Source organism: Magnolia sinica, chromosome 19 (assembly GCF_029962835.1).
Source record: "Magnolia sinica isolate HGM2019 chromosome 19, MsV1, whole genome shotgun sequence".
NCBI classification, from domain to species: Eukaryota; Viridiplantae; Streptophyta; class Magnoliopsida; order Magnoliales; family Magnoliaceae; genus Magnolia; species Magnolia sinica.
The window spans coordinates 21181224-21253312 of NC_080591.1; the positions used below are offsets into that span (position 1 = coordinate 21181224).

At 40.5% G+C, this 72089-nt stretch overlaps 1 protein-coding gene and 1 long non-coding RNA gene across 5 annotated transcripts; one reads left to right on the plus strand and one right to left on the minus strand.

Moving 5' to 3' along the window:
• The first annotated feature begins 3183 nt into the window (after positions 1-3183).
• LOC131234825 (uncharacterized) lies at positions 3184-45004 on the plus strand. Of its 4 annotated transcripts, none has more exons than XR_009165793.1 (4): positions 3184-3712; positions 20266-20460; positions 20592-20774; positions 23455-23818. It is a non-coding gene; the product is annotated as an uncharacterized LOC131234825 (long non-coding RNA). The 4 variants fall into 4 exon arrangements; XR_009165794.1 differs by lacking the exon at positions 20266-20460 and adding an exon at positions 44458-45004 and having other exon boundaries at positions 3210-3712; positions 23455-23565; XR_009165791.1 differs by lacking the exon at positions 20266-20460 and having other exon boundaries at positions 3218-3712.
• Positions 20985-51134, minus strand: LOC131234822 (beta-fructofuranosidase, insoluble isoenzyme 1-like). The gene is made up of 7 exons (XM_058231803.1): positions 50921-51134; positions 25562-25570; positions 24431-25296; positions 23371-23529; positions 22583-22821; positions 22250-22340; positions 20985-21303 (listed from the first exon to the last, which is right to left on the minus strand). The coding sequence occupies exons 1-7, from the start codon at positions 51108-51110 to the stop codon at positions 21124-21126; spliced, it is 1734 nt and encodes a 577-aa protein (XP_058087786.1). The 5' UTR covers positions 51111-51134; the 3' UTR covers positions 20985-21123.
• Positions 51135-72089: the final 20955 nt, after the last annotated feature.

Genomic DNA, 72089 nt, shown 5'->3' on the forward strand with positions numbered 1-72089 from the left:
GCTTCAGAATACACTTTTCAGGATGATTTCAAAATTCTTCACTTCAAATTTTTGATTCTTTTCATTCCTCACTTGGTTTTCTTAGATCTTTGGTATGCGAATTCTTCAATCTTGGCCTCCTAAAATCTATCCATTGCCTTGGTGATTCTTGAGCATCAAGTCCATGCTTTTAGCATACTTTTTCAATCTAAACTTTTAAATTCACCTTGCAACACATACATGAGTAAAATAGAACATTAAGCTGATTTATGTTCATAAAACCAAGATATAAATGGAAAAATTTATACAATATTTAAGTCTCAACAAATCATGCAATATCAATGGGGCCCATCGATTTGGGTCAATCCACTTAGAGACGAATGAGAACGGGCCTGATAAGGCCTAAGGGAAGGTCACAATGTGGGCCATTCCTAAGGAGCAATGTTGGTTAAATGTCCTCGTGTGGCCCATATCCACCATCCATCATGTGAGTCCCACGACTCCCATCTTTACTATGAACCGTTCATCATGTGATGCCCACTTGATGTGGATAGTCTATCAGGCAGGGCCAAAATTTGATGTGGGTCATCCATCACATGGGACCCACCTTTGATGTTCACCATCCATCATGCAGGTCCCACCTTCAATGTGGACCGTATATCATGTGGGGCTCAAACTTCAATATGGGTCGTTCATCATGTGGGCCTGCCTTTGATGTCAACCTTCCATTATGTCGTCCCACCTTCAATGTGGATAGTCCATTGGGTGGGGCCCGTTTGATATGGATCAACCATCACGTGGGACCACACTTTGATGTAGGGCACCCATCATGTGGGGCTAACCTTTGATGTGATATTGCATTATGTGGGTCCACCTTGATGTAGACCATTCATCATGTGGAGCCCCACCTTCAATATGGGTTGTTCATCATGTGGGCTTACTTTACAAAAATTGAAAAGAGACGGTATGAGGATACAATGAAAATTACTTCAAAAGTTTGAGGATAAATTTGTGTAGAAATTAGTTTAATATATCTACCTACTTAAGCTAAATAAACTCTTAAAGAAAAAGTGACCTTTATATCACTTATCTTTTTCAAAGCTTCTTTGTTAGCTTCTAAAAGAATAAGATGTAAAATACAAGTTTTATCAAGCAATCTTTTTTTAAAACAAAAGTTTGCTTTTTTAGAATAAGCAGATAAGTTATCGCTAGTAGAGATGCTAAACAACTCCTGAATATTTGAAACGCATAAGAAATTAGTAAACAAGTTTTAAAAAACAATTTAAAAGCGAAAGGCTTTTGGTCAATATCCAAAAGGTCAGCGGAGATATGAAATTTTTTCTAAATTACAATAATATGAAAAAATGAAAAAAAAAAACATCCAAACATGTTTATCTTAGAATAATAATCAAAAGATGTCTCGAAATATGGCAAAAATCACAAAAAAAGAAACTTCGAACCGACTCCGAAGTAAAAAATAACCTTCGAGATCAATCCAAAATGTCATGCCAAAACATTCAAGGAGAAATATGGAAATCTTCTAAGGTGCGAAAATGGCCAAGGTTTGCATTGAGATTTCAAAAACCCTAGGAATTAAAATAGGAGAGAGTGCGAAAATGGCTAAGGGGTTGTTTGGACGTTTGTAATTTTTTTAGTTGTAAATACATTATACCCTAAATAAAGTTTCGGGTGTAATCAGTTTACATGCTATTCTGTCTGTCTTTTAAGGGATAATATGTTCTGTTTATAGGTAAATAAATTATGTATTTAGCTAGCCAGTAAAGTGTTTACAATGATTAAAAATAATATTCATATCATAAAGCTTAGGCAGTAAACCTTCCAGAATTTGCAAATCACATAAGAAAGACTTAATTTTTTTAAGGCCCTAAGAAAGCATTAAAGCGCACACACTAAATAAATTAAATGTCTTTCACCCATCATAGTAGCCCCAAAATGCAATATAGAAGTTTTTAATGGTGGACGTCCCATCCTTCCTTCATGTGGTCCATTGGATATTGGACTAACTATTTTTTCAAGGCCATACGAGAATATCAAGGGAAGTACATGATGGGTAGATTGGATGTACCATGCATGTTACGGTAGGCCCCACATGTCATAAGAATATATTAACCATTGTGTTCTATTATGTGTAATGCTTTTAATTGTAAAAACTTTACCTATATTTTGAAACTTGACTTTTTACATGATTTTAGATTACAACTAAAATGTATAATCTATTTGCAGCCAATAAATGCTTTATAGACAAACACATGCATCCAAAGAGCTCCTATAACCAAATTACTTGTAATTCCTTTGCAACTTAAGAACTTTATAGGCATTCAAAGCTCTTAGGGTCAGTTTGGGAGCATGGATTTGGAATCTCCAAGATTTGGAACCTCCTGGATTTGAAGTCCTCATATTGCGTTTAGCACCTTGGATTGGGAATAACTTTAATCCAAAAGTGGCTATGTACAATATATCTACGGGGGTTTGAATTTAATTACTAAATCAACTTTGGTGTCTCTAATAAGTGAACACATGTAATGTTTGATACAATAGTTGTAATAAGCCTATTAAAATATATGCTTTGCCCGAAAATAATGAAATTCCAAGTCTTAGATGGGCTACAAGCACAAGATCATGTCCGAATAACTAACCAACAATTTTAACTGTTGATTTACATAGAAAATATTTGGATGGCATTGATCAACACATTAAAATAATTATAGTAATGCAATTGATGATCTAATTGTTTTGGGATACCACTAGTAAGCCATGTGCTCAATAAAATAATAACCTAGTGACACACATGTTACACATGCAGCTCTTGAAAGGATTTTAAATGTAATATAAGCTTTCATGGTAGATTTCAAATCCCGCATTTGAATTTGAGGATATTTGAAACTTTTGGATTTGAGAAACTCCCCAATTACTTTATGGTGCCAAACAACAGGGGATTTGAAATATGTTCAAATCCTTGTATCCATGGTGCCAAATGACACTTCAAAATTTTCATTGAGATTTCAGAAACCTAGGAATCAGAGTAGGAGAGAGGGAGGGGGCTTGCTGGTAATGTGGATATTTAAAAAATTTCTCGTGTTATCTTTACCCTAACGGACCAGGAAGGATTTGGGCGGGCTGTGGGCTGTTTTATGTGGTTGGAGCTCGGCCCGTTTTAAAATGACCTTGAGTTTAAGCTCGTGCCCGGACACGGGCGTGCTTCTCCAGCCCGAGCTCGGCCAAATCGGGCCAGGACCCAAATCCGGACGGGCAACCCGGTCCATTAACACCGCTAACTAAAATACGCCCACAGTGCGCAGATTTCGCATTACACTCTGCCGCTGATGAGAGAGCTAGATAGCAGCGACGCCAGGCAAAGTGAGGAGGCCAAGCTCCAATTCCCGGGCAAAGAAGGGCTCTCGATTGCTCAAATCTCAGCCGTCCATTTTCTCACTCTCTTGATTTTCTTGTCCGACCGTAAAAATGGCGTCTTATTTATTTATTTTCCCCCTAAATTCGGATGCAGAGTCGAAGCTTCAAATTGTTGCTGAGGTTTAGCAAAATCGGTGGGAAGTTGTTTTTCCTTTCCTTTTTAATTCCTTATTTCTGTTTGTTTCAGTGTTTTGAGATGGAACCTGAACTGTACACGTGTCATGCATTTACGGAGATCCAGACCGTCCATCCCGGGGGGACCTATATTGGATGGAACAAGGGCGGAAGCTCTCACTGCTGGGTAATCTTAACACACCATCTGATTTTGCCTGTTGGATTTGGACCATCGAGGTTTTTACTTCTAACCATCCATTCTCGATGGTTGGACGGTTAGGATTGGTCAATCATTTTGACTTTTTTAGGTTATGCCCCATCCACAATGTGCCCCACTGTTTGGTCGGTCTGGATTTGCATATATTTGCTGCATATGCGGTTGAGGGGTGATAATTTATTCCCTCTATTTACTTTTGAGGAAAACTTTGATACTCCTGCAGGGTGTGATGGATGATACGCAGGCACTTAGAAATTATTTAGAAATTGCATTCATGGCATATACATAATTCAAATTTTGGGTAGCAATTTAGATGTAACACAAACAAAAGATTACGATTAGTTTATTATCTGGTTATTAGATTGGTGGACATTTATTGGACGGTTAAAATGGAACGTATCCAAATGTCTTATTCCAGCAAACAAGTATCCATGAATCAGAGGTTATGATTGTTCAAAAATCGGATTTTTGGACTGAACTTATGGACATTGGATTCCACAATTTTTTCGTTCTAATTTTAGTTTGTAAATGGTACATGTCCCATTTCTAAGTGCCTGCATATCAAACGTCAGACGTAGCCAGACTATCAAATAACTCCACATCAAAATTTTTTTTTTTCTGGGGAAATAAATCAATGCACATCTTTTTTCCTTCCCTCTTCTTTTCTTTCTTTCTTTTTTGTTGAAAAATGTTTGATTTAGAATAAGGGTTATTCTACCATAGTCTCTCTTGGGGTGTTGGTGGGGCCCTCCTTCAATTGGACCAGACCGTTGATCTTCGACGTATTATATATTGCTCAGGCAGAGCCATTGTAGATTTCTATTAATTGTCAGTTTCTGCAACTTGGTGCCATTTTATAGTGATCTAAACAGTAGAAACATTGATTTTAAATAAGAACTCTACACCCAATTGCGTGGATATGTATCACTATGTAAAAAGACATGAGATTCTTGTGATATCACGATTACAAGACATGAGCTCTATGTGGTTTATACATAGTTACACAGTCCGCACATAGTTACAGGGTGAGATTGGTATATCTCACATCATCTCTCCACACTCCCCCACAAGGTGATTGTTGCCAGAGAGTGAACGGTCAGCTTGGACTGAAAAAATCAAGAAAGCGAGAAGTTGTCAGGCCTTTAGTGAATCTATTGACTTACTGATCGATATTGCAAACAAAAAGGACCGGAAGCGATCCATGTGCCGCAAGTTCTTGAATGAAGTGATAGTCAATTTCAATATGTTTGGTGTGAACATGCATAACTGAATTGGCTGCAAGATAGGTGACACTGACATTATCATTCACAGTAGATTAATGGATCCAAGGATAACCAAACATTAGTATCACAAAGGAGGTAATGTATTCACTGATTGTCTGCCTCAATACCAGCAAGAGTGCGATATTCGGCCTCATCACTGGATTGGGAGATGCTTGTTTCTTGGTACTCTAGGATGGCAATGTAGACCCAATCGCTTTGACTCTCATCAAACCTGACAATCTGCCCCTACACAACATCCACCTCCTACAACATTACCTGTCGCTCACGGACCTTGTCTGCTGTCTCTACTCGCCCTTGATACTTGTAAACACTTCCAGAGCTACACATGATGATCACTTTATACCATCTAAATCATTATCGGTGTTGCTTCGTCCACCCAAACCATGACTGCAGCTTTCTCATCAACTGCTCTGCCCTCGGGCTTATCTAATATGAAGCAAAGGGCCATCAAACTCGATGGATCAAATTACTTACTCTAGAGCTGCTAATTGATGCCAATTAAGGTCAGTAATGTGGTGAATCTCATCAATGACGCAACACAATCCCCGCCACAATGTATTGAAGTTGTTAATGATTTGGGAGGTAGGTCCCTTCGCTTAAATCCTACTTACATTCAGTAGTACACAGAAATCAACTTCTGAGTTGGTTACATGCCACCATGACACTATCAATCTTAGCACAAGTTGTTGGCTATACTACTTTCTATTATACTGATATAGATTGTGATTTTCTTGTCAGTTGTCACTTTCAATTGAGGGCCACCATAGATCATGGGATGTTTGGGGTGGGGGCAAATTGGGGAAGAAGAGGTGGAGACTGGTCTTGCTTGCAGGCTTGTGGTTCATTTGGTTGGAGAGAAATTCTCGTTGTTTTGAGAACAAAAGTAGTTCTGTCAGGGGAGTGTTATGTAAGGTGATTCAGAGTGTGAGAGAGTGGTGCCCTTGATCTTTTAGGGTTGGGTTTGAGCTATTCAGCTCCTGTATTTTCCTTTCTCTTTTCTTTTTTATGTTTGCTTCTGCTTGTTTCTTTGTTCTGGTTTTCTGCCTTTGGCCTAATAAAGTTTCTTACCTTGAAAAAAAACAAATCCTTCAAATAACTTAGATCGTTCATCTAGTGGCCTCCTTTATAGATGGCCATTCAACAAGAATATTTTCCATCAAATGTACATAATCGTGTGTTTCATGGCCTGTTGATGGTATTCCAGTGGGTGGGTTTTCTTTCTTGCTTTTTTTATTTTTTATTTTATTTTATGGCATGCCCCATTCATAATGGGGCCACCAGATGAATGGTTGGATCATGGAAAGTGGGGCCCACCTGTAAGATTGCTGGCTGAATTAAAACTGCTGTTTTGCTCTATCCAGCTTTGATATTTCCACTTATAATAGATTGTTTAATTATAATTTCTTTCCTAATTCTATAGAATTTCTTTTGAAGATTGATTTCATTGATTTAGATTTTTTTCTTTTTTTCTTTTTATTATTAAGCTGGGCTCGAACCCAAGACCTCAATCTTGAAACACGCCGGCTACACTAAGCTACAGGCTCGAACCCTGATAAGTTGCAGTCATGGTTAGGAATCTATAATTATATGTTTCAGTTTTGTAATGGACTTGTGACATTTAGGTCCCCTAAAAGAATGCGGCATTTGCAATTGAGGTTTTTTTTTTTTAATAAATTTTTTTAATTATTATTATTATTATTTTTTTTTTAAAAATTTTATACGGGAGTACTGCATTATATCTCTTTGCTTTTAACGTGCCAAAGAGGTAAGTAAGGCTCCCAAAACTAAATTCACTCTTTAACTTTGTCAGCTGGTTTACATCAATTGCAGTTGATTTTCATGGGCGGAACAAGATATCTTGATGATGGGCTAATTACAAAGAAAGATTTGTATTTATTTATTAATGTCTAATTTGAGGGTTAGCTAAGTATGGTTTGAAAATTAAGAGGTTTGGTAGCTCCACATGCTGCATGTGCACGGACCTAGCATGAGTGCGCAGAACATCCCGTACGTAAGGCGGACCGTTATGTGCTGCACCCTTCATCTGCTTTCCACATGCAGCACACATTCTGAAATGAAACGTGTTCTGCATAACGTGGACCCCACTTCACTGATGACATTGCACATAAATCAGGCTGCCCACTCTTTAGGCAGACCACCTCACATGGAAACAACTGAAGGTCTAAAAGAACTTGCTGTCCATTTAGCTTTCTTGATGAGCGGGCTTGCCTAATTTTTGTCAATCATCTTCATGGTGAGAGGCCAAGAACAGCTTCACATGTGCCAGTTTGGGATGTACTCTGTGTTAAGGGGCATGTGGTGCTAGTGGACCTCAAAATTTCACTTGTGATCTTGTAGATGAGCGTATTTTTTCTTATTCACTTCTCTAAATTTGTGGAACGGGAGGGATTAAAATGTGTTAATGTGCACTGCTTATGTATAGATAATTAGTTAATCATGTTCTATTGTTGGTTTATTTGGGGTGTTTCACCTATGATTATATTACAAGGGATTTTCTTTTCTTTTCTTTTTTGTATATTTTATTTCCTTAAGGAAGGCTGGGTTCGAACCCAGGATCTCAATGTTGCAATGTAGTCTCTCTACCTTTGAGCCATGGGCTCGACAAACAATCCATTTTGATTATACTATAAACAGTCTGGTCATTGATATAGAACATTATTATGTGGGTCTATCCTTGCCTCCTTGGATTGCTCCTACCTCTTTACAATTCACCTTGGTCAAATGATCCTAACCATCTAGCGGTTATGGAAATAGGCAATTCACATTGATTCTATTACAAACTTGTTGATTGTAATCAACCTTTGTACCAGACTATTAGATAGTGTTTGATTGTTATTAGCCTATATAATAGCCTATTACATTGCGCCAATGACTATGAGACTTTTGTGCTCCCATTGCCACAAGCGGAAACACTAAAAAATAAACCAATTTAAAAATTTTCAGGAGCGAAATTACCTCAAATGTGTTACCGGATAATCTTCTTTGCTACATGAAAAACGCATGAAGATGAAGGAAAACCCACTAAAGATGCATATTCTCAATCATAAGGGAAGAGAACACTATAACACTATGGGACCTCTAGATTTGGTGTTTCTAGGAGAAAGGGTTTCTATAGGGCTAGGGTTGGAGATATGGGAGATAAGTTTCTCAAACCAAAGCCCTACATCTAATTTATAGACCCTGATCTTAGAGAAATTCCAATTAGAGACCAACTCCAACATCTCTTAAGTTATGGTGGTAATGAGGTGTTCCAAATTACCACTCTCCCTCCTAATTAGAAAAACCCAATCTACACTCAACAGTCAAGTAGATCTAGTGTGAGATCTCTGAGACTGTAATCCTCCTTAGGGGATGACATCGCACAAAATTCACAAGTGGACTAGACACGATTTGTCCCAATCTCTAACCGCTTGTCCTAGACTATTGATCTTATCACACTCAATTAGGCATGTTTGATTCCATATGTGCACGTGCGGAAATTCCAATTCTTCAATCATGGCAGACACTCATATACTTTTGAGATTGAATGAATTTTATCTTCGTAAACTTGATCGATTGAAACTTGTTGAAAATACTAATACAATAATATACAAATGTTTTTCAAAAACAATTTGCAATAAAATCCAACCGTCCATTCGATCCAACACCTTAGATGAGTCTCCTGTGCATCATCACCGCTATGTGATCATCTACAATATTCTTCCATCTGATTGTCGTGAATCGTTTTTGATTTGGCCACATTCCTAGCGTTCTTCTGACCCAGTTGAATTTACGCGCATAGCCTTGAGAATGCACACCAAAGTTGTGTCACCTTATCGAGAGCTTGCCACATAGCATAGACTAATACGAATAAGAGTCACATATTGGGGCTAGCATGCTCTCATGACTAGATTGGAAGCGATTCGTTGCTTGTAGGTAATTGCACTCGCAACACGTGTAGCTCAATTCACACATCATGAATGATTAAGCATTCGTTGTCTATGTGATTATAATGCGGGATCCATTCAATCAACCAATGATCCATTACCACTTCAATATCTAGGTTTCCACGATCTGACTAGGTGTGGAGCCAATATATGTGAGATCTCATCCTGAGCATCTCATAAATAAGGGTGGAGGTACATTTCATATATACATGCATCTCAATATGCATTACTCCTGTTGTGCATATCTGCACAATGGTTTACATCGTGGGAGAAGCGGACTAAGCCTTTAATCGACGAATTTTGGCCACATCTCATCATGATGGACAATATAAATATCTATATGAATTCATTATCATGAAATTATCACATCCATACATATAAACTCAAACATTGGGAAAACTCAAAATAATCCAATGAACAAATATGAACACATGTTAATAATGTTCTGATGGGCCGCACAAAGCCAATTGCCGGTCTTAAGGTCAAATAAAGGAGGGTAACGTTTGGTTGGTAGCATGCGTCAAACTTATGCCATAACTTCCATTATGAATCCGACCCTTGATAGAGTGGAATGGCAGAACATGATTCATGTAGCCAACCCCAATCAATTGGTATAAGGCTTAGGTGACGATGTTGATAATGGCATTGATTCTACTATAAACAATTGAATCATTGATCTAGACCACTTGTGTGGGTCCCACGTTTAAAAGATCACTTTGCTCAGATGATCCTAATGTTCCAATCAATAGCTCGGGAAATAGGCTGTTCGTTTTTATTATAATGCAAATGGTACGATCAATGATCCATAAATGTTCCAATTAGACCCACATAGATATGATGAATCCTCCCCCACTCCAATTTCTTCCCGACCTGGATGCCTACTTGAGCTTCCACTGAAGTTAAACCTTCCACATTCCACTTAGAGGAGGCTCCCAAACCAAGTGAATTGTAGGATGTCTAATTCCTTAATAATGTCCAACCATCCTCTTCTTAGATTATCATAGGCAACTCCCTCGAATTACTTACTCGTCACAGGAAATCATCATTTTCCAGATCCTTTTTTTTTTTTTTTTGGCCACCAGAGAGATGCTTTTTGATTTATTTCTAAAGCCTGTTATTCCACTCCTTCCATATTGACCACCATGTTGCTAGAAGAGATATATGTTGGAGAATTTCATCTCTTCCCATTTGAAACCAAACTTCCATGCTTCAAGGAGCCTATTTGTAGAATAGATCATCAACCAATCCACCTCAAACAAATTAAGAATTTGCCACTAGACCCCATAAGGAAATTGGAAATAAATCAAGACATGATTCGTAGACTTTCCCTCTAATAGAAACCATTCTCTTTACTTTTGTCTTTGATAATGTGTGATCTGGAAGAGATCCTGTGTTGTCTGTTGTTGTAGATGACATGGTTTGATTGACGAGAGTAGGGACAAGGTAAACACAAAGCTAGAACTATGGAGGGATGCTTTAGAATAAAAGGTTTAAAATTAGCTGAACAAAAATAAAGTATATGAAATACAATTTTTGTAAAAATGGATACCCCAATGACCACTTTTGATATGTTGGGTTGACAATTCATGAGAAGGGAGAAATTGGGAAGGATCTTACTCATAGAATAATAGCTGGGTGGATGAAGTGGAGATGTGCCTCCGGAGTTTTATGTGATCGCGGCATACCACTCAAACTGAAGAGGAGATTTTATAGGAATATAGGATGACTATGGGACTAGTTATGCTTTATAGGACAGAATGTTGGGCAGTCAATGAACACCAAGTTCATAGAATGACTGTAGCTGAAATGAGGATGTTGAACTTGATGAGTGGTAAGGTGAGGAATGATATAATTAGAAATGACCATATTCATGGGACTAATAGGTGATAAGATGAGGGAAAATAGACTTAGATCGTTTGGCCATGTGCATTGGAGACTAAGAACTGCACTAGTTAGGAGGGTTAAGTTGGTTCAAATTGAAGGCTATATAGAAGGGCAACAAGGAAGTCCAAAAGGATGTAGATGGAGGTAGTAAGAAAAGATTTTATGAGGTGTGGTTTAATTGAAGATGTGTTCCATGATAGAGTGGAATGACAGGTCGAGATTCTTATAGCTGACTCCATTTGGTTGGGATGAGGCTTAGATGATGATAATGTTATGGAGTTTGGATTTTGTGACTCCAATCACCCAGTAGAAAGTAACAACTCTAGGAGAAGTTCTGTTTTCCAAACCAAATATGATCGCCATTTACCAATCAAACTGAAGATGAAATTTTAGAAGACAAGTTTCATAGGGTGAAAGGAGGGTGAGGTTAGTGCGAAGAAGGGTATATAGGGCTCAAAATTCTTGCTTTCTCTTTTAGGCTATCATAAGGTTTTCTCCAGGCTGTTGTTGCACACCTTAAATTGATTGTATCTTGATGTTTGCAGATTGGATTGGGCTGATCATGGACTTATTTGGAAGCTTAACTTGTTGGTCTAAACAATGGTATATGAGATTTTTGAAAAACTGCTAGCGGAGGTGGGGGAAATCAGGATGCAAAGATGGAAGTTAAAAAACAGGGTCCTTTCTGGGGCATGAAAATGGGATTTCCATGTCCCATATTAAAAAAAAACAAGAGTAAAAGGCCCCTTGGGGTGTGGATATGAGCCTAGATGTTTTGAAACATAAAGGGAATGTGGGCCCCAACCTAGAAAGTGTGCTGGCCCACAAACTGAGGTTATTTTGAATGTGATTTGAGGATATGAATCTGTTCAAAGGGGTTTGTTGGTAGATAGTAAAATTTACATAGGTTTGGGGTTTCTAAGCATTGGATTTCTGGGGATTAATGATGTTAAACCACCTTCCTTATCTTGCAAAATTCAAGAAAAATGAGATTGCCTGTCGTACACATATCTTGAGAAGTGGATCGGCCTGAGTTTATTTCAAAGCCTTGTGCTACTCGCATGTTTACTGGGTCCAAACTATCCGTTCATTAGGCTATGTTTGCAAACAATGGATTCCATGCCAAACAATGGATTTGGAAAAGGGTTTTCCTTTGATATGACAATTCGTGTTGTTTGGATGGCAAAGAAAAGGGTGTATTCCATCCAACAATCATTACACTTTTCCATAATTTGAATTCTTGGCACAAGAATCTAGGATAGTATTGTGAGAGGGATATGAAATTTTCACTTGCTACCCAAAAAAGAACTCGAAATTAGAATCCATGTTTTGAGAGTTTTCATGGAAATCATCATTAGGTAATTATTATTTTTTTCTTTTCTATTCCCTTGGATTTCATGTATCCAAACATGCCTATAGGGTTCATCTTTTGGAATATCTGTAAGAGTGTAATCTATCTCTTCAGGATTTTACTTTTATTGAGCTTGGACATTGCCTATGTTGATAACCAGGTGTGGGAATTTATGCATTGTTACACCAATACTCGTGTGGCTGTGGTGAAATGCATTTCTTGGGTACTTTTTTCCGCTGCTCCACCTTCATTGGTTTATTTGCCTACTTTAATGTTGATTGGGCAAGGTGCCCAAGTGCTTGACACTCCACCATAGGTTATTGGGATTATCTAGGGCTGAGTTTGATCATATGAGGGTGTAAAGAAACATTTTATTGTTTCCCATTCAAGTGCAGAAGCCAAGTATTGGGCTGCTACTACCATTGGCGTCATCTGGTCACAGTCCCTTGTTTGTGATCTTGGCTAGTTCCTCTCTTCTCCAACATACGTCCATTGCAATAACCTTAGTGCTACTTATGTGGCGGGGAACCTGATGTTCCAAGCTAGGACCGAATCATTGATACACCTTATCATTTTATTCGAATGATGCTTTGGAATGGAGATCTTTCGGCTTGCTTTGTTTCCATTGATGAACCAATTGCCGATATCCTTACCAGAGGGTTTTCCTTCCAAAAATTTTCAGCACTAAAAGAGCGAATTCGTGGTTGACTCTGTAGTTGCATGAAGTGTGAAGCAAATTGGCAACGGATTTGGGTGTGGGAGTGGGGAAGTGTCTATTTCAAAGTGTAAACAAGTATAAATAGAAAGGAAGAGGGAGTAGTGGTAAGAGTCCAAAGTGTGATTGTAAGCGGGTGTAACACCTAGTTAGAAGGATCCTACAACTAGTTGACTCACCATAAACTTCTGTGCCATATCGAAAACCCAGGTATATATGAATTGGAAAGATGTGGGATACCACCCTAAAAAATTAGGGAAGTTATGCGATTCACAATCCCCTTGATTTATCTTCATATAAGTTGTATTATGCTATTAAAGATGTATTATTTTTAAGCATGCAATTGCTATTTTATATACTTGATAAAAAACACAATGGGTGTCTCAAATAATTCATTTAAATCAATTAAAAATTCCCATAAGGCATGTTTGAATATGTGGAATCTAAGGCAAAAGAAAGGAAAAAACAATAATTATGTAATGCTGATTTCTATCAGAACTATTGAAACATGGGTTCCAATTTTGACTTCTTGTTTAGGTAGCAAGTGGAAATCTCATATTCCCCCTCACAATATTCACATAGTTTCTTTTGTCAAGAATTCAAATTATGAAAAAGTGTAATGATTGCTTGGTGGAATCTGTCCTTTCTTTGCCATCTAAACCACACGAATCATCACATCAAAGAAAAACTCTTTCTGTTTTTGCTGTTTGGCATGGAATCCATGGTTTACAAACATGGTTGTAGTGTTAGAAAAAAATAATAACCATCCAATGATAATTTCCATGAGAACTATTAAAATATGAGTTCCAATTTTGACTTCTTATTTGGGCAGCGAGTGGTAATCTCATATTACAATATTAACCTAGTTGGTTTTTTTTTTTGGGGGTGCCAAATTCAAATTACGAAAAAGTGTAATTATTGCTTGGTGGAATCTATCTTTTCTTTGCCATCCAAACAACACGAATTGCCACATGAAAGAAAAACCCTTTCCGTTTCCGCTGTTTGGCATGGAATCCATGGTTTGCAAACATGCTGTGGTGTTAGAGCAAGTTCTTTTCTTCGGAGTTGCTGGTTTTTTGAATTTTTTCCCTCTTTTCTCCAGTCTGTCAAACCCTAGCTCTAGCCCTAAAACTACAACCCGACCAATCCATGCAACTCAACTTAGCCTTCATAGAACCCTTAATAGCAGCCCCTACAGTTATTGCACTACTGTTTGTAAACCTGTGTCTATGAAAACTGACCAAACCATCTTAGAATCTGTTCACATCTGAGTCCCAACTGCAGCCCAATTTTAACCACTTTTTATCCTCATTGACTCGGGCTGACTTGTTCGGTCCCGTGACACATCCCACTTACCTGAGTTAGGCATATTTGTGGTGATGGCTCGTCGTACCAAACCAGATGGACTCGACAAGTCCGAGTTGACTCGGACAAGTTGGTAATCCATCAATTTTAGCCCAGCAACTGTCTCTAAACAGACCACTCCTTGCCTGCTTTTTCCACCCTAAACTTGTCCCTTTTTCTTAGCCTTATGCCAACATTTGAAATATTACTGGTCCGAAAACAGCCTACAATTCAGCCCAAAACTACACCCTGTGGTAAATCAGTCCATTTCCAGCCCAGAACTTGTCCTTCAGCCTTCCTAACTTGTTCTTGTTGAGATGTCTTTTCGTAGACAAAGTCTCTTCAGTGACTTGGATAAACTCATTTGACCCTGAGTCAAGTCTGGACTTGCTTGAGTCAGGGTTAACTCAGGCGGGTTCACACCCAACTTGGACGAGTCTTAAAACCATGGGTACTCATGTGCTCTGTATTGGTACTTCTATCTGTACGTCCCCTTCACTCTTCAGATCATTGTAATTTCTATTCTCCTGCTTTCCATCTTGATACCCATGGCTATCCCAATAATTCCTGTACGTTTTTATCACCAGACTCTTTCCCATCTTTCTACCGTTACCATGGTGAAGAAGAGTTGGAAGACGGTGACTCAGCTGTGGAGGGAGATCACACAATCAATGAAAAATGAATTAATGATAGAAGAAGAGTTCGGAGGATTTGAACAAGGCATATTAAAGAATTTGTAACTGATGCAAGTATACATAGCCTATCCAAAGATAAAAAAGTTGTCATGTTTGAAGAGAGTGTTGCTGTCCAAGATGAATTCACCATCGAGATCTATGGATGGATCAATCGAGATCAATCAATGGATCTACAGAGGAAGCTGGGGTTAACACGGCGCATGAGCCATACATTGAGGTGAAAGAGAAAGTCATAATGGTCACATTGGTGAATCCTATGGAAATCTAAGTGGAGTTGATCATGAAGGTATCATTCTCACGATGTCCGAACCCCATGGATTGGAGGTTAGCAACAAGAAAGGTGAGATTGCGACAACAAAAGCAACAGGAGAAGCCACAATCGATGTTCCTCTCATTAAGGCCTGTGAGTTCAACACAGTGGTAAGTGAAAATCAACACCTTGGCAATGGAGGAAAGAAGGAATAGCATGATGTACAATGCCATCCTATGAGTGAGATATTGATCTGGTGTGTTGGCCTTCTCCCCAACTGCCAACAAAACCAAAGAAGACGTGACATCAAGTCATGGTAAGTTTCGAAGACCTTCCTTGCTTTGCAAACTCATGGGAAAGCTTTTTTTTTTTTTTTAATAAATAAAAATAAAAATAAAAATTAAAGTTGGGGTGAATTGATGCAACTGGGTCCACAACCTTGCATCTCTTTTATACAATATCCCATGGTATTGTTGGGTTATTATTATTATTATTTATTTAGACTTTTGTCTGTTATATGTTGTCCATGGATTTTTTTTAAAATTTTTTTTTATAAATTTTTTTATATAAATTAGTTTATGCAATACAATGCATACTCCAAAGTTTTTTTTAGTTTACAACTTTAACCTAAGATGGCATAAAACAGAACTAACATGCCTGTTTGGATGGCTGGAATCCAGAAAAGAATGTTTTTTTTTTTTTTTAAAATTTAATTTAATTTTAAAGTTTTCCTTTGATTCCAACAATAAAGTAACATGCGGAAAACGAATTTTTTTTTTCAATTTTCCTGATGCAGGACATGAAATTCAAGTACGATGTGCAAGATTTTTAGGCTTTAGATCACACTAGTTCAGAAACAATTACACAAAATTCTATATCCCACACAAAAGTTCAAACAGTCAATCAAGGGGAATCTTATGCGGATCCAGGCCTACACATGCTAGGGCCGGATTAATCAAAATTATAGACCAAACAAGAATTAAAGGAGGGTAAATTCATCCACACATGCACAGAAATAATTCTTCAATCCAAGGGATTTAGAAATTTCAATTTGGGGAACCCTAAGGTTGAAAGAAAGGTCATAAAATTGGGGATTTGAGTAATTTAGGGTTAGGTTTAAGGATTTTGGGTGAAAGAGGAGTGAAAGAGAGGAGAGAGATGAACCAGAGAAGTGCCGCACGTGTGGACAACAACAATGACCCAGATGCACGTGTGTGGGGCCCACTATTAAGAAAAAGGTCACCTTGGCCTTGGTCAGCCAGGGATGGACTCCAAAACCCCTAAATCTCAACTCGATCTGATACACGGTTTGTGCGTGGTGCTCCGTCGAAGTTTCAGCCCTCTTGCAGGGCCAGATTTTGGAAATCTGCTGTAGAGAGAAAAACGCTTGCAAATATTGATGGATTTGTAGATGGAATGCTTGTAGGAGAAGAGAAATATGCATGGAAGAAGGTGGCGGCGAATCGGGATAGGTGCGGCTTCGCACCATGATAGTCAGCCCTTCGAGGAAGGGAGGGTTTCGCACCCAATTGAATCTCCACAACTCAGGAATTTAGAGGAGCAAAAAAATGTAGCAATTTTATTAATCTTCATTGAGAAAAAAAGACTACAAGGGGTGCCTATTTATAATAAAATCCTATACCTCAGAACTCGCGCTATGTGCACAACCTATAACTTGGAGACAAAGTAATAAAAAATAACAACTAATCAAAGCAATCTAAACCGTCCATGATATTCCTAATAACAATAATAAGCAAAACCCAAAGTACTAGATTAATTAGAATAGTGGGCCACGATCATGAGAACCTATGGTGGGATTTACATGACTATCGAGTCCACTCCAACGAACCAAAACGCAGTCCTCTAACTAGGAGCCCTCCCCGGATGTCGTCATCGATCTAGATCGATGGTGGGGCCCTCCTCCTTGCGTACGTGCGTAGGGGGCGTGCGTGTGCGCGTGATGTTCCCATCATTCCCTCTCGTCCAAAAAACCTAATAATCCTGTTTTCCATGCTTATTTTAGAGACTTGATAATCAAACGGTGAACTCTTGGCCAAATCATGTAAATGGTGGGTCCCACCTGTTACAAGGTGCGTACTTGGTTTGCACTTGTTACTGAGTTTTCAGGTGCTTGCAGAGGCCTATGGCTTGGATTGTCCGGATTGATGCATGCATATGCATTATGTATAGTGGATGTAGGAAATGCTTTAGCCTGAATTACTGGTGATCATGGGATTTTAATTAATTCCATATGAGATTTTAAGAGAGTGTTTATGTTGTTTTGGATGCAAAATCAGTTGACTTGAAATACTATTTAGCGCCCGTTTGGATGCAACTTCTGCAAAAGGGCTTTCCCCCAAAAGCGACAGATTTTTTGTAAGTGGGCCTTTTAGTGCCTATTTTGTTGGGTGATTTTGAAAACGAAGATTTCGGGTTGGTCTCCAAATGGGGTGCAAAATGCCAGAGGATTTCACCTACAAACAGCTATTTAGATGGTGGGTCCAGATGGGCCCTTAGGTTGTTGAAATGTCAATTACCAGTTTCTATTCATTCCAAGTAGAAATCTTAAATTGCAATATGGAATATGGGACAATACTCTCATTCTGTCAACTAATTAGATTATCCAATAAAAATATATTTAGAGGCACATACAATCAAATTGGGGGCCCACTCCATGTGCGGACCAAACTCTCCCATGGGTATAATTGATGCGGGCCAACCATTTACTTGGCTGTTGATTGGATGGTTGGGATTGTCAAATTGAAGTGGTTTTTGAGAGGTATGGGCAATCAAAGGTGCAACCACATGACGGATAATCCAGATGGGTTGCAGGACCCTTCCCATTGAAATATCTATTGTCTGGCTATTGATCATATGACTTTGAAGAGTTGTCAAAAGCTTAGAAAAGCTTATACATGCCCCAGTTGACTCAAACAAATTTTATGACTCCAGAATATCTGGATTGGGGTCATGACTCGACAAAACTCGGAAAATACTTGAGTGTGGGTGTGTGTTATAGGTGTTAAATATTATTGAAAAAACCTGGAAAAGAACTAGAAAAAATTTATCCAAGTCACTCAAGCGGATTCAATAGATTTTGAAGTTGAGTTTTCAAGTATTTAAATAATCAAAGTAATTCTTGAGAGCCGCGGAAATGAACCATGCTTCACGTGGACAGTTTGGATGGATGATCAAACCTTTTACAAGACAATTGATTGGTCTGAACCATTTTTATTTTTCTGGAATTTTGATTGGATGATTATGGCCATCCAATGGAAGTGATTCTCGATATACAAAGCCAACCAATAATAGGCCTTGTGAAATTGATGCCTTAGATCAATGATGGGACCTTTTTCTAATATAATCAATACAGGCTGTCCACTAACCTGATGTTTCTGATCATCTGGTCAAAGTAATGTTCGTGATACTCGGGCAATCAAAGGTTGAACCACATGATGGATGGTCCAGATTGATGATAAGAGCTTTTCCAGTATGGTCAATCAGGAGAAGTGCTTCTTGAGAAGTAGAGGCAATTGGGGGTGGAGGTCACGGATTGGATGGTTCACATCAATTAATGGTCCATATGATTTGTATTGTGTACTTTGCTGGCTATGAATTTGATGGTTCTCATAATCAGATGAGAATATCATCTGAGATGCATGGGCAATCGAAGGCAGGACCATGATGAATCACATCTCTACACCCTCTCCCTATTTATTGAAATAGAAACTTGCCAAAAAAGCAAATAACAACCAATTCTAATCCTAATTATATTAGGAATTTAGGACTTGGAAATCGAGTCTACTTGACTTCTAACATGAACTCTGCACTGTTGGGCACCACATCGCCTTGTTCTTCAAAATGTAAAGCCTCAGTATATCTGATATTTGATAGTCTTTCTAGAACTTGATTTACAAGACACTACTAACAAATAAGAAAATTTCTAAGGAAGATGGTTTTCTATTTTGTTTTACTTGCTTTGTGACTAGCTTAGGATTGGGTATCCTAAGTTTACTATTGGTTTTCCATTGTCTTGTTGTTTTATATGATAATTGCGATAGAGAAAGTTTATGTTCTAGGATGCAAAATCTTCTCGGAGGTTGTTTGGATGCATAAAATCATACGAGGAAAAAAAAAATTTCCTTTCTCGAAGGCACTCTTTCAAAAGAGGTTATGTTTGGGTGATGGAATCCATTGTAATTTCATGGTAGTTGGGTGATTCAAAAATTAAAATAACTGGCTATTATGAAGAAGGACACTACGTAGACATTGCAAATCAGCTTTTAGGTTAGACATCAAAATTGGCCTTTTCAAAGAAAATACATTCCTGGTATAAAAACAATCAAAGCTTCAAATCACATTGATAAGTCACCCAACTTATGGAATCATCATTTCCATAGAGCCACATGATTATGGTGGAAATTCCTATACCTGGCTCAAGTAGATTTTCCCAAGATCACAATGGAGCTTTGAATAAAGAGAGTTGCTTCCAATATTCCACATTACTAGATGGTTATGATCATTTGATGAGAGTCATCTTTAGGCTTTGTGCAATCTAGGATAGACCTTCCTATCAAAGGTTTCGTTGGTGAAGGTGGCCCACATTGGCACCATTAGGAATTCACACAGGAATGCTGTGAGAAGAATTCTTAATGGATTCTCTCCTTAACAAGAGATATCATGTTTTGTCTATCTTCCTCAGTGATATGAATAATCTCTCCTTAACAAGAGATATCATGTTGTATCTATCTTCCTCGATGATATGAGAAGTTAGTGGTATGGCTGGCTGACATGGATGAGGCAATTCTAACCATCCAATTGGTGGGCTACAAATGCACGAGTAAATAGAACAGGCCCTTTTTTTTTTTAAAGCTGCGGTGAGAAGTTTTCATGGAAGGCTTCATTTCTTTGAAATATGGTCTGTTTGCAAACACGGAAAAGGAAAGAAGAAAATGTAATAATTATCTAATTGTCATTTCCAAGAGCATTATTGTGCTATTTTGATAGCAAAGAAAAAAGTGATTTCACCAAACAATCATTGTGCCTTTCTATAGATTTTCTGGCATGAGGAGATGACCAACGTTGGGAAGAGGATTAGCCCATCTACCGTCATAACTCCTAGTCACATCAAAGCTTGAAGATTGGACCTATGAAGCTGTTTTCTTTCTATCTTTCCAAAAGCTCCTGATAGCTATTTGCCGAGTGCTATGTGTGGATGGAGCCCGCAATAGCTATTTGCCCAGTGCTATGTATTTCTCTGTGTGGATCTGACAGTCTTTGCAATTTATGAATGTCTCTCTACTATACCATGCTGTTTCAATGCTCATTGCTTGATAATCTGTTGATAAAAAATGATTACATATCTAATTGTGCAAAACAGGATCATACATCTCACAATGTGAAGCATATGGATTTGGACATGAGGCATGTTCCCATCATGCACATCCCATTGCAAGAGAAATGGAGAGCATGAGTCCATGAGGAGATCCAAGCCATTGATCGTGGCAGACGTTATCATACAGGAGAAGTCCAGCTTGGATAGATATCAGATGCATGACTCAAGGTTAGCACAGATTGTGTCTTTATTTTACACGCAATGAATGGTTAGAGTTTCAATTTTGATTACCTTAGTATATATATGCTTTCCTAATCCGTCGCTGAGATACAAGTGAATACGTGGGTGAGGGGATTGTTTAAATTACTAAACTACAATTCATCTAAAACAAGATAATTTTTTTTCTCTTTCAAATGAGTGATCCAAACACGTGATAAGTAAAGAAACCATACAAACCTCAAAGGCACCACTCCTTGTTATTCCCTAAAAATTGAATTTCTATATCCCATAGAGTCCTAAAGTGGAAAAAAAAGAGTCCCACCTCACATTCATAATCTCTAGAACACATCTCCCTTTCTCAATTCATTCGAGGTGTCCTCATGCTCCATGCATTCAGCTTAGAAATCCTTACTGCCTCAGTTCCTCTGTTGAATGCATACAAGTGAGCCTTGCCACCTGCAGCGAGAGTAGGGTACACCCTAGCTGTGATGCATGTCCTTCCTCCTCCGCCAAAGCTCTCGACGACTGAACGGTCGATCTGGTCCCGTAAAAACAAACAAAAATGTCACCCCAAGAATCAAGATTGTTTAAACATATTACTTGAACGTAAAATATATGAAACATAAGAAAAAAAGCATGTGAATTTGTACTTGAGACCCAAGCAGTCCCACCTATCACGTGGCCCATTGGATAGGAGGGGTCTACCATGGACTATGCATGGCCCCAAAATCACCAATGATCACAACCATTCAAATAAGGGTCCATATTGGACTGCACATGGTCACAATATCAACCCGGATGATCACACCATTCAAATAAGGGCTTACCAAATGGATGGTAACAACCTTTTCTTTTCTTTCTTTCTTTTTCTTTTTTATTTTGAACTCCTACCAACCAATTTTCATGGACCCTTGATTTTTATGGCTTTGATTGTCCAATCAAGACTATTTTATATGTCTAGGGCCGGCTCCGCACGAAAAATCATAGGCTCAATAATAAAATAGAGAAATGCTTTAGTGCTCTTAAAGCATTATAGTTTATGGCGCTTCTAGTTGCATTGGGCCACTTGGACATTCAATCATCAATTTGAATTGTACATTAAGTCCTGAGCACATTTTTTGCTCTACCTTGAAAAAATCACACTAATTAGATGATCCAATACATCCTAATTTGCCTTATTTTTTCAGCCATACACACACACACACAGACATTTTATTTGAGCCTTGAGTGGTCCAATCACATGGCAGATTGGGTAGGGAGAGGCCCACCAGGGATACACATGGTCCCGATGTCACCCTGATCCGATGAGCACAACCCATTCAAATAAGGGTCTGCAAACTCTGGCATGGGCCATTTTTACTATTTGTATGGCTTTGGTTGCTCAATCAAGGTTAATTTGTGGGTCATGTGCCACATATGGCAGACGACACCATCCTTGATCATGGCTCAATAATAATAACATAAAAAGATTTAGTTAAACTTACCAAATTCCTTAGAGATAGCTTCCCATACCGCAAATCCACTTCTACAAAGCCTCCATATGTTGTTTTATCAACTTCTTCTCTTAAAGTGGATCTGTTTTTGAATAGTAAGATTTGGGTTAGTTAATATTACTGGTTTGGCAATACGGAACCATTGATCTGCAGGGCTCACATTGGACAGAACATGTCCTTGCGATTGAAGGGTTAGGATTTGACATACCGAGGTTTAGAAAACATAATAACAGCAAGGGCTGTTATAACAGGAATGTCCCACCTACAATGGACCTTTTTATTTATTTATTATTATTTTTAAATATATATGTATGTGAGGTGTACCTGCTTTGATCAGAGCACATCAGGACCACAGGCTTATCTTGACCCTTGAAAATCCGGAAAAAGACGGCGGTGTATTCATCTAAGCCATCAGAAGCCAGGACCATTAACCCAAATGGTCCAATGGACCCGTTAACATTAGCACCCTTTTGGTTGCATAGGATTTGAGGGTTGACCCAAGTGGGATCAAAGGGCTCAGCTTCCTCCAACCTTGGCAAATGAAATGTGACTTCAATATCAGCCTGTATAAGAAAAAAAGACCAAAAAGTTAGATATGGATGATGATCCAATGTATAGGAGTTATTGGATCTAAACCTTTGATATGACGGGACATGCACATAAATCCATCTTGGGATATCTGAGCCATCTAAAGTTTCGATAAGCAAATCATGGACCCACAGACAGGGCCAGATGATCTGATAACTTATAGGATGCACTGAATCATCTCTATATGTGTGTGTGTGTGTGTGTGTGTGTGTGGGTGGGTGGCTGGGTGGGTGATGATCATCAATCTTCAAAAACCGAAAAAAAAGAAAAAGAAGAAGAAGAGCATCATATCATCATATGCACTAAGCTGGTGGGCCTACCACATAATAAATAGTGTGGCCCACATGATCACTAAAGGAAATGTTTATATATCATCCAAAGGATCACATTGTATGGTAGAAATGGGTTGATGATCATCATATCATCAAATGTACATAAGATAGTGGGCCCACCAAATAATAAAGAGGGGTGTGGCCCACATGATCATTGATCATGTTGTTGAGTAGAAATGGCAAGAAACTGACCTGGGAAGCGGTTATTCCATCAACTTCAAGGAGATCACCTTTCTTAAGCAGTTGCTCATGGAAACTCACCTGTTTGCCTCGCAGCGATTCGACTTCTTCAACTGGCCATTGCATGAGTTGTTGACCGTTCCTGTCAAGCCATACGGCCCGAGGAATCGACTGAATGGAAAAAGAAAAAGAAACGAAGAAAAACCAGTAAGAAAAATGAATATCCGACTTGAAATAAATGTACCAGAAATTGAGAAAAGGATACTTATAGAGTTTATTTTCTGAATAAAGAATAATCAAGTGGGCAATCGACTATACACCGACATTTGGTGACTTGTTGATCATAAGCAGGCCATTGCATGATTTTTAGACCTGTCAAATAATTGACTTTACACTGAGATTCAGTGTATAGTCGATAGTACACCATCCATCTCTTGATCACAAGATATTGATATCATGATCTCAAAATCCATCAAGATGATAGTAGACAGTCAAGTTCCATTTTTGAATATGAAGAATTAAAGAGTTGGCTATACATCAATATTAGGTGTGTAGTTGATAGTATGCAGCTAGGGGTGCAAAAGGGTCATTGGACAACCTGAAAACTAGTGGGTCTGGCTCCAAAATTTAGGACCACGGGGCAGGTTTGGGTCCAGAATTTCGACTAGAATTACTAAATGGGTTAGGTCTGAGTCCTCTAAAAATCAACCTGCCATGGGTGTAGTTTTTAAATGGGTCTGATTTTGGTCATACTAAAATAGATCCAACCCATTAACATCCTGCATGGGTGAAATTCATACTACCAACAATTTGGAAATCCACCAAGATGATAGTGCACTATTTCAAGTTCCATTTGTGGATCCGATCAATTAATTAATTGACTATACACTGATTTCCAGTGTATGATCATACGCAGTCCATCTCTTGATCACAAGATATTGACATCATGAACAATTTCAAAATCCACCATTCTCAAGTTCCATTTGATAATCTGCTCGATTAAATGATCGGCGATACACGGAGTAATTGTGTATTGCTAATTCTTGTTTAAATGAAACCAAAAATCACTTACCTGGATACCAGACCACCCCTTTGCAATGTCACTGGCCTCGCCATCCAACTCATTCATCCAACCCCACAACACCCTCCTATTCTTCCTGGCATCGAAGAATGTCTTGGATGCATAGAACCTTCCATAATCATAACTCAGGCCGGTAGCATCATCGGCAGATGTGTTATCGGGCACATACAGGTCTTTTTCGTGTATATACCGACCCACGGTGTAATAATCACCTGACTTGTTAACAGATAAACTAACCTTCAAAACATGCTTAATTCCCTTCCCCATCGTGGACGTATCCAAACCGTCCATCCCATTCTCTGAGACAGGATAGAAATCAGGACACTCCCACATGCCGGTCCCATTTGATGAATGGAGGGGATCCTTTGCCTTCACCCAGTGCACAAAATCTTTACTCCTGTACAAGAGTGCCATTCCTCTTGTTTCCATCTGGCTGCCAACCAACACTCTCCAATGCCCATCTGGGCCCAGCCATGCTGTTGTCGGGTCACGGAACGAGCTTGGATTGATGCCATTGGCAGGTGTGGGGGCCATCAGAGGGTTGTAATCGGGCTTGATCCATTCCTCAAGGTGTGGGTCTGATAGATTCTTAGGGAATGCGACGTTTTGGACCTGTTGATTTTGTTTGTCAATGCCAGTGTACATGATCACCGGCTTGTTACCGGGGAGGATCGTGGCAGACCCCGACCAGCACCCGTTGATGTCGAATGGCTTCGATGGGTAGATCGCAAGATCGAGTGGGGTCCAGTTGATCAAGTCCGTCGAGACTGAGTGGGCCCACACTATATTACCCCATGTGGCGCCGTAGGGGTTGTATTGGTAGAAGAGGTGGTAGATGCCATTGTAGTACATTGGGCCTATTCAATGTACATAATCTTTCGTATCAGTTTCATAAAATGGAGGGAAGATCAGGAGTCCAATCACCGTCGATCAAAGAGCCGAAAGGTGTGGGGGACACCAAGGAGGGAAGATCAAGAGCATTGGACATAACACTAATTACTCTCCTGTTCACACAATAACTTGGTGGGCCCCACATCCAACTGATTGGGGATGTATGATCTGCAAGCCAGATCGTTTTCCAAATGACAATGCAATGACATAAATGAGAATTCGGGAACTTACCGTTTGGGTCTGTTCATTCATTTGCGGTGGTGGCCCAGAATTTGAACGGCATCCATTGAAAGCAAGGAGAGGTTGGAAAACAAATCATAAAAAAGGAAAAGAAAGCCACAAAAAAATTAAATCATCTCATATTAGAGAAAATATAGTCAATAGCAATTTAGCATGCAAGTGGGGTCCATTTTTCAATGGTTTACCATATTTGGGTGATAAGCTTCTAATCTGTTTCATTCGACTTCTAGTTGATGGGGGCACTCATCAGTGCAAGTGGAGTATTCGGCGTGTTTCCGTTTTTGCCATCAATAGAAAAATGAGTAGGATTGTGGTGTTGCTACCATTTGGCTGTGTGTTCATCCAGTGAGGTGGACCATGTCACCGGTCTCGACCACTAAAGGGTGAGACCCATCCACTCCATGGTTCTGGTCCAGGGGCGCAAAATGGGTACTAACCCCGCCCATATCTAGGGAAGAACAGATGGGGGCTCTAAGGGGCCACCGTGATGTATTGGTTTTATCCACACCGTCCATCCATTTTTCCGTATCATTGTAGGGGATCAGCCGAAAAATGAGGCAGAGGCTCGAGTGGAGGGATTTGCGCATGATCAGGAGGGATTTGTTTAGTGTATTCGAAGGTCTTCGGGGATATACGGAGAGGATTATAAGGTAATACAGCTGAAATGCATTGAGTAACGTCACGTCATCCATTAAGCATTCTAGCAAAGACTAGAAATCGTTCTAAAGCAATTATTAGAACAGATGACAGGTTTGGAAGGTAGGCAAGTAGTCCTGAAATCGTTATAGCTGTTGATGCTGTTTTTGGGCTCGCCCTCTTCTATGACCCTGGAATCTGTACATGTAAGAAGGAAAAGCTGACCCTGGTCTTGCTAGGGGACCCTCCGATGCTAAAGTCAAAATCTGGGTCTCTTTTGAAATGTTTTTAGGGCAAGAGTTTTTGCATACCTTTTACCATAAGGATTTCTGTATTTATAATGGCGTCATACCCCGTAGGGCTTTCGTATTCCTTAGAGTAAATCCCGTAAGGGTAGATTTCCATTTTTGAGGATCCATAATCCCTGTTTCCTCTAGATTCTCGGAGATTATTATCTTATCTCTTCCGAAAATCTCGGGTAGAATTCAGAGTTTTACTAGGTAACTTCCGGATATGAAGCAATATAGCTTGGCTGATGTTTATCTTTTCGACATTGTCGTGCTGAGACAAACTCTACGGCTGATTTTCCGCCTACTCTTTTGACCGACTCAATCCTTGAGTCGGACTAAAGTTTGGAGGGCTCCAGGACCGACTGATCTTACTTTGTCGGTTTAAGCTTTCCTCTATGAGGTTGTGATTGGGCCTCGAGGTGCACTTCCTCCCTTACAGGTTTTCGCTTCATGGCTCTGGACACTTAGGCTACGGCCGGGTCAGGAACCTCACGGTCCGAGCTACGTCTCTCCATCCAGCGTTCTTATGGACTTTGGGCTTTATTCAGACTTGATATCCAACGAGTTCGAGCCATTGCTTCACTATTCTTTTGATCCTCTAGCCGACTCAATGACTTGTAACATTTTTTCCCCAACAGTAAGCCCCCCTACTTCGTGCAGCGCCCTAAGGCGGTTGCAGAGTATTCCGAAATTGAGTCGGTCTATATTAGAGCCGAGTAATGATGAAGCATTTAATGAGTATAAGGCGGCTTACGCGACTTCCGAGATATGTCGCTTCGTTCGACCACGCGTCGACTCGTTTATCGAGATTACACGAGCGAAGTGGTCGTCATTACAGCACCGGGGCGTATAAAGGTCAGACACGTGGCCACATATTTGGCGACAGCGCATGGGGGGCCGCCACGTGTAAAGTCGAGGCACTCGAGGAGGCGTCGCTTCGGCTCCTTATTTAATGTTGGAGCCACGTGGCAGCTCTATAAAAGAGGGTCGCTCTAAGCGAATTTTTGCCAGTTCGCGCCTTCTTTCAATTCTCTCTTGTGCTTTTGCCTCCTCCCTCCTTTCACGGATTCCGGCCCTGTAATCCTTTGCGTTTCCTCCCGCTTTCAACATTTTGGATTTCTCCTGGTGAGCTCCTTCTTCTTCCCTTTCTTTTCTTTTTAACAATGTCAGGCCCCACAAGTCCTAGGGAGGGAGAATACAACGGTGAGGGTGAAGCGAGCGACTTTTGGTCGGTTTCAGAATCACCCTCACTGTTGGCGGAGGTTGCTGGAGAGGCAGACCTCCTGTTTCGCCATTAGCAAAGGGTTGTAGACCCTCCGGCAGAGAGGCTGGTGGCGTCAGTGGAGGCATTGGATTCGCTTCCTGACCGTATGGCCGTTGGGGGCTCCTCCGGTCGCCATGATTTTGAGGGAGGCGGAGATGAGGAAATTGAGATTGAAGAACGGGTTAAAGGACCCATACCTTCAGTGATGACAACAGAGGAGCTGTCAAAGATCCGGTTCGGATATCACATTTCAGATATAGTCATTTTGACTCTTCCTCGGCCTGGAGAGCTGCCTGACCAACCTCCACCTGCGGCAGTTGCAATTTTTCTTGTTGCGCTGCAATGCGGTCTCCGGTTGTTGCTTCAAAAGATTGCTTGGGAACTGCTAGGCAGTCTGGGGATAGCCACGGGACAAGTTGTACCGAATGGGTGGAGGGACTTAATCGGCTGCGCGGTGCTCTGGGCTGAGACACGACAGCCCGAGCTAAGTGTGAATGAATTTCTCCACTTATACCAAGTGTGGGCTCACACCCAACATCCCGGTTGGTTCTTCTTCTGCTCCTGGCGGAACACCGGCGGGCCCTTAATAATTGACTCCCCTTCATCGAACAAGCACCGGAGAGATAGGTAGTTTTAGGCCCTTGGTAGGTGGGACTCGGCCGAAGCTGGACCTATCCAGCCTTTTGTTCCTCGAGTCTTTTGTGCGGCGGCAGGTAGAGTTGATGTGGTTTACCGCCTATTCCCTTTTTTTTTAAAAATTATTATTATAAAAAAACTCATTTTTAACAGAATCAAGGGAGTAGCTTCTCTACTTTTCAGCAATACCGAAGTAACCTCCGAACCTTGACTCGGATTCTCTGACCCGGATTCAGAGTTTCTGAGCCCTTGACTTGGAGAGGAGATCTTGTAAGAGGCTTCTCCAACCGGAGCTTCTTTTTGAGTGGGGCTTTGACTCCGCAGTGACTGGTGAGAGAGTTTTCCTTGTCTTCTCTTTTTTTTTTTGCCTGTCCGACTGTACTAACGCTCATCCTTCTCTGAATGCAGACATGTCCGAAGCTTGGCCTTCTCTCCATTCGCCATCTCAAATTTGACCCCCGCCTCGCTCGGGCCCCCGGGCCTCGAAGAGACATAAGGCGATCTCAAAGGGCCTGGTAAGGACCGCCCCCCTGCTCCCTCGACTGTTATTAAGGTTAACAAACGCACGGAGGCGGCGGAGGCGACGGAAGTAGCCGCCCCAGAGGCAGGGGCAACTGAAGCGGTGACGACGCCTTCTGAGGTATCTCAGGAAGCTCTCGAGTCTGAACTGGCTGAAGCCTCCACTGCTCAAAGAGCTGAGGAAAGGTAGCCGTGGAGGACGAGAGTAGCTGAGGAAGAGAGGATAGCCTTCCGCTAAAAGGTTGAAGAGATCTTTCCTTGGGCGAGTCTGCAGATATTCGCGGGGAGTTCTTCGACCTTCTGGAGGCGGCTTCCGTGGACAACACGCTCGGCAGGATTAGGACGTTGTTGCTCGAGGTAATGTCGTTACCCCTCAGTCATTTTCTTTTGGATTTTCTATCATTTTAAAAGAGCTTTTTTTCCTTATGCAGTTCGTCCCCTGTATGCTGAAGGCTTGTGCCGAAGTATCTGCCTTGGCTAGGCGAGTCGTAGAAGCGGAGGCTAGGGTGTCAGATGCTGAGACTCGGCGGTCGGAAGCGGAATCTCGACTGTCGTTTGCTGAGTCTACGGCTCTCTTTGCAGAGGGCCAGCTCGAGGATGCAAAGGCTGCTCTTGTTTCGGCTATAACGGAAAGAGATCGCGTGGCCTCGCGATTGGAAGAGGCCAGGCTGACCTTTGAACATGTTGCCACAGAGCGGACTGTGGCTTAGAGGAAGCTTCAAGAGCTCGCGAAGGGAACCAAGGCCGCCCTTGCGACTGCGAGAGAGGAGGCGGTGGAAGAGTTCCTTTCATCTTCGGCTTTCGAGGAGGAGTGACCCTCATTTATCGAGAGAGTTACGCTGAAGTGATGAAGGGTGCTTTTCCCCACCTAGATCTGTCCGGCTTTAACGAGGCTGAGTCGAGGTCCGGTGGTGAGGCGGCGGCTGACCCTTAGGCATACACTTATGACGCCTCTGCTACTGCTCCTGATGCAGCTCCATCAGCATCTCCTGGGTTAGCTTCTGGTGCGGCGGGTGAGGCCGAGCCCTGAAGTTGGCGTGATGGAGAATAATTCCTTTCTGTTCCCCACATCTGCTTTAAGCACTTCAAACACACCAAGCCTCGGGGCCGAGCATGTTAACAGCGTCGAGCGTTATCTTTTATCGATATCCGAGTGTAGAACACTTATCGTTGTATTATTCCAACTCAATTGTAATTAATGAACTGATTAATGTAACACTTTACTGATCAATGAATACATGTTTTTTGCTTATTCGGCATTTTACACATTTCTCTTCCTTTGATTTTGCAAGTGTTTAGACAATTAAACTGAGTATGGATCACTTTTTAGCTGAACTATGGATAGTATATCTTAAGATGCTCGGCATTACACGGGTGAGGCAGGAGCTGTCCTGTTAGGTCTTCTAGTCGATAAGTACCTGGTCAAATAACATCGACAATTATGTAGGGGCCTTCCCAATTGGGGCCTAGTGTTCCTGTTACGCTTTCTTTAGTGTTCTAAAAAGTTCTTCGGAGGACCAAACTCCCGCTCGAAACCGCCTAACTTTGACTCGGGCGTTGTAAGACCGAGACACTAATCATTGGTAAGCGGCTATCTGAAGTCGAGCCAATTCTCTGATTTCGTTGAGGAGGTCAAGGTTGAGAGTCAGCAGCTCCTCATTGTTTTGCTCGTCATATGAACTTACTCAGGCAGTAGGTAGGCTGATCTCCACAGGGACGACCGCCTCCGAACCATAGGCTAGTGAGAAGGGGGTTTCTCCTGTAGTAGTTCGGGCTGTAGTTCGATACGCCCAAAAGACTTTGGGAAGTTCTTTAGCCCATGCTCCTTTGGCTCGGTCTAGCTTAGTCCGAAGGTATTGTTTAATTACCTTGTTGACGGCTTTGACTTGTTTGTTTGCCTGTGGATGACGCTGGGACGAGTAAATGTTTCTGATCCCTAGATTTTGGCACATGTTGTGATACTGCCTGTTGTCAAACTGTTTCCCATTGTCGGAGACAATAGTTCGAGGTATCTCGAATCGCCAGATGATATTTTTCCAAACAAAATCCGTGATCTTCTGCTTGGTTATCTTGGCTAGGGGTTCAGCCTCGGCCCATTTAGTGAAATAGTTGACGATGATGACAGCAAACTTTGTCTGTCCTTTCTTCAGAGGGAACGGTCCGATGATGTCGATTCCCCATTAGGCAAAAGGCCAAGGTCCGGCTATTGGCGTTAACTCTTCAGGCGGCTGTCGAGGGATGGTAGCAAATCTCTGACGTTTATCGCAACCCTAGAAGAGTTTCTTAGTGTCTCGCTGAATGGTCGGCTAATAATATCCCTTCCGAATGACTTTGTGAGTCGGGGATCGACTGCCCGAGTGATTACCACAAATGCCTTCATGAATTTCACGCAGAACACAATCGGCTTCACCCGATTTTAGGCATCGTAGGAGGGGCGTGTAGTATCCTTTCTTATATAGAACGTCGCTAAGCACAGTGTAGCGGGCCGCACGAACCTTTAGTCGTCAGGCCTCGGTTCAATCTTCAGGGAGTTCACCAGTTTCCAAGTATTTGACGATTGGGTCGACCCAAGATGATTCGGAATCGATGGGGAGCAATGTGCGCCAAAAACTTGTTCACTCCTCAAGTATAGGGTTGTGATGTAGTAATAAACTCGGTGAGACCGAGGTCGAATCCCAAGGGACTGATACTTGTACGTTATCTGAAATTAGGTAGAAATAGAACTAGCTTAAGATGAAATCTAAATCGAATGATTTTTTTGAGGAATAAGAGTGAAATACTAATATAAAACTTAAGGAATTCAGAGGAAGGAAACTAGGGATTCAGAGGATCCACTTGTAGAGATCAGAGAGATCTTATGCCTGCATCATGAAAATTAAACTGAACTTACTTAATCTAGTTTTCACGAGATGAAAGGTATATGAATTAGAACGGATTCCATCACCAAACCTTGCCCAGGAGACAAAGTAAATAACAGAATTAAACTAATTAAAAACCAGTCAACATGATATGAGGGTTAGGAAGGGAACCGACATCCAACCATGCCCAGGAGACGATGGCGAACAACAGGGCTTCCTGACGTCAAAATTAAAATAAGGAAAAGGAACACGCTCAAAGCCATTGCAGACCCATTGTAATTTCAGTCACAACAGACCATTAAAGACTAAAAACATTACCTTAATAATCAAACTGAAATCAAATTCGGTTCATAACTTTAAATTAAATTAAAAGCATAAAATACAGGACCCATCTCGCTACAAGCTTCACCTCTTAGCCCTAGCTAAGAGGTTTAGCCCAGCATAATTTTGATTAACTAAATCTCAAAAGAAAAGAAAAGGAAAAAAACAAAAACAAAAAAAACAAACTCTTGTCCTCTGCTTCACGTCCAAGCTCCCAGCTCTCCCTAACTCTCTCTTTTCTTCTCCTTTTTATAAGTGTTGCAATCCGTCGCTGGAGTCGGTGGAGAGTCTGTGCGTAAAGCAGTCGGTGGAATGCACAACAATCGACTTTGAAGCGCACCACAAATATTCCTTGTGTAATTCTATTTACGCAGCCCAAAAACCATGCCAAAACAGCACCATTTTTCTTGATATCCTTCCAAAAACACAACGTTCAGGGGGGAGTTTTTGGATGAGATACGCATTGGACGGTTTGGATTATTAATTCGACCGTGATCGGGATCACGGAACCGGCCCACAGCGGCCGTTTTTCACGGACGCAGGCTCTGTATGCGAGCCGACGCTGAACTCTCGGTGGGGCCCACTTAAGATGACTTTTGGGAAATTCACTCCGTCCACCAGATTCCTCTCAGAATTTTGGTTGAGAATGGTCCGTTTGGACTTGCATTCACGTGGCCCATGGGATATTTTACGCCACCGTCCAACCTACGTTTGAATAGCTGAGAACCCATACTCGCTCCCTTTTGAAATTCTGTCACCTAGTTCTTAGTGAAGATAAACCACGTGAGTCACATGGACGGTCTGGATCAGTGATCAGATTGATGGGCAGGGCCCACTGTAAAAACCCAGTGGATGGCACGTCCGTCACTGGACGTTTCGCATGGCTCTATTTGAAAAGTTTGCAAAAAATAAGTGGAGCCCACTTCTGATGGTATTTTTGAAGATCTACTCTGCTCATCATTTTCTTAATAAAGTATAAGCCTATGGGTCAAAGTATGAAGTAGATCCAAACTCTAGGTGGGCCACACAATCAACCTGTGATGAGTCGATACCGAACGTTGAAGCAAACCTCTAGCTTACGTGCATGCATGCATATGGATTTCGTTATATTTACAGAATTGCCACTCTGCCTTCTAGAAACGTCCGTCGTTCGTTCCTCCCTACTGCACCATCCAAAAGAAGTGAAATTTGACAAATATCCACCATTTTTCGTTTTCTTTCCATCAGTTCAGTTTGGGTCCAGATCTCTTAAGGATGTCCAAGATGCTTTCTTAATGGTTATTGTCCTCTGATCTCTCTATTGGGCCACTTCCACGAGGATCTAATGGCTGAAATTTGACGTGTACGGTTAATTTATGGTCCTCAGGCCATATATGAAGTTTCGAGTCGAGTGGATGGTGGAAACCCTGTGATCTTGCATTCTGACTAACTTTCAGGCCACCTAAGCTTTAGTTTCTCAATTTTCTCGGATCTCTGGTGTGTATATCCATCGATCTCGGTCTCCTGGAGTCCATTCCTTGCTCTGGTGACTTCGGAGCGTTAAATCCATGCTTTTAATACTCTTTTTCAATCAAAGCTCCTTATTACATTCTGCAACAAAAACACGATTACATTATAATATTAGGCATTATCGTGTACGTAAAATCAGGCAGTAATCGGGGTCTGATATGCAATATTCGACCCTCAACAAAGACTTGGTTCCGCCAATGCTTGGCTCGGCCACAAATTCGATAGGAATGGATTTGGGGATATCATCTTCGTCAGCTGAGGCAAGCTTTGCTAGTAGATCGGCTTTAGCATTCTCGGCCCTTGGAATCCGGGTAACAGAACATTGAAGGAACCCGGCGATCATCTCTCTGGCCTTTGCAAGATAAGCTTTCAGTCTTTCTTTCCTGGCTTGATATATGTCGGCTATTTGGTTGATGACTAGCTGAGAGTTGCTATACACGTTCAGATGAGTGACCCTAAAGCTAGCCGCTAGCCGGAGTCCCAGGAAGAGAGCCTCATATTCACCTATATTGTTAAAGGCCTGGAATCCAAGTCTTAAGGCATACTGAATGACTGTGCTATCAGGAGTTTCCATAACTACCCTTGCCCCGCTTGCTTTAGAGTTGGATGAGCCGTCAACGTAGAGAGACCAAAATGAAGGGTCGGGAGGGGCACAATCGGATGATTCTGCTGAGTCAGCGGTACCAATTCTGGGTTGCACTGTCACTTCGACTATAAAGTCTGCCACGACTTGTCCCTTAATTGTGCTTCGGGGTTTGTAATGAATATCGAATTCACTAAGCTTGATCGCCCATTTTGTAAGTCACCCAGAAGACTCTGGTCTCTGTAGTATTTGACGTATAGGCTAACCGGTCATGACGGTGATCGAATGAGCTTGGAATATGGCCGCAAGCGTCGGGACGATATAACCAGTGCTAGGGCCACTTTTTTCAGGGTCGGATATCTTGTCTCTGCTAGGACGAGAGCTTTGCTGATGTAGTAGACGGGGAGTTGTTTGCCTTCATGCTCTCGGATCAGGGTTGAGCTTACGGACGCGTCAGATACTGTTAGATAGATCAGTAACGGCTCACCTGGCTCGGGCTTAGAAAGCAACGGTGGCGATCCCAAATATTCCTTGATCTGCCGGAAGGCACTTTCACACTCTTCTGTCCAATTGACAATTTGTCAACCCTTTAACTGTTTGAAAAAGGGGAGACACCTATTAGTAGCTCGGACACGAAGCGATTTAAGGCCGCTACTCTTCCAGTCAGTCACTGAACGTCCTTGATCGTCTTAGGGGACTCTATGTCGAGTGGAGCTTTAATCTTTTCTGGATTAGCTTTGATTCCCTTTTAACTGACTAAGAATTCAAGGAATTTTCCTCAGCCTACGCCGAATGCGCATTTGCTCGGATTAAGCTTCATCTTATACCTTCATAAGATGAAGAACATTTCCTCCAGATCGGTTGCATGATCGGTCGCTTTAATGCTTTTGACGAGCATGTCGTCAATATAGACTTCCATTGTTCATCCTATGAGTCAGGCGAACATTTTTTTGACTAATCTTTGATAAGTTGCTCCAACATTTTTCAACCCAAATGACATTATTCGGTAACAATAAAAACCTTTGTAAGTGATAAAGGCGGTTTTTGATTTATCAGATTGATGCATTATAATTTGGTTATACCCTAAATAAGCATCCATGAAACTGATTAATTCGTGCCCTGCAGTGCTATGGATCAACTGATTTAAGGAAGGGGAAAATTGTCTTTAGGGCAGACTTTATTTAAGTCAGTATAGTCTATACAGACTCGCCACTTCCCATTAGCCTTTTTGACCAACACAACTTTGCCTACCCATTCAGGGTAGTATACTTATTCAATGAAGTTGGATCTGAGGAGTTTTCCAACCTCTTCCTCAATTACGACATATCTTTCAGGGCCGAGAGCGCGCCGTTTCTGACGGATTGACTTGTAATTCGGGTCAATATTAAGTCGGTGAGTCATGACTAAAGGGTCAATACCCGGCATGTCTTCATGAGTCCATGCGAAGACATCGACATATCGGCGTAGCAGGGCTATCGCTTCTCTTTCAATGACGTAATCAGGGACAATCCAATTCGGACAGTCTTCGAAAGGTCTAACTCATCCAAAGGCACTTGGACGAGCACTTCCACGGGTTGGCCATGTCCAGAGGATTCGTCGCGCAGATCCAGGATTTCAATCGTCGTGACCTTCGTAGGTACTCTTAGGGTAGTAGCATAACATCGTAGAGCGTCGTACTGGTCTCCTCTTACCCCCCTAATGCCATTCTCAATCGGGAACTTCATGGACAGATGATAAGTTGACATGATGGCTCGGAGGAGATATGGAGGGTCGACCGAGGATAGCGTTATAAACTGAAGACTGATCAACTATCAAAAAATCAATCATAACAGTGGCTTGACTCGGTGCCTCCCCAGCAGTGAGTGGGAGGCTAATTGCTCCCTCGGGAAGAATCTGTCCACTAGAGAATCCGACCAATGGAGTCCTTACGCGTCTCAAAGCCGAGCGTTCACTGCCCATCTTGTCGAATGCTTGCGTAAACAGTACATCCGCAGATGAACTTGTGTCGATAAGAACTCTAAAGACTCGGCGATTTGCGATAGTAACAGTGACGACTAAAGCGTCGTCATATGGGTGATGAATACCCTTCGCGTCTTCCTCAGTAAATGCTACAGTGTACTTTTCAAACTTTCTTTCCTTTGGAGGCCGAGCTAGAACCATGATTTCGGACTCAGGCCGATCAATACTTCTCGCATGTTTTTTCCGAGCATTACTTGAATCGCCTCCACCCAAATGGCCACCGATAATAGTCCGGATATCTTCGGTGGGCCGATTATCGTTTGGGCGTTCTTCCGTGGTTTTGGCTCCAGGATCGACATGCTCGCCGAGATAACCCTCTCGATCTCCTGCTTCAGATTATAACAGTCACTAGTGTTATGTCCATGATCACGATGGAAATGGCAGTATTTGCCTTTATTCCATCGGTTTGGGTTACTCCGAAGTCTATCTGGCCAGTTGACAAATCCTTCGCCTTTGATCTCCATTAGTACTTGCTCTTGTGGCTTGTTGAGCGAAGTGTATGTCGAAAATTTATGATCAGGCCATTTTTCCAACCTACATTCATCGTGAGACCGATCATCTTTTCACTTTTTACCACTAGCTGAGTCAACTTCTTTCTTGGTTGGCTCTTTGGCTAGGGTTTTTTCGTTTTGGGCGGCCTCGTGCAATATTAAGGTTTCATCGGCAACTGCATACTTGTCTGACCGAGCCATGAATTCGGCCAGAGTAGCGGGCGGGTTTTTGTCGAGAGATGCAAGAAACGGCTTGTCTCGGACATCTTGCATAATTGAATTGAGAGCTGTCTCGTCCGTGTGCTTCCGAACTTGGAGCGACTCAAAATTGAAGTGCTTGACATAATCCTTGAGTAACTCTCCCTCTTTCTAGATTATATTGTTAAGGTGTGTAGATGATTTCAATTTTTTCTTCCCACCAATGAAATTGGCGAGTAAAGCGTCGCTGAGTTTGGTGAATGAGCTAATCGACTTTGGTTTCAACTGTTTGAACTAAAGCCGAGCTATGTCGGCCAGGGTGAGAGAAAAGGCTCGACACATCACGACGTTTGAGGCATCATGCAATTCCATGTACGTCCGGAAGGATTCAATGTGCTCGGTTGGGTCGGTTTTGCCAGTAAAAGGCGGGATTTACAGAAGGTGGAATCGCTTTGATAATCGAGCTTTTATAATTTCCTCTGTGAATGGGGACGCCTTTGCCTCGGGTCCTATTGGATTGACGTAGCCGTTTTGCTTTATGTCGGCGATCTCTTCCTGCACTTCCTTCCGAAAATCTTGAAGGTCAGCTTTCCATAGTTCGTCGCTATCCGCCGTACCCTCAACCGGAGGCCTACTACGCATTCTCCGATCTATTTCGTGTCGAAGATTAGTGGCAGGTAGCGGGGCGGTCACGAAATGAACGGGTGCAGGCTCGGCCGGACCTTGGTGCTGACTTTGCTGAGGGACAGATCGCGAGGTAATAGGCTGAGGATCGGAGAATTGTTGCGGGGCATTCGTCCGACCGCCTTCATGTTGAGGCGGAACTTGCTGACGATGAATCTGTTCTAGCATTTGTTTCACGTAGTTCATGTTAGTCCTAAGTTCTTGGACCTCCTTATTTAACCGCCTGTTTCCCCGGTTCCGTTGAGTATGCCTGGTCGAAACGGAGGTTGCCAGCCGGGCCGCGGAACCTTCTCGATTGTCGGGACGGTTCTGAGCCCCTTGGGCTCTGTTCGTGCCTGGCGAGCTTACTGGTGCCGGTGGTCCAGTAACCATGACCTCATTAGGCTCGTTTTGAATAGTTCTCCTAGTTCTTGCTATCAGAGATCTATCTGAGGCTTTTTTATAGAGCTTGGAGAACGACCTTTCGTATCGTTTCCCATAGACGGCGCCAAACTGTTGATGCTATTTTTGGGCTCGCTTCTTCTATGACCCTGGAATCTTCACACGTAAGAAGGAAAATGTGACCCTGGTCTTGCCAGGGGACCCTCCGATGCTAAAGTCAGAATTTGGGTCTCTTTTGAGAGGTTTTTAAGGTGAGAGTTTTTGCATAGCTTTTACCATGAGGATCTTTGTATTTATAATGGCGTCGTACCCCGTAGGGCTTTCGTATTCCTTAGAGTAAATCTCGTAAGGGTAGATTTCCATCTTTGAGGATCCGTAATCCTTATTTCCTCTAGATTCTCAGAGATTATTATCTTACCTCTTCCGAAAATCTCGGGCAGAATCCAGAGTTTTATTAGGTAACTTCTGGATATGGAGCAATATAGCTTGGCCGATGCTTATCTTTCCGACATTGTCGTGCTGAGACAAACTCTACAACTGATTCTCCGCCTACTCTGTTGACTGACTTAATCCTTGAGTCGAACTAAAGTTTGGGCGGCTCCAGGACCGACTGATCTTACTCTGTCGGTTTAAGCTTTCCTCCGTGAGGCTTTGATTGAGCCTCGAGGTGCACTTCCTCCCTTAGAGATTTTTGCTTCATGGCTCTGGACACTCAGGCTATGGCCGGGTCAGGAACTTCACGGTCCGAGCTACGTCTCTCCATCAAGCTTTCTTATAGACTTTGGGCTTTATTCAGACTTGGCATCCAACGAGTCCGAGCCATTGCTTTACTATTCTTCTGATCCTCTAGCCAACTCAAGGACTAGTTATATTTTTTCCCCCAACAATAGCAATTGCTAGAACGTGGGAAGTGTATGGATGAAGAGCTTATGACTATAAATAGTAAGGGAGTTTGGTAAGAAAAAAATGTCTCATACCAACCAACCAAACAAACCAAATTGAACTTATCTTTCAATGATCTTATGCTCATTATCATTATCCTTATCATTACCAGTCAATTACATTCCTTAGTGTAATAAACTCTTTACATGCCTTAGTGTAATCCATTGCTGTAATCAAGTAGCTGTTAAACTTTAGTTGTAATTCTAAGTTTATGTCATTAGTTGGATTCAGTTTGAAGTATCAAGCAAAATTCTTCATTCAAAAAGGTGTCTTGCAGCTGCTCGCGGTGACCGACTATAAGATTTTCTTTTTGTTCTTGTTTTTATCTGGATCGAAAAGTCCTTTTGTAGATAAGGCAAATGTGTAAGACATTTTAGAGGACTAACCCTACCCTCTAAATATTGCTTGATCATATTGAAACATTGTGCGAGTGGTTGAATATGCGACCGATTTTATTTGATCTCGGTCACATATTACGTATCCTCTTATCTTGGCACTTGGAGTTATAATTGTTCAGTTTGAATTGAGTCGCACATTCAATTTAGCATGCCCGCGTTTACAAAAAACTAGCAATAATTTGAATCTACTTAATTTTTAACATCATGTGTAAAATCATTCGAGATGGTAGATGTACGATATATATATATATATATATATATATATATATATATATATATATATATATATATATATATATATATATATAATATATATAAAAGTCCCTTTAAATCTACTTAATTTTTAATATCACATATAAAATCGTCCAAGAAAAAGAATGTATGGTATAGATATAGAATAAATATATCAAGGTGGGCCCCACGGTAGGTGATTCTCTTGGGTGAGTCCAGAGTCTCAACTAATCTGCTCCCATGACTCTCTTGTCTACCGATGTGGATCGCATGTGCCAAGGACTGCATGTTGGACGTCATCAAGGCTCCTGTCTAGGCTCGTACACGAGTCAAGCTAGCTCGAAAAGCTCATTGGGCTTGGCTCGATTTAGCTCGGCTTGACTTTACTTGGACAATAACTCGAGGCGAGCCAAGCTTCATATGACCCAACTCGTTTTGAAAATGAGTTGAGGCCGAGCATAGTGGAGCTTGACTCAACTCGACTTGAATATTTTATATATATATATATATATATATATATATATATATATATTATATTTAAAAATAAAAAAGTTAAAACTTAAAACTAAAATCCTACCCTACCCGTCCGTCCATTTCTTACCATTTCCATTTCTTACCCAACTCGTTGCACTTGAGCTCCTCTCTCTCTCTCTCTCTCTCTCTCTCTCTCTCTCTCTCTCGCTCTCTCTCCTCTCCCCACTCGGCCACACGCTTGAGCTCGATTCAACGTTTGCCTAACTCATCTCAGTTGTACAACTTGCACTCGACTACTCTCTCTCTCTCTCTCTCTCTCTCTCTCTCTCTTTTAGCACCCATAACAAGGAACGCTCTCTCTCTCTCTATATATATAATTGAATATTTAATATGGGGGTTAGGTCAGGTGCGGGTTGGGTCAGTTGGGTCCGGTGGCTGGGTTGAGATGGGTGTGGGTGGTGGGTCGGGTTGGGTGTGAGTGTTGGCAGATGGGCTGGGTTGGGTTGGGTTGGGTGCTAGTTGGGTATGGGTGCTAACAGATGGGTTGGGTCAAGTTGGGCGCTAGTTCAGGCTGGGTTAGGGTTGCGTTGGGTGTTGGGTTGGGTTGGGTTGGGGCTATTGAGTTAGTTGGGTCGGGTTGGGGTTGTTAAGTTAGTTGGGTGGTCGGGTTGGGTCAGTTGAGTTAGTTGGGTTGGGGTTGAGGTTGTTGAGTGTTGAGTCAAGTTGCAGCTGGGTTGGGTCGGGTGGAGTTGGTCTAATTAAATTTGCGTTTTTGATTAGATTTGCATTTTGTAAAGTTGAAACTCTTGAATTGTAATTGTAAATCTGAAAATGGATATTATGGATTAGATTTGCATGATTTTCTTTATTTTTCTTATAAAAATATTTCTCTTACAACAAAATGGTGTGCAACAATGTCTTTAGATGATCCATCCACCAACATTTGGCATTACAGTTCTCAAGTCTACTCCCCAGACTCTTTTAGAATAAAGATTTAATGCAATTTGTGTGGGTCCAGATTTAGAAAAAAAAAATCTGCTTATACTACACTTATCAGGTCAGGGGGAGATGTAAAACCGTGTCCTAGAGCATTGTGGGAGGTATAAGTTTTATTCCGAGCTCTCGTAAACTCCAACAAGAAACCTTCCCCCCCTCCCCCAAATACAACTAGACACAAGATATACCATAACAGTCCTATTTTAATTAATAAAGAATTCGAAATAGAGAGAGTGAAGAGAATTAGTAGGGAAGAGGAAGATGAGAAGGAAGCTAAATTGAGAACTTTGGAAGAAGAGCAATTAAAAATCTCCTTGAAGTTAAATAAGGAATAGGTAGATACATCTAAATAACAACGATGTCCTCCTTGACAACATGACACTGAAGCAGGGTCGAGCTTGACTTGCAAGAAGACATCGGAGTTTATTTCCAAATTTGCCTCGTTCTATAAGATCTTGGATACTTCGTATAAATCATATCACAAAAAAAATTTGAAAAAGCCAGCTGAATCTATACAAAAACATGATGGAAAAGTCTCCACACCTTCTGATTCAAGGGAGGTTAACGAGCATCTTAGACAAGATACCAACAGCTTGAGCACGGACAACGAAAATAATGGATCTGATCCCAATTTAGATGGAGGAGATGAGTATTAAGTAGAATATTAAAATTATAAAAAATGTATTAATTTTTTTACTTGTATGAATTAAATACACTAACTTGCCTACTATAAATAAACTAACTTAAGTTACTTACATTTAAATCATTATCTTATTCTTTTTCTTATATACTTCGATATTTGTTGTTTAAATGTTTATGCTTATGATTTTTTGTTATCTGATGTTGTTAATTAGTATTTAGGTTACCTAGTAGTTTAGCAATGTATCCTCTCGTTTAGGAATTTATATTGAATAAGTATAATTATTCGACTGAAAATGCTTATTTTTTATGGATTTATAAATTGTCCCATTTTGGACAGTTCAGTATTATACCATGTACTTAGATTATCTTATCAATTTACATGCAGTTGGAATTTCTGTAGCATCTCTCTATATTTTCTGTAGATATGTGGTTCTTTACTAATTGGTTCCCTCTATTCATGTATAATGGATTACATGTGGCAACTAATCGATATTGAATTTTACATATATGCAGAGAATATGGGGAGATGTTTCTGAAATTTCGCCTCGCATGTAAATTGTACGATGATAGTACATGTTATGTTCTCAAATGGGATATAGACAATTAACACCTCTGGATAGAGACAAGTAGGGAATATTTGAGACATTTAGATACAATTAGTAAATAAAATTTGAAACAATTAGGGACAATTTATAGTTATGTATATGTATGTACCCCGACTGATTTATTTATTAGGAGACTATTTAAGACACTTGTGTTTTGCAGTTCATGGAGGGGCCTCGATATTGTTTATACTATATATTTATATACACATAAATATAAATAACTAAATACTTTAATCTGTAAAAGTTATGATCTTACCTTACCATTGTTATCTTTTGATTTATAGACGACTAGTGAGGAAAACCCAAGTATCTCCAGTGTCAGTGTGTCAGTCACATCTCCTTTTATCGTGGAGGGAGATATATTGAAAAACAAAGTTGAAATGACTTCAGGTTCAATGAAAAGGAAAAAAAAATCAATAGTATGTGAATTTTTAATGAGATCATGCTATTAGTTGGTTTAGTTAAGATTAAATGTAAGTATTTTAAAACCTTTTATGACAAACATTCTGGTTCTTATCATACTCATTATCAGAGGCATTTTGATAAATGTGCGAAAGGACCAAGAATGCTAATGGGTGGAGTCCAACAACTGCTTTTATTTACCCTTTTTGACAAATGACAACTCTCAAGTTACACTCTCCACCTATAAGTATGATCAAGAAAAGTTGAAAGAATAGTATACAAGATTGGTGATAGTTAATGAGAATCTGTTTAACATGGTAGAAAGTAAAGTTTTATGAAAATTTACAAATTCTTTAATACTACATGTGAGAAGGCCTCTCATCTTACTGTGAAAAGAGAGTGCATGGAAATGTACGTAATTGAGAAAACAAACTTGAAAGCTCTTTTAACATCTGTATCAAGAATAAGTTTGACTTTGGATATGTGGATGACATTGAATTAAAGAAAGTGATATATGTCATTAACCGCACACTTTGTTCATACAAATTACAAACTCCAAAAGAAAATTATAAACTTTTGCTACATTCCTCCTTATACTGGTAGGGTAATGTTGGATTGCATTTACCAATGTATTGTTAAGTGGGGCATCGAAAAGGAATTTCTTTAGTAACTTTGGAGAATGCATCTTCCAATGACACTTTTGTTTATTTCTTACGTAGTCAATTCAAGGCAACTGAAAATTTATTCTTTAATGGTTGAATATTTCAAGTCAGATGTTGTGCTCATATGCTAAACTTGATTGTACAAGAAGGGCTGAACGCAATTGACTCCACGATTGCTAATATACGAGATAACATTAAATATATAAGTGGGTCACCTTCAAAATTAAGTACGTAAAATGATATAATCCGATGTTTAGATTTGAAATCTAAAATGTAGTTAAAGTTGAACGTTTGCATGCGCTATAATTTAACTTATGAAACGTTGGATACTTCTTTAGAATTTAAAGTTGCATACCCTTAACTTGTGGCGTGTAATCAAATATACACATACGTGCCTAGTGATGAAGACTCGATGAAAGATGAACTTGTTCATCAAGATTTTTTATAGAAAAAAGTATCCTATGACAAATCAGTTTCTTTTAGAAATCATTTTAATTATGGATGCTTTAAAAAAGTGTATTGATGAGGGTGTAGATTTTTTTACAAGTGATGGATTTAGGAATGCAAATAAAATTCGATAAATATTGGGCTGATTACCATTTGTTAATGGCCATTGCGGTTGTTATGGATCCACGGTACAAGATGACAATGGTTAGACACATTTTTAGGTAATTTTATTCCAATTCTGAAAGAGTTTCAGCGGAGATCGCAATTATTCATGCTGTAATTGAAGAGTTGTTTACTTCATATGTTGGTACTTTCACCGCAATATTCAGTACAATAATTATTCCTCAATTTATGTGTAGTACTACTAGAGGAAAGCGACTTTGCGATTTTATATATTTTTTAGATAAAAAAGAAATAGATATGTAGAAAACTTTTTTTTAAAATATTTTTTTTAATACACACACACACACACACACATATATTTTACACACACACACACCCGCCACACACCCACACATGCCGTAGTGGGATTTCACCACCTATGGGTTTCGAACCCAAGACCTCGTGTTGAAACTCTTCGAAGTCTACTACTTGGGCAAGGACTGGAACCTAGATGTGCAGAAAATTGAATCAAAAGTGGAGAAGTATATAAAGGAACCGGTCATAAGATTTGAAGAAGATGATTTTGATGTTTTGCAGTGGTAGAAGTCGAGAGCTCATGAATATTCTAGATTTTCGATAATAGCAAGGGACATTGTCAATTCCAATTTTGACCGTAGCATCAGAATCAACTTTTAGCACGGGGAGTAGGGCTGTGAGCAAGCATTGAAGCTAACTCGCCTCGAAAACAGTCGAAGTATTGATAGATACACAAGATTGGTTGCATCCATTTTGGGGTGGTGGTAGTTTCAATGTTGAGGAAGATGGAGACGAGAATGGAAGCGAGATGAGAATGCATCTAAAACTACATGAATGAATGTATACTTTTAAAATTTTGTTTAGGCTTTTTTATTTTGTAATATATTTTTACTTTTGGGACTTAATATTATGGTATTTAGATAGTACATTTGGGACTTTTTTTTTTTGTTTTAATGTTGTGGCATGTGGATATTTTGGATTTAGTGTTGCCGACTTTTAATTTATATTTTATAGCAAAAACTATAATAAATTAAGGTGGGATTAGGCTTGACTGGACTCAAGGTAAGCTCATCTCAACTTGAGGTAAAATTGCCTTGACTTGATCCACTAGCTTGCGTCAAGCTCGCTTCTAAAGGTTTGGTAAACAAGTCAAGCTCCTATGGTAAGCTTAAGGGTGAGCTCTAGCTCGAGGAGAGAACGGATGAATTAAGCCAACCTTAGCCTACCATGACTTTGACTTGCTCATGTTAAGCACTGCTACCGTAACATTCACGTTGCCTGGACTTTGAATTTTTAGAATAAATTAGGTGGGACCCCAAACTCATTCAATACGGTGTGGCCGTTACCACGAGGCTTCTTAATGCATGTATTTTATATCCACACTTTTCATCTGCTTTTTTGGTATCATTTTAGGACATGATCCCAGAATCTAAAACGCAGGCCGACCGTACTCTAGGCAACGGTGGTGATTGAATGCCATCCAATCCGCTGACAAGGTAACGTAAGCTTGGATGAAGGGTAAAAAACAAATATCGGCTTGATCCAAATCTTTTGTGGCCCATTAATTGTCAATAACCAGTATGTCCTAGGTATGGTCCACCTGATAATTGGATCTGCTTCATTTTTGGGATAATGCCGTAAAATGATATGTAAAAATGGATGGACCGTGTGGATATAGAATAAATGAATTAAGGTGGGCCCCACGGTAAGGGCCGCACCATCTCTCATGAGTACGGGTCTCACCTTATCTGTTGCCGTTCGCCGGGTAACACGTCAGTAGTTGCTGCCCTCGCCGTGGAAGCGGATTGCGTCCTAACCCTGGATGGTGTGTGGGGCCCACCGTGATGTATCTGTTTATCAACACCGTCCATCTCTTTTCCAAGATCATGCAAGTATTTTATCCACACCGTTAATCGTTTTTATATGATTATTTTAAGTCATAAGAAAAAAATTGAGGTAGTTTCAGGCTTCAGTAGACCACAAAGTGGGGATTGAACGTCCACCGTTAAAAACTTCTTGGGAGCTGGAGAAGTGTCGGATCAAGATGAGATTTGTGTTTTCACTTCATTCAAGTCTGCATGACCTTATTAATAGGTTGGGTGGTAAAAAAAAATTACTGTGGCCCTTAGAAAGGTTTCAACGGTGGGTGTTATTATCACTGCAGCTTCCTTTGATGTGGTCCACCGGAGCTGTTTATCTGCTTCATTTTTTGTATAATACCTTAAAATGATCTGAGAAAAGCGATGAATAGTGTGGATAAAATACTTACATTACGGTGGGCCCCACAGAGGGTAGGATGCAATCCGCGTCCATCCGCTTCCCCTCGCCGTGGGCCCTCCCTCCTTGGAGTCGCCACCATTACAAATCTACGTGTGATTGACGTCCAGGAGGTTTGCGTGCTCCAGCGGACACGGTGCAGCTGAACACCTTCAGGGATGTATTCCTTTGTAAGAAGGCTAATTTCAGTCTTGAGCATGTCCTTGTGGGCCCCATAGACTGTGGGATCCAGCATGGCTGCATCCCCCCCAGAGAGAAGTAAGTAGCACATACGATTTGGTGTGGTTGGAGAGCATCGAAACATATTCATAGGCTGTGACTAGAGCTCTACACGAGCAGAGTAAGCTCGGTAGCTCACTTGACTCGACTTGAAAATGCTCGACTCAGCTCGGATCGAAGCTGAGTTCGAATTGAGTCGAGCTGATTTTTGGAGCTCGAAATGAGTTTGAGCCAAGTTCGATCTTGCCCCAGCTTGACTCGACTCGACTCGAATACTGCTCGAACTTGGCTTGACTCGGTTCGACTCGTTACAGGGTATATATACCCTTAAAAAAAAAAACCCTACCCCCTTTTCAAAATACATTCTGCCCAGCGCCTGCATGATCCCTTTTCAAAAAACTTTACCCCCTTTTCAAACCCTCTCTTCCTCCATCTCTTCATTACGTGAAGCTTGTTTTCATGGAGTCAGCCCCGACATCCATCACCATCTCCGAAGCCGGTAGAAACCCATCTCCATCATTCCTCGACCCTCTACAAATGGAAATGGGATTGCAGAAACTCCTAATCTCTGCCCTTATCGTCGATTCTTCCACACTTGGTCCGCCATTCTATGACGTCACTGGCATTGCCTGAGTCCAGCCCTGTCACTACCGATTGCGCCCGCACGTAGTGAAGAAGGATGTCACCGCAGCCAGTTCGACGCACAGCTCGAACTCGGCTGAGCCGAGCATGAGTTGCTGTTCCGAGCTCAAAGGCCGAGCCGAGCCGAGCCGAGCATGAGCTGAGACTCGAGCAGTCCGAGTCGAACACGAGCTGGGTAAAGCTCGACTCGTGTACACCTCTAGCTGTGGCTCTTCCGGACAAAATCGGACTGCGTACCGAGTTGAGTTACTTAGTACGATAAGAGCGTGTGAGTAAACTCAGTTGGGCCCACCTTGAATGTTTGTGGTCTATCCATTTTTTCCATCTAATTTAAGGGGTTGAGCCCCAAATTGAAGCATATCCAAAGATCAAGTGGATCATAATGCTAGAAACAGTGGAGATAATGATTTCCACCGTCGAAACCTTTCTAGGCCCCACAGTGATGTTTAGTTATCATCCAACTTGTTCGTAAGATCATATAGAAATGGATGAAGGGAAAACACAAATATATTCTTGATCCAAAACTTCTGTGGGCCCCAAGAAATTTTCAACAGTAGATGTTCAATTCAACTGTTTCCTGTGGTGTGGTCCATTTGAACATTGGATATGGCTCATTTTTGGGCTCAAGCCCTAAAATTATCTAGTAAATTGGATGGACGGAAGAGATAAAATGCATAAATCATGGTGGAGCTCATATAGTTTACTCAGTACACCAAGCGTAGTGTGTTTCTCACTACGCAATCCGCTTCACTTCTGGACGCGGTTGGTTAGTGACCCCATGGTTAGTGGTAGGTGCTATGTGGGCTCCACCATGATCTATGTGTTTCATCCATGCCGTCCATTCATTTTTACAGATCATTTCATGGCATGATCTCAAAAATGAGGTACATCTAAATCTCAAGTGGACAATATCACAGGAAACAGTGTTGATTGAACAGCCACCGCTAAAAACTTCTTAGTGGCAAAAAGGTCTTGGATCAAGCTGATATTTGTTTTTTTTTTTTTTTTCATCTAGGTTTGTATGACTTGATTAGATGTCAAATAAACAATTCGGTGGGCCCTAAGAGGTTTTAAATGGTGGACATTCAATCACTACTTTCTTCCTGTGGATTTATATATTCCTCGTCTTTAGTATCAAACCCTAAATTGATCTGTAAAAATTGATGGACGGAGTGGATAGAACACATAAACCATGTTGTGGCTCACAAAGCACCGACCACTTGGCAGCGTCATTAGCCAAACCGCGTCACTGCCTCCTTTTCTAAAGAGTACATCTCACGGTGATAGGTACTTATGATTAAACACTTCCACTTCCAAACCCCCTTGACTTTGACTCTCAGAGACAACGTCTGTATTCGACGGCCGCGCTTTCGCAGGAAGTTCCTGCACCGGGTGCTACTTGGGGTTCACCGTAATGTCTATAATGTTTATGAAAAATCCAACCCGTCCGTACGTTTTTTCAAATCATCCTACGCACGAGACCAAAATTTGATATTCAGTGACGGCCGTTTAAATATTTGTATGGCCACAAAATTTTATTATAAGATTAATAGTTTTGTGTTTTCACTTCATCCCACTGGGAATGAACTTATAAAGAGTTTAGATGGCATATAAACATCAAGATGGAGCTTAGGAAGGTTTCAACGGTGTAAAATCCTTTTTCTAGTTTTTATTTTGATATGGCTACCTTGAGTTTTGGAACCACCTGATTTTTGGTCTCATGACCTAAAATGATTGGAAAAAAATGGATGGATGGGGTGAATTTTTCATAAACATCATGTTAGCCCCACTTAGGGCTAGGCATCGAGTCAAGTTAGACCGAGTTAGGACTGACTCGACTCGATCCGGTTTTGAAATAGGCTTGATTTGAACTTGATCCGACTCGATATCAAGTCCAGCATGTTTGACTCGATTCGAGTCCGGTCTGTCCTATACTGATCCGAACTGAGTCCGATTAGGTTAGAAGTACTGAGTTGGGTCAAGTTGGCATCGAGTTAAATTGAGAGATGAGGGAGGGAGAGATTGAGAGAGTGGAGAGGAGAGGGAGGAGGAGGAAGGTGATGGTGGTGGGTGGTTGCTGGGCTTGAAAGATGAGAAGGATGGGAGAGGAAGGGAAAGAGAGAGAGGCTGGGTTTGAAAGATGATGAGGATGAGGGAGGGAGAAAGATGTTGAAATCAGGTTAGGATAGGGTGCGGTAGGTATAGTTAAAGAGTAAGGTTTCAAATTGAATGGGACCAAATTACTAGGTAACTCAAACTTAGTTTGACTTCAGAGAAGCTTACTCAGTTTGGACCGACTTACACATTCGGTTCAGGCATAGTTGGATCTAAACGAGCCAAACGAGTCGAATTAGCTGGATTGAGCTATCCCGTCCCCCGCTAGAACTCAGTTCGGACCGACTTACACATTCGGTTCAGGCATGGTTGGACCTGAACGTGCCAAACGAGCCGAATTAGCCGGATTGAGCCATCCCGTCCCCACCCTCTAGCTCCGCTGTCACCTCAGTGCTGAACTTCCTGCAAAATGATTTGGCTGGAAATCCGCATCGTATTTGACCCATTGAAAGTTCAACGCGGAAGGCAATTAGCTGGCTTGGGTACATGTCGTGAGAAGAGGACGACGACATCCTGCCAAAGCCTTTAAGAGGAAGCTCCTGCCCAAGGATGCTGGGGTGGGGCCCACTGAAATGTACGTGAGAAATCCACTCCGTCCATCCATTTTGCGAACTCATTTTAGTACGTGAGACAAAAAGAGAGTTGGATTAAAAACCCAGGTGGGTCACAAGGGAGAAAATTTGGGAAAGAAATTCCTACCATTGAAACCTTGCTCTGCTCCACCTTAATTTTTATATGCTATCTAAACGGTTTATAAGGTCATTCCCGATAGGATGAAGTGAAAACACAAAAAAATATAGCTTGATTCCAAAGTTTTATGGCCATAAGAATACTTCAACGGTTCTCACTGAATGCCCGCTGTTTCCTCTCGTGTGGCCCATTTGAGTGTTGGATACACCTCATTTTTTCGTCACAATCCTAAAATGATATCTAAAATTGGATGGATGGGGCGGATTTCTCACATACATTGCAATAGGCCCCACCGAGCATCCTTGCGCAGGAACTTCCTGCGAAAGGCCTTTCAGGAAATCCGCGTCCGTACGAAGACGAGAGCTGACGCTCCTCCAGCCACGAGTACGACCGGTTCTAAGGAGATCAAAATTACATGGCCCCTCAATGATGTATTTATCATATCCACTCCGTTAATCCATTTTGCGAGATCATTTTAGAGAATAAGCCAAAAAATGAATCATATCCAAAGCTCAAATGGACCACACCACATATAGCATCTGAGATAATGATTTTTACCACCGTAACGGTTATTTTCCATCCAATCTGTTCGTAAGGTCGAAAAGACCTGAATGAATAGTAAAATAAAATCATATTGATCCAAAACTTCTGTGACCCCAAAAGGGTTTCAATGGTAGACGTTCAATATCCCACTGCCTTTTTTTTTTTTTTCAATGTGGTCCACTTGATCTTAGATCTGTCTTATTTTCGGCTCAAGCCTTAAGAAGAGCTCACCAAATGTATGGACGGTTTGGATATAACACATACCGCATAATGTGACCCACGGAACTTGATGACGTCAGTATACAAGCTATATAGCTGATGTGTGGTACACCAGCCAACCCGCTTCCGGAAAATGCTATGGTAAGTAATCATTTCAGAAGCAGAGAAAAATAGTTTGTGATATTTAGAATTTCTACTTTTCATAGGACTTTCAAAAACTACATAAATGAGGATATTTCAGGGAAGAAAAAACCATTGTTCTCAAATCCGAGCCAAACAGAAGATAAATCAAGATAATTGGGGTGTTTAGGAAACATACCATTGATCCAGTTCTTTGGTGCTTGGAAGTGGTACCCAGTTCTGTTCTCCGTACTGGCTATACTGATTTGGGGAGTCTCCACAGATTGGAGATTTCTGTACACCTCATGAGAACCTTCAACCCCATTCCTGCATTGACACAAATAAATGGAGAAGACCCAAACAGAGAATACAAGATTTGGGATCTCCATGGAGAGAGAGAAAGAGAGAGAGAGAGAGAGCTGGGGATGTGAAGAAATAAATGGTTTAGAGAGAGAGAGAGAGAGAGAGAGAGAGAGAGAGAGTTGGGGATGTGAAGAAATAAATGGTTTAGAGAGAGAGAGAGAGAGAGACTTGGGGATGTGAAGAAATAAATGGTTTGAATTTGTCTACTTAAACATAAAAAAGACGGGAAAAGACAACGGCCTTTCTCGTAAGGAATATTATAAAGTATACCTAAAACCTATAAATTCAAATGGCTTGGCCCGCTTGGGTTTTAGAATAGTATGGTTTTTAGGTGGTTCTTTCGTAATGACGAGGAGGGTCAAAGAATGGAATGGATGTAACATAGACACCATAGTGGGCCCTACGTAAAACTATGGTGAGGGTTTTAGAATAGTGTGGTTTTTACGTGGTTCTTTTGGAAGGCCTTCGTTGATTTGTAAACTCATGGGCGGATTTTTCAAGCTGGTACTGAGTCCACAACCTTCATCTTTTTTATACAACATGCTTGTAGCATGTTGACAGATGTCTTAAATATGTCTGAAACAGGGTCTCTTGATGCCATTGAGAAATTTTAGAAAAATTCTAATTGTTCGTTAGACAATTTTGGTGATATTACTTGTCAACGACTAGTCTTTGGTGGCTTCGATGTCATCGACTAGTATTTGATGGCTGTCGATGCCATCAAAGGTCCCATCAATGGCATGCGAAACTGCGTAAGTGCACAATTTATTTGCTATTTTGGTTGTGATAGTATATATATCAAGTATAATCGGGATGAGGATATTCCAAAGGTTTTCTAAGAAGTTCCTAAGGGTTCCAGAGCAAAGGTTGGGTTTTCAACAAGGTTTTTGGGGTTGTATACATTGGTAAGTTCATCCATATATCGTAATATCGTTTCATAGTACATTGCTTGCCGCTTTGTACCATAGTTTTTTCTCAGGAGGGTTTTTCCACGTAAAACTTGCGTGTTCTTTGTGTGTTTTATTTGCGTTTGATTTCATCTTGTTTGATTGAATTTGAGTTTGCTTTTGCACGACCCCAATAAGTAGTATCAGAGCCAACGTTGTAGTTTCGAGTTATAATTTAAAATATGTCGACGAAAGGGTCTAACGTGAAGTATGAAATGGAAAAGTCTACCAAATAATTTTAAACTATGTAAGGTAAATATGAGAGGCCTTTTAATCTAACAAAGATTGCGACATACTTTCCTTGGTAAGACGAAGCATCCTGTATATATGAGTGATGAAGAGTTGGATAAACTTGATGAGAGAGCTACAACCTCAATCCAATTGTGTCTAGGAGGCAATGTTCTTTACAATATCCTGGATCAAAAGACTGCTACAAGGGTATGGATGAAATTAGATAGTTCGTACATGAAGAAATCCATGGACAATCATCTACATCTTAAGAAATAGTTTTACAATCTTAAGATGACAAATGGATCTAATATGAGTGAACACATGAGCATGTTCAACAAATTGCTCTATAAATTGACGAATACAGAGTTTATGATTGGAGATGAAGATCAAGCCCTAATTTTACTGAATTCACTTCTACCGTCTTACGAGAATATCGTAGACACTTTGGTATATGGTAGGGATACTATCGATGTTGAAACTATCATCTTAGCCCTTCATGAAAAGTAATTGAAAAGAAAAGACAGTGGTGAGAGCACGTCTACAAACGCGTTGGTTGCTAGGGGACGAAATTCTAATTGTGAGAAGGAGAATTCTCAATCTACATCCAATTTGAAAGTGAATGAAAAAATGAAGTGCTGGAATTGTGGACTGACATGACACATGAAAAACGATTGTCAGAATCCTAAAGCACAAAAGGGAGAGATGTATGATAATACGCCAAAGGAGGCTAATATAGTGCAATCTAGCGAGGATGTAGATGGTGGTGATGTCTTGACTGCATCCAAATCTAGTTACCTCAGTAACAACTGAATTTTGGATTTGGGAGCCTTATACCACATAACTTCTCATAGAGATTAGTTCATTAATTACAATAAGTACGATGGTGGACATATTTTTATGGGCAATGACATTGCTTGTAAGGTGGTTGGTATCAGTTCGATGCACAATAAAATGTTCAATAAGGTGTAGCATATCCCGATAGATGTGAGATACATTCTTGACCTCAGGAAGAATCTTATTTCTCTCGGGGCATTTGAGGCACCTTGGGTGCAAGTTTACTAGTTTTAATCGGGTCCTTAAAGTTTTTAAAGGGGTACTCATAGTGATGAAAGCACAATGGAATAACAATCTTTACCAGTTAATCAAAAATATCGTATTGGGTGGAGATGCAACATCTATAGTAGAGTTCACATTGGCATGTTTGTGGCACGCGCGTTTATGCCACATGAGCAAGCACAATATGAAGGTACTTTTTTATTGCAGTTCGATTCCTACTTTTAAAAGCGTTGATTTTCATATATGTGAACATCGTATATATGATAAACAATTTTGACTAACTTTTAAGACATGAAAGAATGTATGTAAAGGAGTGCTTGAGTATACGCATTCATATGTATGGAGCCCATCACCCGTTGTTTCAGCTGGGGAGTTATTATTTTTTGTTTCATTCATAGATGACTAGTTTAGGAAAGTGTGAGTTTATTTTTTTTAAAATAAATTTGAAAGTATTCACTACATTCAAGGTGTGGAAGACAATGGTTGAGAAATAGATATGACAGAAATTGAAGGTTATAAGGATATACAATGGAGGTGAATTCACTTCAAAGTAATTCAACCAGTTTTGTAAAGATGAGGGGATTACAAGGCACAATATCGTGAGGCACACAGCTGAACAGAATAGCGTGACAGAATAGATGAATTAAACTCTCTTGGAGAGAGCTTAAAGTATATTGAGTAATGTTGCATTGGGCAAGGAATTAGGGATTGAGGCCATTAATGACTTGTTATCTGGTGAATCGTTCCCTATCTCCTTTGATAGACTGTAAGATTCTAAAAGAAGTGTCGAGTGGTCATGATGTTGATTACTTAAGATTATGCATATTTGATTGCAACACTTACTCTCATGTACCATCAGTTAAGAGATAACCTAAACTAAAAAGCGAATAAACTTACCTTTGTGGGCTATGGTTATGGCATGAAAGGGTATATGCTATACGATCGGGTCACTTGGAAAATTACTTTGAACCGCAATGTCAGGTTTGATGAGTATTCTTTGGTTCGCAAGGATGAAAGCGAGGAACTAGAAAAATCGGCAGTGATTGATGTTGAAATTAAAAGGGGTGAGACACAGTTTGAAGTTGAGCCACATATAGAGGTACAGGAGCAGACACCTCTTAGAAGAAATCTGCTAAGAGATCGTATATTGCTAGTTAAATACATGAATGACTCCAATATTGCATTCGCTCTCATTACGAATGAGGGAGATTTTTCTACCTTCTAAGAAGCATTAGATAGTTCTGATGATGAGAAGTGGATGATGACAATGTATATGAGATAAACTCTTTGCAGAAGAATGAGACATATGAGTTGGTGGAGCTTCTAATTGGGTAAATCGATTGATTGTAAGTGGATTTACAAGAAGAAGCAGGATATATATAAGGTGAGATTGGTCGCGAAAGGATATGCGCAGAAGGAGGGTGTCGCCTTCAGTGAGATTTTCACGCCCATTGTCAAGTATGTGTCTATCGGATTTGTATTGGCGTTTGTTGCCCAATACAACCTAGAATTGGAACAGATGGATGTGAATACTACTTTCCTACATGGGGAGTTAGATGAGCATATTTATATGAAACAACCAAAAAGGTTCAAAGTACAAGGGGCTGAGAATAAAGTTTGTAGGTTGAGGAAGTCGTTATAAGGCCTGAAATAGTCGCCTAGGCAATATATAAAAGGTTTGATACTTTCATGATGGGTCAACGATTTACCTCGAGTGAGTATGATCATTATTTTTATTACAAAATACTGTATGATGGACAGTTCATTGTACTGGTATTATACGTAGATGACATGCTTATCACTAGTCATAACATGTCTGAGATCGATTTGTTGAAGACTTAGTTGTTAGAGACATTTAAAATGAAAGATCTGGAGGCTATAAATAAGATTATCGGTATAGATATTTATAGAGACAAACATAGGAGCACGCTATGGTTACCACAAGAAGAATATCTTGAGAAAGTATTGGTTAAGTTAGGTATGAATAAAGAGAAACCAGTTAGCACACACCATGCTGCTCACTTTAGGCTTTCTTCAGAATAATGTTCTACTAAAGATGAAGAAAAACAAGTGATGTTTTATGTGCCATATTCGAGCGTCATTGGTAGTTTGATGTATTATATGGTCTCTACGAGATTAGATATTTCACATGCAATGGGTGCTGTGAGTAGATACTTAGCTAACCCCGACAAGCAACATTGAGAGGCGGTGAAATGATTTCTTCGGTATATACAAGGTATAGTGGACTACATGTTGATGTTTGAATAGTCAGAGGACAAGTTGATAGGTTATGTGGATGACAATTATGCATGTAATATAGATAATAGAAGATTAATTTCTGGCTACTCGTTTATTCTAGCGGGTGGTGCGATTAGTTGAATGTTAAAAATTTAGTCTGTGGTGACACTTTTCACAACCGAGGCTAAGTATATGGTGGTGACAGAGGTATTTAAAAAAGGAGTTTGGTTAAGAGAAATGATAAATCAACTTGGGCTTCAGCAGGAGGCCGTGCTAGTTAATTGTGACAGTGAAAGTGAGATTAATTTAATGAAGAACTCTATTTATCACTCATGCACTAAAATATTGATGTTTGTCATCATTTTATCTGACAAGTGCTTAAGGAAGGAGGCATGAGTCTAGAAAAAATTCACACAAGTGTGTGTTAAGGCACAAAAAATATTTTATCTTTCTAGTGCATGAGTTGAAGTCCTTCTGTGGTGCATAGATAAGTGTGTCTATCTCCATCTCTGTTATATTCCTCTCCTCTTGAAGAAAGCCTTGGGCGTCATCTAGTATAGAGGAGTGCATGGGTGTCATCTGTTATGGAATAATGCATGGGCGTCATCTGGTATAAAGGAGTGCTTGGGTGCCACTTTTGAAGGAGAGGAAGTGTGGTTCTTGTCTTAGAAAGGGATGTACACCGCTATTTGAGGGAGAAGTGGGTGAACACCACTATTTAAGGAAGGAGGTTGGATGTTGTGTGAAGAAAGAAGTGGTGGTGATCACCACTATTTAAGGAGTGAGGGGCTTGGGAGGCCTATAAATACCCCTCCCCACTCCTCATTTGAGGGGAGGATGGAAGTCAGGAGAGTATTGGAGAGAGAGAGTTGCGTCCGGGAGTTACGCGCAGGAGTTGCGCCCAAGGTGTTGCACCATTATTTGTGGAGGCCAAGGAGACTTGCGCCACTTTGAGTGGGCTCTTGTCCTAAGTGGAGAAGAGTTGCGCCACTATTTGTGGAAAATAAGAAGAGTTGCCCCACTATTTGTGGAAAGCAAGTTGAGTTATGCCACTTTTTGTGGTCTCTTGTCCTAAGAGGACAAGTTGTGCGCCACCTTTGAAGGAGTTTTGTGGTCTCTTGTCCTAAGAGGATGAGTTGCGCGCCACCTTTGAAGGAGTTTCATGGGCTCTTGTCCTAAGTTGAGAAGAGTTGCGCCACTTTGAGTGGGCTCTTGTCTTAAGTGGAAGGAGTTGTGCTGAAAGGAGAAAGAGAGAGTGTTGCGCGCACCTATCCTGAAGCTTGGCTTTGTGCGCCACTTCTCATGGATACCTATCCTGAAGCTTGGCTTTGTGCACCACTTCTCATGGATACTTGTCTTGAAGCTTGGCTTTGTGCGCCACTTCTTATGAATACCTATCCTGAAGCTTGGCTTTGTGCGCCACTTCTCATGGATACCTATCCTGAAACCTGGCTTTGTGTGCCACTTTGTGTGGATCATTGTCTTAAGACAGGGACTTGTGCGCCACTTCTTGTGGATCCCTGTCCTGAGAGCTGCCATGTGCTCCATTTCATGTAGAAAAGGAATTGCGCGCGCTCCATGTTGGGAGAAGGGGTTGTGCGCTCCATGATTGAAGGAACTTGCGTTGCTCTATGTTGGGAGGTTGTACACTCCACTTTGGAAGGAGCTTGGTACTCTCTCTGGTCCTGAAATTTTTCTAGATGGTGCATCCGTGTTCTGCCCGAAACGTCTTTTTCTTGATCAGTGCGCCAGTTGCCGGATTTATAAGGAGAAAGTAAGGGAAATATGAAGCATAGAGAGAGAGAATTCCAGGAGAAAGAAGAGTTTGTCAGTATGACTGAAAGGATGGGTGGAAGGATGATCAATGCCTATCACAAAACCAAATCAAGGGCTTCAAGTCTGCGCAACTCATTTGCCTTTACGATGAACATCAAAAGCGTCGAAATGCTGCTAAAATTGTCATTAGATTGCCTTCTTCTTTCATTCATTATATTGATTCATTATACTCTGTTTCAGAATTAAGGAAAATGTGAGGATGTAAATGAACTCAGAATGAATAAATACCTTGTGATCAATGTTCTCTCATGCTTTCTTTGTTATCATTGAATAAATTCCCCCTAATCAAATACATTTGTTTCTTGTCGAAATAAAATGGTGACTCTGTTAGGGAATTATTATTTAATGATGACTTAAAAAATATTTAGAGAACATTTATTACTTTTTGGCGTTGTATAGACGCCAAAATGGCGACTCTCGATGGGAACATTCTCCCCTTCATGTATAAAACAAAGTACAATTTTTACTTAATCAAAATAACTAACACTTTGTTCCGAATAACAGGTATACCGCAATGACTTTTCTCTCGACTGACGTGGCTGTCTACTTCGCACTTAATGGATTACCAGTAGATTTCATCAGACAATACGAGATCTCTACTATAAAAAGTATCAGAAAAGGTTCAATCAGTTGTGATCAAAGACAGACAATGTTAGGTAATGTCCAGAATAGCTTCTACTTAATCGGCAGCGCAGTAAGACAATGAAGGATGAATGATAGTGACATCTGAAAAAACAAAGGGTTCGATCTTCTTTTACAAGGAGTACCATCCTGTCGAGCATGGTTAACAGGTCTATCATGTGCAATAATACGAGGCGCAGTAGTATTGAAGATCATCACTGATAACGGGACTCCATTTAAGAATAGAGGAATGGAGAAATTATGCCAAAAGTTCGATATCCAGCATTCATTCTTGACACCCTACTATCCGCCGGCTAATGGGTTGGCTGAAGCATTTAATAAGATGATTGTGAAGATATTTAAGAAAACAGTCGCAGGAAATAATTGCGACTGGGATGAGAAGTTGCAAGAAGCCCTATGGGCCTATCGAACTACTTATTGTACTGCTACGAAAACAATGCCGTATTCTTTGGTTTATGATGTTGAAACTGTTATCCCCATTAAGACGCAAGTTGCGTCGCTCAGAATAGCAGTACATCAGTCAATTATTGATGATGAAAATGCTAAGATCAGAAAGGTCAAGCATCGTTCCTTTCAAAGAGGTGATATGGTATTGATGCTGAAAAGACCGATAGTGGTCACTCGTTAGACTGGGGGTAAGTTTGGCCCTAAATGGGATGACCCATACATAATATTAGAAGTATACTCCAATGGGGCCTATCAAATGATAGATCAAGATGGGCAAGGCATAAGTATACCGGTCAATGCCCGTTTCATAAAAATATATCATCCTTGACTGTATGTGAAATTTTGATTCAGAAGATATACAACATAATTCTTCTCAATTAAAAGGGGGTAGACAAAAGAATACAAAGGTAAGAACTTTATATGTGTTTTTAATATTGTATTTCTCTTTTAATACTAATGAAATGCAGGCCTTCAAAGCATATCAAATCCAAACAAGTCAATGCGAAGCGTCAATGATTATTGCCATATTGCTAAATGTAAATCGCCAATGATTATCGCCGAATCGCCAAAGCTTGCCAATGCGACAATGATTATCGTCGAATCACCAAAGCTGTTATTATTATCATCATCTTGTTAGCACAAGGCCATTTAAATTTATTAAAATCAATAGCACCGCTAGGCTGATATACTATCTTAACTGTAAAATTTTGCTTCATTATCATCAACAAATGCGGTATATTAATTTCGATTCATTATCCTAGTGAGGCCGATTCATCATTTACAGGTGGCAGAATAAGCTTATAAAGCTAAGTATGAGAATCGCAACAATAATGACGATCTATCACATATGACAGTAAGAAAGACGCCGCTATGAAGCTGAACATGCATAAGGCTTATTATTATGGGTGATGGCGATATGACAGAACTATACGAGCAGTGGTGTCACTTGTGGCCTTAAAAAGTCTAGAGAGAGCATCACGCGCACCCATGTGGGCAGTGACCTATGCCGTCTGTACGGCTTCAGGCAGCGTCACGTGGGTAGCTAGAGAGCGCCCTCTCGTGAATGAGTTTGACCTGGCAAGCGAAGGAAAAGTGAGTCTCTGAAGCAGGATGACTCCCCAGATCCCTAGTTTGATTTTAGTAGTAACGCATGAGGGAAGGTCTCTGAAGCAAGATGACCCCTCATTGATGGATTGACGGCCTTGGATTTGGTACCCTACGGTAGCCTTGTGCGCTCCGTGAACTCTAGAGAATTACTGTGGCCAACCCAGTGCGTAAATCCTATTGAGTTCACTGCCCCGGTAGCTTTACTTGGCCCCGATGATGGATCGCGGTTTGTGAACTCCCCGGTTGCGATAAGCTCCGTGAACTCTAGAGAGTTACACCGGCCATTCGTGTAAGACCAGCTCCAAATACTTATGAGCCTAAACTATGTGTGATCGCTCCAACTACTTATGAGCCTAAATTGTGATTGCTTCAACTACTTACGAGTCTAAACTGTGTGTGAGAGTGTCCAGTTCAGTCCAGTCAAGTTTAGTCTAGTTAAGTCCAGTCCAGTTAAGTCAAGTCCAGTCATGTCAAGTCATGTCCAGTCAAAATTTGTGCAGGCAAAAGTATATTTATCCCTTTGACAAGAGCCGCGAGGTCTTTCTATCTCTTACTTTCTTGATGAAGAAGAAATATTATCTCGTAAAATCCTCAAAGGTGACAGAGAGTAAATAGCAATGAATTATCATTTTCTTCTGGGCGGCTTGATGACTTAGATATATATATATATATATATATATATATATATATATATATATATATATATATATATATTCTCTAAACTCCTTAAAGGAACGCTGAGTGGTATCTATTTTTCAAGAGTAGCAGCATGTTTTACTTCGCAAGTATTATCTTCCAAAGAAATCTTTATGCAAAGATGACTTGGACAGGGGGTATGATCTGGTTCTTCGAAGTAATCTATGCCTTGGTCTTTCTGATAATTCCTTATGCGTGGCAGAGAAATTCATATGATATAATCTATTGAGCAATAATTGCTTGCTATATAATATTAATGATCTCATCAACTCATCTAACTATAAGAAGCATGAGCTGGATAATTACAGGCGGAAAGTATGAAGCATGAACCAGCGTGAATGTTCAAGAGTTGCTTCTATATCAAGGCCCAGTTATATGGCCTGATGCCATAATTTCTTACTATGCTGGTAATGACATCGTGAGTCACCGAGTAATGGACTTGATAGAGACAAGGAACGAATGTTTGCCAAAAAGAGATGGAATCATTGTCGATAACTTCTTTTACATCCTCCGGAAAGCTAGTAAACAAAAAAGACCATTCTCTTTTCTGAATCAACAAAAGGTCTAAGGAAAATATACTCCTAACCAGCCTATGAAGAAATGCCAAGGAGAACAAATTAGAAAAGATTCAGTGATTGAAGTTTTAGAGTCTGAAATGATATCTTCGAAAACATGATATAATGAGCAAAGAATATGCAAAGCACGCTAACAAGCACAAAGAAGGGATAATCAAATTATTGTCATATTACGAATATTACAATCATTCTAAAAGCCTTCAACTTATTTCATAATTATCAATACTTCATGAAACTAAATTGAAAAATTATGATATCTTGAGATACTGATTTTGATTAATTTGGCAGGAAAGATTATCATTCAAAATATTGGACTATGCAGACTATGAATAAATGAGACAATCGAAGAGATTGTTGTAGTAAGAGCAATATTAAAGAACAATGGACACAGAGTTCAAAGAAAGAATCGCCGGAGTTTATTAAAGAGATCGTTGCAGTATATGAAGTCGTCACAACTGTTACAGTGATAAATTTCAATGAAAACAGAATTGTGCGAATAAAGGAGTTAAAGCTGTGAAAGATGCAATTGCAGCTCTATTTGCGGAAAGGCGTTCTATCTGATTGACCGCTATGAAGATAGAGTGCTTTAGTTGCTGCATTATCCTCCCTATTGAATCATTCACCTGATGCTTCTGATTGGGGGCATTTAGTCTTTCGTTCGAGCGTGATCATTCAGTTTTTCGTTCGAGCGCAATCATTCAGTCTTTCATTCAAGCACGATCATTTAGTATTATGGTCAAGAGTGATCATTCAGTTTTTCATGTAAGGATGATCATCCAGTTATCCTTCGGTTGCAGTTCATTCGGTCCTTTGGTCATAAGAAGATCGATCCTCCATTTAATTGCATAAATCAATCAAAGAAGGATCGAGGGGGCATCTGTTGAGGCATAAAAAATATTTTATTTTTCTAGTGCACGGGTTGAAGTCCTCCTGTGATGCATGGATAAGTGTGTCAGTTTCCATCTCTGTTATACGCCCCTCCTCTTGAAGAAAGCCTTGGGTGTCATCTGGTATAGAGAAGTGCATGGGCGTCATCTGGTATGGAATAATGCATGGGCGTCATCTGGTATGGAAGAATGTGGAGTGCATGGGCACCACTTTTAAAGGAGAGGAAGTGTGATTCTTGTCTTAGAAAGGGATGTACATCGGTGAACACCACTATTTAAGGAAGGAGGTTGGATGTTGTGTGAAGGAAGAAGTAGTGATCACCACTATTTAAGGAGTGAGGGGCTTGTGAGGCCTATAAATACCCCTCCCCACTCCTCATTTGAGGGGAGGATGGAAGTCAGGAGAGTGTTGGAGAGAGAGAGAGAGAGAGAGAGAGAGAGAGAGAGAGAGAGAGAGAGAGTTGCGTTAGGGAATTGCGCGCAGGAGTTACACCCAAGGTGTTGCTCCACTATTTGTGGAGGCCAAGGAGACTTGCGCCACTTTGGGTGGGATCTTGTCCTAAGTGGAGAAGAGTTGCGCCACTATTTGTGGAAAGCAAGAAGAGTTGCGCCACTATTTGTGGAAAACAAGATGAGTTGCGCCACTTTTTGTGGTCTCTTGTCCTAAGAGGACGAGTTGCGCGCCACCTTTGAAGGAGTTTCATGGGCTCGTCCTAAGTGGAGAAGAGTTGCACCACTTTGAGTGGGCTCTTGTCTTAAGTGGAAGGAGTTGCACTGAAAGGAGAAAGAGAGAGTGTTGCGCGCCTGCGCGCAACTAAAGGAAGTAGAGAGAGTGTTGCACACACCTATCCTGAAGCTTGGCTTTGTGCGCTACTTCTCATGGATACCTGTCCTAAAGCTTGGCTTTGTGCACCACTTCTCATGGATACCTGTCATGAAGATTGGCTTTGTGCGCCACTTATCATGAATACCTGTCCTAAAGCTTGGCTTTGTGTGCCACTTCTCACGAATACCTATCCTGAAGCTTGGCTTTGTGCACCACTTCTCATGAATTCCTGTCATGAAGCCTGGCTTTGTGCGCCACTGTGTGGATCATTGTCTTGAGACAGGGACTTGTGCACCACTTCTTGTAGATCCTTGTCCTGAGAGCTGCCTTGTGTGCCATTTCATGTAGAAAAGGAGTTGCGCGCTCCATGTTGGGAGAAGGGGTTGTGCACTCCATGATTGAAGGAACTTGCATTGCTCCATGTTGGGAGATTGTACACTCCACTTTGGAAGGAGCTTGGTACTCTCTCTAGTCCTGAAATTCTTCTAGATGGTGCATCAGTGTTCTTGCTTGAAATGTCTTTTTCTTGATCAGTGCGCCAGTTGCCGGATTCATAAAGAGAAAGTAAGGGAAATATGAAGCATAGAGAAAGAGAATTCCAGGAGAAAGAAGAGTTTGTCAGTATGACTGAAAGGATGGGTGGAAGGATGATCAATGCCTATCATACAACCAAATCACGGGCTTCAAGTCTGCGCAACCCATTTGCCTTTGCGATGAACATCAAAAGCTTCGAAATGCTACTAAAATTGCCATCAGATTGCCTTCTTCTTTCATTCATTATATTGATTTATTGTACTCTGTTTCAGAATCAAGAGAAATGTGAGGATGTAAATGAACTCAGAATGAATAAATACCTTGTGATCAATGTTCTCTCATGCTTTCTTTGTTATCATTGAATAAATTCTTCCAAATCAAATGCATTTGTTCTTGTTGAAACATCGTGAATCTGACTAACATGCTTACGAAGGTGGTTCTTACAGAGAAGTTGAAGTTTTGTGCGACTTCTCTTGGCTTGGCAAAGGCTTAATGAAGACAGTGTGCACGAGAAGTAATGATGAAGTTGTTATAGAGGACGATTAGAGATGGTGATGGCAGTGGAGTAATGGAGCATGAAGATTGAAGACATTAAATCTGTTTGAAATAGGGTCTGTCAATGCTATTGAGAAAATCTGAAAAAACCCTAGTTGCTAATGTGACGATTTTGGAGATACTACTCGCTGCCATCGAAGGTAGCTTTGATGTCATCGACTGGTCTTCGATAGTTATTGATGCCATTGAAGGTCGCGTCGACGACATATAGAACTGCATAAGTACGCAATTTATTTCATATTCCGGTTGTGAGAGTATATTGGGTGTAATTAGGATTAAGGTATTGTAAGGGTTTTCTAAGATGTTCCTAAGGGTTTCAAAGCAAAGCTAGGGTTTTCAACAAGGTTTTTGGGATTGTTCACATTGGTAAATTATCCATCTCTTATAATATCATTTCATAGTGGATAGCTTGTCGCTTTGTGTCGTGATTTTTTTTCCATAAGGGTTTTTCTATATAAAATTCATGTGTTCTCTGTATGTTTTGTTTGCGTTTGGTTTGGTTTTATTTTATTGAATTCAGGTTTGCTTCTGCACGATCCCTAACAATGTTGTGGTAGTGTTGGATTATTTTCTTATTTACGCTTTTGGCTGTCATATGTTTTGCACCCATTTTTTTTTTTAAAAAAAACTAGTTTATGGAAGGCAATGCATTCTTAAAGATTATTATTTTTTAGTTGACTACTTTTACTTAAGATTGCATAAAACTGTGTTTTTGGAGCCCAATTCTTTGAAGTTTAGACATAACTAATGTACCTATTTCGATGGGTGGAATCCATAAGAAAATGTTTTCTATAGATGTAAAGTTTTCTTCTGATTGTGAGAGCAAGGTAACATGTGAGAATTGAATTTTATTTTTCATGTGTTTTCTCATGATAAAACGATTTCCCTTTCTTAAAAGAATTTAACATTCTTATTTTCCACATTATTTTGGAGATTTTTCACTTTTTAACCATTGATCTTTTTATTTTCCATACCCACATTTATATATGTATTCTATATATCTATGTCCATTTGTTTTCCAAGGTCATTTAGGGTACGGACCCAAAAATGAAGTAGATCCAAATCTCGGGTGGACCATGCGTCCACTTGATCTGTGGCCATTAAATTAATTGTTAAAAACATAAATTAATGGTCAAATATATAGGTGATAAAGTCTAGAAAAAGTAATGTATAGGATTGTCACATGGACTTTGTTTTTGAACTTTGGGTGAGCCATTCGTCTAGATGCCAACGTGGGGGTGGCCCCGATTGATAAATAAACTTGCCATAGTGTCCTCTTGAGAGATAGTTGTACCATATTATGGTTTACTTCCTATTCTACTGTATCAACTCGGGAAGCGACAATGGCTCCTGGGTATGACGGAACCAAGGTTTTGGCCTCCCCTCTTTAAAACTTAGTTTTATGGTTATGAGAGGAAATTTGTCTTTTTGTAGCACAAAAATGCCCCTCTATCAATTGCTCTCTCATATGGCAGTAGCTTGCATCGGAAGATGAAAGTGCTTTTCAAAGATGGAAATTATGGGTTCCACTAAACTATGAATGGGTTAGGTATATTGTAATCGTCGAGTCGTCGATCATGACATAAATCATTCCTTAAAGGGTTAGTTATATCGTAATCCTCGAGTCATCGATCATTACTTGAAGGCTCCATATCAAGGGACCATATGTTCGAATGTAATATAAAGTGCATGCTCATTTCTTTCACAAGAGGTGTACGCCTCACTATATATATATATATAGTGGTATCTGAGTAGGTGGACTCGGTTTGCAGAAGAGTATATATACCTCGAGATCTTTATTGTCTTTGATTGTATGTGGATGGAGTAATCCACCATACACAACCTTCATTCTCAAATCAAATTCATCTGGTGTTGTCTTCGTAATCTAATGTATTTTATTTAGGATATCTTGCTAGATGTTATCATCCATCACAACAACCCCTTTTGAGTCTCATCCCAGGTACGAGAAAGTCATTTTTTCGTATACACCCTCCCCATCATAATAGCATAGGATGGGCTAGCGAGGCATAATCTTTTAATATGGATTAACTTGCAATAAAAAATGAATGAGTACAAATTGTCAAATGTGAAGATTCGATGTTATCAAATGTGAATGGTCTAGGCTGTCATCTATTAAGAGTCGAGGTTGTCAAAACAATATGAACGGTTGAGGTTGTTAAATGTAAATGGTCTAGGTTGTCATTTGTTAAGGTTCGATGTTATTAAAACAACATGAATGGTCGTATTTGTCATCAACTAAGGGTCGAGGTTGTCAAAACAACATGAAGGGTTGTGGTTGTCAAATGTTAATAGTCATGGTTGTCAACTTTCCCAGTATCAATCTCGACCCTTACATACTGACTGATAACCCTAACCCTTACTGGATGTTAACTTCGATCATTATTGGATAATAACCACGACCCTTATTGAATGTCAATCTACATTGTTACTACATGACGTCGACCCTCCTTAACACAATGCCAAAATACACAACAACTTTGTCTCTTAAAAAAACCTCTATAATGTCGAGATTTAATATTTTATTTTTCTTAAAAAATGACTAACACTGTAGTTTACTACGATAGTAGGGACACTGGAGAACTGCATGATCGTGGTCTTGGGAGAGGTTGACAAAACTTTAACGAAAATGAGTTTTGGAATGAACGCCGAAGAATGCCAGATAGATGCCGGAGGAGAGAAATGGTGGAGAGTGATGTTTTATTTAAACCAACACGATTTAAATGATTTTTAAACTCGCAAGTATACGAATCAGATGCAGATACGGTACGTATTACGAGATCGTTCCCACGAGGACTAATCGTCACAATTCAAATCTATAACTCTCCTTAACTAATCTAACAAATAATGAACTAAACTACTAAGCACAATTTTAGGAAAAAAAACAATTAAGAACAGGGAAGAAAATTCAATCAGAGAGAGAGCACTAGGACTTTCGAATCCACCCCTAATTATCCTAACCCTTATTTTGTCTGTTGATTCACCTTGACCTAGATTGATACCACTTATATAGAGAAAGCACAATCTGTGTCCTTAATCGGGCATACAGACTGTCTAATTCCTTTAAGCAATGCCATGAATGACATATCCCATGTCCTTGGTCGGGCACATGGAATGTACAATTCATTAAAGTACCCTGTTTCTTCCTCTATAGGAAACCTGTTCTTGATCAGACACAAGCACCTATAATAAGCATCCAAACAACATCCATATATATACTTTGGTCAAGTTCATAGATGGAGAAGTATAGAATTTAAACCCATAAAGCCCACTTAGAGAAAGAAACAAATTAATTTATATTCAAAGTAAATCAACCAAAACAAAAGCTAATCAAATTAGGAGCTTCATCTCAGCCCTAGCTGAGAGATTAGTTACCCATAAAATCCATTAAATAGATGAAATAAAATTCATAAAAACAAGGAACATCAAACGGATCGATCTCTCTCTTCTTTCTTCTCTTTCTTCTCTCTCTTCTCTCCCTTGCTCTAGGTCTGGAATTCCCTGGCTCTGAATGCCTTTCTCACGTCCAAAACTCCCCTTTTATAGCTGCTGGATGGCTGGGATCGGTGGCCGAGTCGTAGAAGGACTCGGAGTACAAATTTTCGCAGCTGTGATCGGTGGGCCCCACAGAGGCATTTTCTGGAAAATCTACCCCGTCCATTGGATTCAGGACGAAATTTCAGTCAAAAATGGGTGGTTTTGAACGTCCATTGACGCGGCCCACAGAAGAAATCACGAAAAGATCAGTTTTAAACATTGCATAGCAGTCCGTTTGTGGCCACTGTACCGTGCACGTGTGTACGCATGGGAGTGGAATATCATCATGGTTTTGTAGTATTCATGGCCCTCTACACGATGAACGGTTCAGATCTTCCGTACAGGTGACGTACGGGGCCCACAATCCTTCGCAAAAACGGCCAGCGGTCGTCCTTTACGCGGACGCGAAAACAACTTCCGTGGCAATGGTGGGACCCATTTTGATAATTATTTCAATAATCCACTCCGTCCATTGCATGGAGGATGAAAAAAAACGGATAGGAATGCCCAATTTCGAGTTAGAGTTGCGGTGGCCCACAGAGTTTTGAACTCACCGTCCGTTTTGCATTTTTCAGCGATCAACGTCCGTACACATGCATGGAACCAAACGGACATCTAGGCGATGGTTATAACTGCCCCAGGAAGCGGATGGACGGTTTGGATTGTCCATTTGGACACTAGGTGGGCCCCACAACCGACGACCGCAGTCGGCTTGCGGAGACGCGACGCTGCAGCGGCGAGAGAGAGAGACGAGTCAGCGGCTCGCTAACCGTCCTGGCGGTGCGGTGCGCAGCCGGTGAAAGTGTGCACGATGCACACTCTGCATACACAGGGCCCACTGTAATGTTTTTGAGAAATCTGCACCGTCCATCCTTTTTCTCATATTATTTCCACCGTCAGGACCAAAATTGATGTATATCCAGATATCCAGCGGGCCCCACTTAATGAATTAAGGGGCTGATCTGGCCGTTAGACCACTTCCCGAGATCGTCAATGGCTGAAATTTAATATGTACGGTTAATTTATGGTCCCCATCACGTGTATGAAGTTTCGAGTTGATCGGATGTTGCATTCTGGACCCTTTTCGAGCCCCTTTGCCTTGCTTTCCTCAATCCCAGGCGTGTAAAATCTTCACTATTGGTTTTCTGGAGTCCATCCCGTGCTCTGGTAATTTTGGAGTGCCAAATCCATGTTCTTAACATCATCTTTCAGTACACACTCCTGATTTCATCCTGTAATAAAAACACGATTAAAATATGGCATTAAACCTTATCATGTACGTAATATCAGGCAATTACTGGGGTCTGAGATGCAACATTCGACACTCATCACAACCCCCAACCAGCATTTTGCTAGTCCCGAGCAAAACATGCGAAAAATAATTTCAGAAATGAAGACAATTCCTGTAAACTCAAGTGACTTGTGAACAAATAGCTGAGATGTGAAAATTCTAAGATTCATAATTGGTGTGTGGAATTTTTCTCTTGGAATCAAGCTCTCAGCAGACTTCATAATCAAGTTTAAAATATTAATCCATTAATTTGAACAAATTTTGAACGTTGAGTTCCATGAGTGTAAAGTGTAATCTCGACTTACAATCATTAAGAGATCCAATTGTCAATTTCATGATATCGTTGGTAATTCGTGACAACCAAGCTTGAAACCAACACTGGCATTTTAGATTAACTTTCCATTCAACTAGCCTTTTATTTTCTTTATGAACAGTACACCAAGGAAGAGACTCAAATCCTCACCTATAGGGAGCAAACCTATGGCGAAAACTTGTCGCCTAACTTTTTTTTTTTTTTTTTCATATGTCAACTATGGAGAATCAAATCTACACCTATAGGGAGCAAACCTATGGTGAAGATTATGTGACTTAGCCTTTACCAAGTTAATCAATCAGTTATCGAACCAAAACTTAATGTGTAAGCGAGATGTGATATGTGAAATCATGGCTCAATTAATGTTTACAACTTCTAATCATGGATTAACAATTCAAAATTGACTGTGAAATCAAGCAGACGGCCTAATCCAAGAGTCATAAGTTACCAACATCACGTATCTTATAATGTTAAAATCACAACTATCCTTCAAAATCACTTTGAATTCAATAGAAATTCCATAAAAAAATTTTAAAATTTTCACAAATTTTGCTCAAGACCAAGAAAATACTGATTAGGTAACCTAATCTCCCACCCCCAACCTAAAATCTACATTGTCCTCAATGTAAAAGAAATAAGCAAGCAATGCACATAGGACAACGAGAATAAAAGAGGAGTGAGGGAAAGATAGTACCTGGACGGAGAATCAAGAGGCTTTCACAAAAAAAAATTTCAATGTAAGAGCAAGTTAGCACAAGAGAGAAATCAACAGAAGCAAAAATAACAAAAAGAAAAATAAAAGAAGATCCTACCTATACCACTTTCGCAGGTGCTCTCGATTGCATTTAGCGTATGCAACAAGCCTTTAAACCCCCAGGTTACCCCTAGTGGACGAGTTGTAGTCTCGTGAGGGTTTGCAGTAATGTTACCCACAAACATTGAAGTAACTAACTAAGAAAAATGAAAATGAATGAAATAAAAAGCAATACAATAAAGCAAAAGGCTGGGTTGCCTCCCATGAGCGCTAAGTTTAACGTCTTCAGCCAGACAAGAACGGACCATGAATGAAATAATCTTTATAACCAGGGTCCGCCAAAGAAATTACCTCAACACTTTCATTAACCGATCCCAGACAAGTGATGTGAGTTCCCATGAACTGTGCTATCTGAAATAAGGCAACTGACACTGTCGTCAAATAATTTAAGGACTTCTGCTCGAACGACTTCTTCTATGTTAGGATCACGCTTCCTTTGCATGTTATGCGATATTACCACAGCATGATCCATCCATACAGTGGGGCATACTCCTTGGATTTTTTCTATCTTCCGTTCAATTGCTGCCTTATATGCTCTAAGAATATTAAGCAGCCTGCTCGCCTTTGTCTTCTCAGAGTTACAAACTGTGCTTTCAGGAAGAGTCTCAGAGGGATGAAGAGGTTCCACTTTCGCTCTCCATTTTTCAGTCTCCAATATAGGAGTAGAGTCGAGCAATGCATTGACTTCATGGATGGGACTATCAATGTCAAAATCCATGCCCGATTGTGCTAAGCAGGTCTCAAGAGGATCTTCAAAAGATGTATGGAAGGAGTTCTGCACAAGGCTCTCGATCATGTCCACTTCAAATATGTCATCCAAATCTGAGGATTGTTGTCCTGCATTAAAAACATTGAGTTTAATATTCATGTTACCAAAGGACAATTTCATAACTCCATTCCTGCAATTGATAATAGCATTAGATGTGGCAAAAAATGGACGACCCAAAATGACTGGGATCTGACTATGAAGATTCTGGACAGGCTGAGTATCTAAATCTATGAAATCCACTGGAAAATAAAATTTATCAACCTGGATTAACACATCTTCAATAACACCCCGGGGCACCTTGACAGATCTATCGGCTAGTTGTAATGTTACCTTAGTCGGTTTCAACTCACCAAGTCCTAGCTGCTCATAAACCGAATATGGTAACAAATTGACACTCGCCCCTAAATCAAGTAATGCCTTCCCGATCTTATGATCTCCTATGCCGCAAGAAATGGTGGGAGCTCCTGGATCCCTAAATTTAGGAGGGGTGTTATGTTGAATCATGGAGCTGAGCTGCTCTGCAAGGAAGACTTTCTTATGAACATTCTGCTTACGCTTTTGAGTGCATAAATCTTTAAGAAACTTAGCGTAAGCAGGGACTTGCTTGATAGCGTCAAGCAACGGGATGTTGACTTGCACTTTTTGAAACACATCCAAGATTTCATCAAAGTTATTTCTTTTCTTTATTGGTGCCAGACGTTGAGGAAAGGGTGCTTTGGGCACATAAGGTGGCACATTAGTGGCTCTTGGAGAGTCAGAGAGCTTTTGGACTTTGGATGCATTGGTATGGCTCTCTGCTTCATCTTGATTTTTTGTTTTAGAATTTGATTCATCCCCAGGCATCTCTATTCTGTTATCAATCTGCTTGCCTGACCTAAGGGTAGTGATCGATTTGGCCTGTTCATGATATTGCCCTTGGTTGGAATTAGAGCCAATCTCATACTGTCCCTTTGGATTAGCCTCAGGTTGGCTAGGGAACTTGCCCTTCTCTCTCTCACTCAATGTGGCAACTAGTTGACCCATTTGTACTTCCAGCTTGGCAATGGATTGTGCATTTGCATGTAAGCTTTGCTGGTTGGCCAGTAAGGTTTGTTGGGTGTCTTTTTGGAATTGGAGAGAACTTTGCATGAAAAGATGGAGTGTATCCTCAAGAGATGGTTTCCTTGATTGTGTAGGCAGTTGTTGATATTGTGGAAACTGTTGAGGTTGTTGACTGCCAACTTGGAGGTGCGGTTGCATGGGAGGATTTCCAGATGGTCTTCCTTGTTGTGGTCCTTTTTCCCAAGAGAAATTTGGATGTCTAGCCCACCCTGGGTTGTATGTGTTCGAGTAAGGATCATTCCCAGATTTTTGAAAAGTGTTCATAGCATGAACTTGTTCAGAGAGAAGTTCTGGGAATGCTGCACCAGATGGACAAGACTGCATAGGATGGGCAGGACTAGAACATGTGGCATATGCCTCGACTTGAGCTGTTTGTGGTGGTCCATTATTTAATACCAGAGCATCAACTTTCTTTGTCAGGTTATCAAGCTTGGCGCTCAGCTCTGGCATGACTCCTATCTCATATATACCACCTCTCTTTTGTGGTTGGGGACTTCTGTCACCTCTATTTGAATAATCCCATTACTGGGAATTTTCGCACAAGGTTTCAAAGAAGTTCCACGATTAGACATCACTTTTGGTCAT

Coding starts and splice junctions, on each gene's coding strand:
- LOC131234822 (XM_058231803.1), bottom strand. CDS start 51,110: ATGGAGATCCCAAATCTTGTATTCTCTGTTTGGGTCTTCTCCATTTAT. Junction 22,822..23,370: donor ATGGAATAACCGCTTCCCAG/GTCAGTTTCTTG, acceptor TTTCTTATACAG/GCTGATATTGAAGTCACATT. Junction 22,341..22,582: donor ATGTGCTCTGATCAAAGCAG/GTACACCTCACA, acceptor ATTCAAAAACAG/ATCCACTTTAAGAGAAGAAG.